We start from the raw sequence: 68294 nt of genomic DNA on the forward strand, positions 1-68294 counted from the left end.
CTACGACAAGGTAAGTGACATTTTATTCAGCCTACCAGGCAAGATGGTAATAAATGAATTAAAGAACCTGGCTGGAAGGTTCAGGACTCTCTACATTAAAACATAGTGGAATATATCTGCTCCTTTTGCCAGATGACAAAAGGAACATTTTATGCAGCGAAGTAGGTAATGAATTGCAAGAGAGGAGAGGAAAAATTTGACTATTGAGCCAAGTCATCTGGATGATTAAACAGTGTTTTGTTTTGGAGTCTACCTATTGTCAAAATCATGAATATGCAAATATGTGTTTTGGTGATCCTCATTGTGCAGGGAAATGATTGGGTGTGCCGCATCTGAACCTTTGTCAACAGCTCAGGGAGGGTTTGCTCCTCCGTCATTTAATAAATAGCCACACTTTATACATTAGCAGTGGCCTGGACCACCTGAGGGAGTCATATGTCGTAGATGCAGAGGGAAAAGTGTAGTGAAAGAAAATAGAGGCAGCTACAAGATGTTTCCAGTTTCTCGTGTTTGCCCTAAATGAACAAATGTATGGTCATGTTTATTCTGATGCTGTGCTAAGTTTGGATTGGAAACATTGTCTTAGTAAGGTCCCCATGCAATCGGTCAATATTTCAATGGAGCGTTAACGGACAAACACTGTTCAACGCGTTGCATCGTCTGTGGCAGCAGCTCAGAAAATGTAATCAATAGAACTTTGGACGAATCTGAAAAAATAGTTGTCAATTTTGGCCTCAAAGTCATAGCTTGACTAATGTTTACAGATGAATGCCCTTCATCATTTATTATTAGTGCGGTAATTTCTCTATTGGCCAAAGAGTTTTGTCCAAGAGTCTTCTTTTTCGCAATAGGGCTCAATTGTCACCAGTGATGCATGGTGCAAAGCCAAGGTCGGCAAGTAAAACAAGCCTTTAAAGAACAAGTGTCTCTCATTTCATACTCACCTCCTAGCATCAAAGTGCTTTATTTGGCTGGTGTTGTTCTGTGGATGCTAAATATGAACGCTTTCAAACTGCCTGAGTGCAACATTACTGTGGCTCCTTTAAAGGACCCAGCTAATCTTGTTTATGGAGCATGAAACAAACAAGAAATATTTATGCAGTACAACAAACCAGAAAGAACAACAGCCAAGGATGAAAAAAACGTTGTCCCTTATCACCTCCATCTATTTCTATAGGAAACAAACTAGCTAGAAAGTGCTCAGGTGACTTTTTCGAGCTTTTGTGGTGGAAATGGTTTCAATCCAAATCTTTTGCTGGATTCATGGATGCAAACACACAGCTAGGAGAATCTTTGGAACGATTGACATTTGTTGTGGAAGAACAAGACTGAATGTTTATCTGGAGGTTAAACTCCTTCAAAGCAATCTGGGGGCTTCAGTACATGCTCATTCTGAAGGTTTGCTCTCTGTTGCAGAGGACTTGGTTGACTGTTCAATAATAGATGAGGCACTGTGGTCCATTCATGTAGACACTCTGCACATAGAGAGCTGCCATTTATGTGTATAATCACTTCATCATTTCGTTTTGAGATCAAAGAGGCAACTTGTGTTACTGGGCTCACACTAAGATCAGCCAACTTCAGAAATCAGAAAAATTGACGAGATGCCAAAATGGCACAACCTTCACAATGTCTTCATGACATCATGTACGGACTACACAAATGTGCACTAATAAAAATACGTAAACATGCATATAGGGAATGTATTGCATACATTCCCTATATGCTCACTTCTTTCCTTTTATTTTCATAAAATGTCTGTATTGTATTGATCTTTCCCATGAAGCTTCGCGTTCAGCTCATTCATGTGCGTTAATACGTCCACAGCAAAAGAAAAATCACAAAGACGATCTTTGTTGCTCAGCTCAGGAAAATCATCAGCTTTCCGGATTGACTCCAAAAATTAGCTAATCTCCCCTTTGAGCTCCCACACTCATAGACTTAACTAAACCAGCGGACATTTGAGTGGTAAAGCAGGTCCTGGTGATCAGCATCAGTTTCCTCAAGGGACTTAATAAACTGATGATGCTAAAGTCCCCTTGCTCGTATGCAGTTGACAAACTTGGATTATGCAATGTAGGAAAATGACATCCAGCTCAAAATTTTCCTCTTTTCACCTTATCCTGGATACGTTTAAGCAGGCCGGTATTTTTTCCTGTTAAATTCGGCGATCCGTCAGATTATTTAAATGTGTTCAAGATTTTTTGTCCCACTTCTCAATAATCCCTGATTAGTAAATGTTATAATTTTAATACACTTGAAGTAACATATTATTGATAGACCCAGTAGTCCTACTGGCAATAGTAGCCGCAGCAGTTGTTGGGGGCTGCGGTGGGAATATGTGCATATAGAACATGCTAAGGAGGAGTGGCAGATACCTGCTGTTGTCCCTGTTATTCCCAACAATCCTGAACTCAGCCATTATTCCCACGATCTAGGATTCAGATTCTATGAAATCATCATGAGACTGAGCTGAGATAAATAATGTTGTAGCAGTTGCCAAGGGATATTTTCCAGCAACTTGGGCATGTTTGTCTGGAACCACACAATACTGTGAGCCACAGCTCATTAGTTACAGAAGTGGTTCCATATTGACATAAAATGTAAACCTATTCATAGAGCTGATAGGAAGTCTTCTTTGAATCATTAAAATTGAATGAACCCTTGGCTGGTGCATTCAGGATGGTTGAGTGATTCATAGAGCAAAACAGCAACACTGTGCCCCAGAATTATTGTAATCAGAATTAATATAAAATAGACTATAGAGAGGACACACGTCTGACAGGTAGTAGAACATCATTGACATCTACTGTATATATTTTTGGAAATTCCAAACTTTGTGTTCATGTGTTCTACGGTTTAATTTTCTATTCAGTGCTTTTTCACCTCAAAATTACATCATGTGATATTTCTGTCACTTCTTTCAGGATGGAAATGGCTACATTGATGAGCAAGAGCTGGAAGCCCTGCTAAAAGACCTCCACCAAACCAACAAGATGGTCAGCTGAGCCAATGTTTTCAGTATATTTTGCACACAATGCATGGTTGTATGGCATGTAATGCCTGCTGCAACATATTCTGTTTTTGAAGTGGGGAATTCTTTTTAATTTGGCTATTACATGCTTTCTCCTCTTATTCAGGATTTCGACCCAAACAACCTAGAAGACTACAGGAAGAGCATAATGGCCCTGTCTGATGCAGGGAAGCTCTACCGTAGCGAGCTGGAAATTGTCTTTTGCAAGGAGCCAGGGGCGTGATTCCTCCTCTCTTGTTGCATTATCATGGTTTTCCTCTGCCCTGCCCTGCTTTACCCAAGACCACACCCACTTGCAGCTGCCTGGCAACAATGACCAGGTGCATGCGCCAGACACGTCCCTCATCCCCCTCCCCAACATGTTCCTGCATAACTCAGAGGGAATGATAAATGCACTGTCAGCACAAAGCAGCTCTTCCTCATCAACCTCTTATTTTGTGCAACCTGTCCTCCTATCCCCCCTTCCTTTCTTCCTCATCATACCAATCCCTGACCTCCATGCTGTGTGTGACCTGCAACTACTGGCCAAAACCCTGAAACCCCATACCCAACCAAAAATGTAACCTAATGATAATCCCTGAACCCTAGCCCCAATCCCTCGCTCCTTAACTCTGCATTAGCTACAATATATAGTGAAACATAACTGCAGCAGCTGTGTTAAATGTAACTTTTATCTGATTCGTAGCGTGTGATGGAACTGATTTTATCTGTGTTTTCCTTGTTTGTTCCATTGATTCTCTTCTGTACTATCACCATGATATAAATTAATTTCCAATGTTGTTTTTTTGGCTGAAAATGTCAATAAAATATCTTAACAACATTTTTTTCTTGACATTGTATGGATATTTTCTTTATTAAATGGTAGTGGTGATTAAAATTACTGTTTCCTGGATAGAAGGTGAAATATATCTCTCTGATGGTCAACAATTTAAAACCATCATAAAGTTAGAAAGTAAAACAGGAATCAGGGGCTGTTGGGTTGTTAAAAGTAGACTTTAGTATTATAATATTTAGTATAATATTAGTATTTCCTAATACTTTCTGTTTATCTTGTACCACATTCAACTACATGCAAGAAATAATTGCAGTTTTATTGTATTCTGACAGCTTCTTTTGCTGCCTAATGTCTCTTTGAAGGTTGCATAATGAAAGTGATTCAAAGAGCAAGTTGAGTGATTGTGCTGATCCTGCACTGCATTGCACAGCTTGTTTTCCCCTCATGGCAATGAGGCAGGAAAATGTCCCTAAACGTTTCTCTCCTCCCTCTGAGCTGCTGATCCCAAATTTGAGTTGCGGCATCTTCAGAAATATGACCCTATATGATTCATTCCAAGTGAACGAGGGAAGAGTCTGCAGCGGTCAACACAGGTTTCTGACAAAACAAAGGCTGACCTAAAAGTTTCCGTCATGAGAGTAAAAAAAAAAGAAGAGGCTTGTGCGTCAAGACTTATTTTGACCTGCTAGACACAGATATGGACATGCATTTAAATGACTGGAATACGGGAATGTATATGGCGCTGTGTTCAAAAAATGGAGAACAGTAAGGAGGATACAAAGAAGATCATGTGACCTCACATTACAGGAATTTAAACATCTCTGAAGCTTTTAATGTAAAAAAAAAAAAAAGAAAGGAAAAAGGAGTTATTTAGTGTAAATATACTCAATTTATAAAAACCAGGAGCATAAAAGTGAAACCTACACTTAACTCGTTTAAATTGACAACCCTATCACGAAAATATTTTATTACAGTTGTAGACGTGATGTCTTTGGTTTGGTTTTGGAGCGTTTTCAGCTCCTGAGCTGCGCTGTGGGACAGGACATGATATTGCCAGTAAAACCTCTGTGATTGAGTTGACATGCTTTTAAAGTCACCTGAATAATACAGCAGCCTGCACACAAGCTGCCATTTGACTGTAGAGTTGGTTTGGTCCAGGGTGCAAAATCACATCAATTAATCAGAGGCATTTAAATCTTTATATGATGTGCAGTTTCCCAAGAAAAAATACGCATTTTCCCTGAAATTGCTATAAGGATTGAACTGATGGGGGTTCTCATGTAATGTTTGATGTACAATAATTGTTACAGTGATAGATTGAAGACATTACCAGGTGTGACAGATTTGCTCTATATTGCTTTTTGATCTTAAAAGACAACAGACCATATACAATACTTACAAAATTAGGTAGATAAAAAAGATTCTCAGATAAATATTCAGTATAAACAGACAGACAGACAGATACACACATGCATACATACATATAGATTTTTTCGAAAACTATTAATATGTTTTTGGTTCATTGGAAGGCCCTTTGGCGATACATGAAAGCTAACAGCAGCACATTTCCTGCTCAAACAGATCTATATGTGCATCACCGCATCTCCTCCCATTTCAATCTACACCAACATTATGAGATCCTTGATTACTGTTTGGTGGTGAAGGATAGAGATGACTCAGCTCTTGTTGACAGACTTTCATACAGGGAGCAGCACATTGAAAAAAAGGCATCCGGGAGTGGGTGCATTGGTGTGGGAACAATTTCTTACAACTCCACATCATCAGAAAAAAAGCTGCTGATAGATTTCAGAATGGAAATATATCCAATTAGATATTTTGCTGAACATGCAGGAGTTAAGAGCCCGAACTACTGTAGCTACGACCCTTGATATCTTTCATCAATAGTCATGGATGACTCATTCAGAAAATAAGCCATTGCCACATGGGTTGTGTACCCTGCATGCAGTGAGCCCAGTAACTAACATTCCTCAGATTAATGCTGCACTCCACGTAGAAATCATTCTCACCTTTACAAAGAATGTCAACCAGAGCTCTGCACGGAACTGCAGAAACGCTCTGACCTAAAGGCAACACAGAAGGCAAGAAGTCCCTGAGCAAAACCTTAATAAACACAACCGTCTGCTGCCATCTGGATAGATAAATAATAAAATAATGGTAGGTTTGGCAACAAGGTTACATACAAGTGAAATGATATTCACAGAACTTGGTGCATCAATGAAACGTGGCCATGAATACATTTAAGTTCAGATCTGAACCCAGGAGCAGAACCATGTGTTTCTCTGGAGTCATGTTGCCACCATGGCAGACAAGGAGATGAAAGATGGTTTATGAAAAGGTGATGTCACTGTGTATGTGCACACCAACAAAGCAGTAAGGGGAATTTCCAGTATTTTTCAAACCCTAGAGATCCCAGTCTTTAACATCAGTGTGGTGATCTTATGTATGCTATTTGTTGCACTAAGGAATACACAGATCTGTGTATCCATAGAGACCACGCACCCCCTACATGGATGCATGATGGCACCGTATATAGGAAAATGACCTTGTCGCAGAAATGCAATATATGCAATAAAACACAACTTTGGATGTAGCAGGTTTAGAGCAGAACTGTTTGCACAAATGCTGTTCGGATTAATCTCACTGTTGTTTAAAACCATGTTTAAATGCTCATAATCTGGCTTAGTTTGCTGTAATTCTTAGCCTTTTGTTTATCCTCATTGGCAAGGATTGGATCATAGAGACATGTCACAGCTTAATACTGTCTATAAAGGTTTTGCTCCTGAAATAACTGGACAGAGAAAGGTTGAGTATCTGCAATTAACAACATTAACATTAAACATTAAATATACAACAGTGCACAGTTTCCTTTATTGATTTTCAAAATGCATTAGGGATGATGAAATTGGCGCGTCTTTGTCCGTGTACTGTTCTGTGAATGAGTATATATATATATATATATATATATATATATATATATATTAATATATATATACTGTTGCCCATAAGGTTGGAACAATTGTTTATTCCAACTTAATGGACGGCCGCGTTTTTGCCACCCATTTTGAGAATTCAACTAGTATAACCCTGATCAATGGACTTCTTTCAAGCAAAGAATTTTTAAGGAAAGGATTTTATAAAGTAATTTGGAGATTTGAATTGTTCATTTGCTCTGCAGGACAAAACAATGATTATCTGTGATAAGAGTAAGAAAGTGAACAAACTAGCCCCTGAATATGTGATGTCACTAGGATATAAATATACCGCTGCTGCATAGATAATAAATGAGGCTGTGGCTACGTTGACCCATAAGACTTCTCTGCACTTCTTGCAAACAAATGGGATTTAAATTGCAGGAAATTGAGTGTTAAAACAAATACAACAGGACCTGACTTTATCAAACCACATTAAGTCCTTCACTTTCACTCTGAAAAAGGAAAAAATACACACTGACTCTGACATCATGGGAAATGGAAATAACCTCTTGAAATAACTGTCATTCCCCTTTATAAGGCAAAGTGTATGCTTGTGTGTGTGATTTCTTTAACCGCTATTGTTCCTTCTTGTTCTGTAAAATAGAATTGCCTTCTGAACGATACATTTTGTTGGATCTTGTATCCTCTTCAGTGAGTAACAAGAACAAAGGCATGTGAATGTAAACAGTCCCAGTCATCCAGGTCCTAGTATTTTGGAAAGTTCATTTTAGGCATCTGGACTTGCAAATTTACTGGTAAATCCAGGTGAATCCAGATTAACTCTCCTTGGTTATTGAAAACAGTTTTTACACGAGTGAGTTCAATACAGTGACAATGAAACAGCTGAGTATACGGAATAACAAACGGTTCTCCTGTCCAAGTAAACAGACTCAATCTAACATGTGTGCCACTATAACATCATTGTGCTAAGGACAAAAGGAAGCCAAGTGTATGTGCAGGAAAGAAAAAGAGAACAGCGGATGAATATTAAAGGGTAACAGCCATGATTTATTCATTGATGAAAGGAACCCTGGTATTTTATTTATGATCTTTTCAAATATAGCTCATCTGAATTGAATACGTGATTGCAAATGGATGTTCTAACCTAGATTCTTATGTATCTCACACATCCCTGTCCAAAATCGTGCGCGCGCGGACACACACACACACACACACAAGAATGTTTTTGTATTTAACGTCAATGCAGTCCTACGCACACAAATCTAAACATCAGAACTCAGAAGAATAATCCATATTTTATTCTATTCACTCCAAATTAACTAATTACCCACAGTGTCCTCTTGCACAGACAACATCCTTGCAACATCAGATGTGCCTCTTTCAGCTCTTTGCTCTCATCAGCACCGAACTCTGCTGAGTGGATGTGACTCGGTCATTCAGCCGCTTCAGGTTGTTTGTGATTGTTTGGGCTCATGTCAAGAACAGAGGGCGCCTCTGCTGAATTTGAATTAAACCTTTAAATTTGATGAGAAAGACATACACCTGCCTAGTAATGACACAAAAGCTGTTGCATAAAGTGACAAAGGTAGGTTTTTTTGCTGACCAAAAAGGAAATCCAAAGCTGTGCAGCACTTGCAGTAAATCATCCCATTTCCTTGCACAGTGATTGTCAGTGACCTCTGTCATCTTTGATCCCTTTATTGGGCTTGTTAGAGAGTCTTAGTGGGCTTCTACTTCATTTCTTCACCCGCTGGAAGCCAAGAAAATATGGGACAGTTCAGGAAGATCATATGAAAGACGATCCTTGAGGGATACAGGGAGAGGAAGAAATAACTATATGATGATCAATACTGTCAAATCAGCCAAATTTTCTGCAGTGGCTCGGGTCTCTGTGTTTATTTAATGGGATACAACATACTGTAAGTCTGTTTTTCCTTGACTTCAACTCATCAGAGAGGAAGAGCATGTATATGAGAAACAGCCACGAGGAAAGTCTGCTCAATTAAATGTGAATTAATTGTAAGATCTTGTTGCTCTGAGGGAGTTTTGTATGCAATTTAATGTTGATGCATAATTAATGTTTCAGAATATTGATTGGCTATTAATCAGAGTAGCATGAAACAGTCAAAGGTCAAGCATCCATCAGACAGCTCAGCTATTCTGGCTGTATAATAGGCTCAGGATCATCTTAGTTTCAAATCTTGCCTTTGCCATAACTCTCACTCTGCTATCTTCCTGATGGACAGATATATTTAATGATATTTAAGATAATGTAAAAATAACATAACAATCCTCACACTTGGTTTAATCCTACTGTAAATATCGTGGGCTGCATGTCTGATTAATGATAACAATGTTCTTGAAAAGTTAAAGGTCACATCAGAGGTGGCAGAAATCAAACTATGATCTTGATATTTATTTAGAAAGATGAAATTAGGAATAATGAAACTGACAACCCAAACCATGATGTAATGGCAGAATAATCTAAAAACAATCACTATTGTGTGCACTTGAGGCAGTTGAGGCTTCAGAAGCACAGCTCTGCAGCACACAGTGTACCCACCCATTATTAGGACTATGTACTCTGTGCCAATGAAATATATCTGTAAACGATGCGCATGTGCCAAATTCCTAATGAAGTGACCTTGAGTAATACAGATGATTAATATTTGCTCATCTCAAGCACCAAAAGCTTTAAGAAGATCTAGACTATGGATCCTGCCAACCATCTGTGCTCTGTGTCTGCAGAAGCTCCATCAGCTGTGCTGCTTATCTACACAGCACTATCTTAGCTGCAGTATTTGAACACTGATTAAATACTCTACTAAACAGTGGATGGCCCTCTCTGGAGTGAGATTGCTGTCTCTCTTTTAAAGCAGCAGAGCAGCAAACAGGCCATGTATCACTGTCCAGCACTGAAACTCATTGTGGTTAGATTGCATCCCTTTGTTGCACTTTCAGATGTTGTAACATGTGGTACTGTAAAGCCATTCTTTATTTGCCTTACTGAGGCTGCTTGTTTGTTTTGTGGAATAACTCAAACTTCATTGCAATACAGTTTAAGTAAATGAAAGTATGGATAATTCACTGACATTCAACAATGAATGTACGCTGTCAAAATTGTACTGTTAGAAATAATGGATTTCCAATTGTAGAGAATAAAGTTTTCACTGTACACTTATTGATGGTTGTGGTACAAAAGCTTATTTGACCTGCACATGCACTGGGCCATGGCACTGCACATTACAGAGCCACTGCTGCACTGTGGTCATATTTGCCTCCTAAGGTGCACATTAGTGTCTGTCAATGAATGCAGTAAACAGAGCCACACATGTGGATCCAATGACGGAAATGTCTGACACAGACTCAGGGGTTAACTTTCTCACAATGTCATCAGGAAAGCTTTCACTCTGACAACCGTAGTGTTTACGCAGTTTACGTGCATTACGCTCATGTCGTCTGCTGGTCCGTCTGTCAATATGAAGGCTCTTAATTAGGGGTGTCAAACTCAGACCCGCGGGCCAAATCTGGTGCGCAGTGTAATTATATTTGGCCAGCGAGATAATATCAAATGTCCATTAGAGCTGGCCCGCCGGTATATAGCGCATGCACCGCTAATACTACACATCCCAGAATGCTCTGCGAGTGCGTTCAGTGTGACATCACGAGCCATCTCGATGTGCTCAACCTGCAGCTTCAGGCGTGGGGCCGTGTCATTACAGGCATGTACACTGCGGTGTGAGCATTTCTAACCCAGTCGTGCCTGTGTGGGAGACTCGGTGCAAGGAAACTTGGGCCATTTCCCGTGCTGCCAAACCATGAAAGAGCAGATCTCTACCTCCGTTTTGCCAAGTTCACAGTTTGCTGAATAACTCTACGTACTCAGCGCCGATTTGTCGACTTTGAAGCCCAGAAATGTAAGTTTGGACTGTTCAGTAATGAGTTTGAAGTTGACGTGGAACGCGCACCAACCAAACTCCAAATGGAGCTGATTGAACTCCAGTGACGCTCAAAGTATGACTCTGTTTCCTCGTTTCATACCCGACACAATTCTCCAACTCCGTCCCCAAGCTGCTCAAATGCTCTCTTTGTCCGGCAGCACATATCTATGTGCATCAGAGTCAATCAGAGTGTAGCAAACTGAGCCTTTCTTTATGCACTCATGTCTTACTACTCCAAGGCATGGACTGTGAACAGTTGCAATGTTGGATTTTCATTGAGGGAAATTATTATTTTATTTTGGTTGCTTTGTTGTTCTGTGCAAAAAAAGGTTCCCTTTGAAAATTACCTTAAATGGTTACAGATTGAAAAAGGCACAAAGGTGTTTTCTTTTATTTATTTAATTAAAAATTATAAAAAAGTAAAATACATTTTTTACAGCAGCAAAGTGGATAGTGCAAAGCAATAAAGGGCATTAAGATAAAATAAGCCTATTTATAATCTTAAACTGTGCTTGTTCCAGAGTTAATGTTTATGCTAAACTTGAGTATGTTTTCATATGAAAAAGTTGATCATTATATATCTGGAGAGAAGGGAAAACATGCACAATTGTAGTCCATTTTTCAAGAAATATGGAGTCTGGCCCGCGACTTAGTCCCAGTTTTTTATTTTGGCCCACTGTGTATTTGAGACACCCCTGCTCTATATGGAGCACGCCTGCCACCAAGTGGAAGAAGTGCAAAATTACGCCGCACGAGGGGCACTGGGACTGCGTGGACCCCGTAGTTTAACAAAGTGGGTGGTAAAAGTGTGTAATAGAAAAACAGCGAACATTACATTTACGGCCATTCAAAAAAACGGTAGGTCTGTGCTGGTAACCGGAGAATACCGGGAGCAAACCGATGGTGCATATTGTGGACAGTGTGGACACATGAAACATTCGCAACGGGTAAGATTATTGCCACGACTAGAAACCTCGATTTTTATCACTATAACTATGCAGAATTCGTACTGTTTATGTTGTTTAGCGGTCTTCAACATTGTTGTCATTATCGGATACCACACGTAATACATTGCTGTAATACTTTACTGTATCATGGTTGGAGTAATGTCACCAGCCCATCGTCAGAGGACGCCTATGAAGGGAGTTTTAAGTAGTGTGATCAGTCAGTCACCAGAGCGACTATGAACGGGGTTTTGAACGACATTCATCGCGGGCTTGAGTAATGTTGCCAGTCCGTCACTAGAGGGCGCCCTTTATGGCGGGTTTGAGTAAACGCAGTCACCAGTGTTGTTTTTTGCACTTGATATAGTCTTGTGAATTAATCGAGGTAAATATGTGCTTTTCACACTATCTTTGTGTAAAAATGGGAAGATGAATAGATCTGTGGTGTGTGAGAAAATAATTTTCAGTGTTTCCCTGTTTTTTTATATATATTTCCTCCTTAATAAATCTACTCTTGTATCATCTCAGAAAACCAGCCAGCCAGAATCAAGAGACAAGGTGGTTGCTAGGAGGCTTTGTATTCTGATTCCCTATTCTGGTGTGAATACTAATTTATCTGGTGTCTGGTGTATCTCGTGTCGTTCTCACAGTGCCTTACAAGTGTTGTTTTAATAACTGCCAAGATATATAAAACTAAAAATTTGTCAGAGATACGCAGAATTTTTATTTTTTCCACTGCACCTATAGCTGTCGTTACTACCAATATAACTGTGAGCACCAAGGCTGCCAGAAAACGCATAACTAAAAAAATACAGTAGTACTGAGGTGATGTGGTCATTTAAAATGATTGATTTACGTTATTCTTTAAATTTGTGTGCCACTGCTGTTCACAACTGTGTTCCCTGACAGTCTGACAGCAAAGCATCTTGTAGCAATGCAAAATATACCGATTTACTACTTTTGTTGGACTTTTGTAGTACTTTTCTGCAGCATTCTTTAGTTTTCCTAGCCCAGGGTTTACTGCATGCTATTGATATAAATAAAATAAAAGTCAGAGTACAGGGTGAGATCCAGAACAGCACTTTGAGCTTTCGAGAATCAGAGATGTGATTATGACCATGTCAGCAGGATAGATGCTTGCTGACACAGACTCTGTAACTACATGGCCGCACAGCCAGCCAATGCTGCTCTGTGAAAAACAAGATCCTCTTATAGGCAGGGGTCATGCTGCTTTGACTTGTGCTGTCCTGAGAAATATGAACAGTACAATGTGTCACTGAATCCCACAGGGCAGAAAACAGCCGTTGCTCAGTGGGTTACGACTTTGAAGCACAAGGTACTTTACTTTAATTCATGTTTGCTCACATTGTTCCCTTGAAAGTGAAAATGCTGGCTAATTGCCTCAGGGAAGAAGTTTGGGGAGTGAAGTAGTGAGTTCAGTTTCCTTTTTTGGGATGCTTGTGTTTTATATGTCCACACCAATTTCTGATCATCAGCTGAACAGTTGCCATGGTAGCATACGGTAATATATAGAACAGTGGTCGCCAACAGGTCAAGTTTAACGTCTAGTCTAGTTTTTGGTGTCGTGTTTATTTTTGTAAAGCCTTGTTTATTTTGAGCAAAGGATATTTTTGTTATTTGAACCCCGTCGTGGAGTTGTGCATTTGAATCCAGTGTTTTTGTGCTGTGGCCTTCTGACACAAATATACTATTTTCACGAGGAATTAAGAAAATTTACGAATGTGAATGACAAGTGTATGCGTGTCTCATTTGCGGTGTGAACGCATCTGTGGAGCGCCACTTCACCAAAGTCCACATACATCTGTCTGAGCAGAATATTTTTTAATGGCCAGAGGAGAGTATAACCTCCCTCTTGTCTGTTATCAGTGGACTGACTGAAAAGCACCATGGGTCATCGCTGCACTATTACAAGAGAGCCATTGCCTTGGTGACTGGAGTTGGTGGAATGGTGTAGGTTTCAAGATGGTGTCTGATAAGGACGCCAGGAAGTGAAGTAAAACATTTTTCTTCCTCATTCTTGTGATGTTGTTGTAGTGATTTTTATCTGCTCTTTCAGCAAAGTGACCAATACAATGTGACCTCATCAGGTAAGACCCTTTCTCTTTTTTGTTTCTTGTGTGACATCTCATCTAGCTGTCTCAAATAAATTGCTTATAACAACAATGAAACACATTTAGAGTATATTCCTATCTTGAGCATTTTTGTGAGTCCTCTGGCTGGTTTAAGTTGTCTTAAACACACATGGTAAATAGTTCAATTAATTGTCAAATAAAGAAAGGATGTATTCTTCTGGAGCTGCAGCAGGGACGTTTCCTGAAGGTATGAAAAGTGTATGATAACACCAGAATATCAGTTAGATTCAAGAATCTCACTAATTGTTTGCTGCTGTGACTTTGCTGTTTCACAATTTACTCTTATTTGATGCACCTTGATTCTGTCTGATTGAGCATTTTTCAGATTCATATTGATTTTTAATTTGGAGTTTTTGACTAAGTGTGGAGGAGAATTCCTAACTTTGACCTGGCCCAGGAGACAGGATCAGGTCATGTTATGCTCTAAAATGTCATTTGAGTCTAATCAAACCAGTTTGCCCACAAAGGTGTGTAAGATGTCAGGTGATGGGTTGTGTGTGTGTGCGTGTGTACGTGCGTGTGTACGTGCGTGTGTATGCGTGTGTGCGCGTGCGTGTGTGCGCGTGTGTGTGTGTGTGTGTGTGTGTGTGTGTGTGTGTGTGTGTGTGTGTGTGTGTGTGTGTGTGTGTGTGTGTGTGTGTGTGTGTGTGTGTGTGTGTGTGTGTGTGTGTGTGTGTGTAGTGAGCAGAGAGAGTGAGTGTACTTACAGAGTGCCAGATACAGGAGAGACAGTTATGTGATAAGGCAGCGGTTTGAATATATCATCCAGCTCTTTGTTGCAGTGACATATTGAGGATCCAAATATGGATTTATAGCCCAGGATGGTGGAGAATTTCCTGCGTTTCTGATTTTTCACAACTTAAGGTAGATATTTGTTTCTGTTTGTTTCTTCGACACATTCATGTGTAGTTATGGTTGAAGTGAAAAGCAGGAACAACAGGCTGTTAGAGGATAGACTTTCAAGAAACTTTCCAAGATTCTGAATGATACATTGATGGATTGGAATTTATGCACAGCTTTAACCAGAACTATAGTGGTTTCATATACACATTTATGAACTATGGCAGTCCTCCCACTCCTGTCTAAAAGATTAGAATATAAGTGATTTAGAAGTATTTCTTCATGCTGAGTCAAATCATCAATACTAAATACACTGTTTTTGCAGCTAGTTTGTAGTATTTTGGTGCTAATCCTTACAGGTGTGTGTACAGTACAAAATTATAGTTGGTGTTTTAGTTTTGCATACTACTTTTGCTTGCAAATGTGTACTTGATTTGTATGAAATGTCAAGATATAAAAGATATTTTTCAGTTTCTGATAAGCATGTCTGTCTGACCAAACCGCACATGTACCAAGTTTATTTACTTCAAAGAAAGATCCAGCTATTGGTTTTGTCTTGAAATCATGGTTTAAATAATTTGCTCTTTGGTAAGCATACAGTCATGTAGACAAATACTATGTGTATATTAACACCGAACAAAAAGTTCGGAAAATTGTGTTTGGTCGATTATTTCTCTGTAACAATGCTTCTTGGCAATACATTTTATACCGTTGGAAAGCCTGTTTAGTTCCCTTTTAAATGGTTCCCCATTTGTAAGGAACATGCATTTGTGGGATGAGCAGCACAGCTGAGTATGTGTGTTGCGCTCATGAAAAATTTGCCAAATCTTCTCTGCCAATGCCAAACAGCTTATTCTGCTGTTGCTATTGACTCTTGTTTGGTGTTGTTTGGTGGATTGGATGATTGAAGTCTACCAGTAACAAGGAAGAAACAAGACATATTAGCAAATTCACAATTTATTTATTTAACAAACAGTCAATAAACCTGAACCCATGAACCTTACCTGCCGTCCAGCTGGTCCCTCTGAGAGCCGAGATAGAGGGAGGGTGGGTCACTGTTCTATGGGTCTTAAAACTTTTAAACCTTTAAACCTTAAAACCTTTTAAACCTTAAAACCTTTTAAACCTTTAAAACCTTAAAACACCAACCTTTTAAAACCAAGACCTGGCTGGTGACCAGCATGAGGAGGAGGTGCCAGGCTGTTGTGGCTGTGTATGGTTCTTCCACACGCTAATGAGGCTCCTGACCGTTTGTTAAGTGAATAAATTGTAAAATTGCCAATATGTCTTGTTTCTACCTTGTTACTGATAGACTTCAATCATCCAATCCACCTAACAACAACACCAAACACGAGTCAATAGCAACAGCAGAATAAGCTGTTTGGCATTGGCAGAGAAGGTTTGGCAAATTTTTCCAAGCGCAACCCACATACTCAGCTGTGCTGCTCATCCCACAAATGCATGTTCCTTACAAATGGAGCACCATTTAAAAGGGAACTAAACAGGCTTTCCAACGGTATAAAATGTATTGCCATGAAGCATTGTTACACACATTGTTAACAGAGAAATAATCGACCAAACACAAATTTGCTCGATGTTTATATATATATATATGGCTTTGTTGTAAGAATATGACACAGAATTATTTTGTATTTTTGTATTTATACATTACCGTAAACAGTTTTATGACATACAGTCAAAGCTGGCATCATTGGGAAAAACTGGTTAATCATATTTGTGAGTAGTAGACAGTGTTTTGATGGTAATTGGAGGTGAAGCGCTGGTTTTACACCAACATAGAGCTGCTACTATTAATAGATGCTTTTTGCTACTGCTGCTATCGGAAGTCAACAAAATATACCCTAATCAAATTCTTAGCTATCGAGTAGATCTCCAATATTAATGCTAAAAATAATTTGTGCTTTGCACCCTGTGTTGCACAGGAATGGAGCACAAATGACAATCAAAGGTCATGGTGATGCTGATGGATTACCCAGCATCTGTTGAGCTTCTGTCTGCTGCTGGACAGATGAATATTTCAGACTCAGCCAAGTTCTCCATTCTGGGCATCTCTGTCTGTCTGCTGTTAGTGGCCCTGGGCATCCTGGCATGGCAGACTTTCAGATGCTGCACACAGTTCAACTACACGCATGTCGTGCAAGACAGGGGTGAGTAGGGGCCAGCAGACAGTACGACAACAATAGTGCACATATCACATATGATGATGTTGGGTGTCTGACTGAGAAAGTATTCTTATCTAAACTTGATCTACCCCAAACTCTAGTGAGGAGTGGCCTGCTCTACTGTGACAGGTTGTTAACACCAAGGAAATGCTCAGGTGCTCCAGATATAAAGGTGAGGAATGATAGATGGATCTTTCCATTCTTCACTAGAACCATGTGACTTTGCTAGAAATATCTGGCCATTAAAGTAAAACAACATACACTCATACTCATACATCACAGAGAGGTGCATTGTAATTTAAAAATGTTAAAAGACCAACTCAATACAAGCCAGAATGGGGCTAAAGAAAAGAAGTAAGAAGAAAATTAAGAACATGGAGAGAAATAACAGACAATTCCAGGAAATAATGGAGAGGTGTAATGAGCTGGCTTGTAATGTTCAAGAGCACAATACGCCCGAGTCGCCAATGTGTTTGCGTTCTGCTCTCCTGTATGTCGACTGTGTTTGACCATGTGTTAATTTTATATGATTTGTAATCTGATTCATGAAGCCGGAACCCTACATGAAACTCAGTAAGATGCTTTGAGACACATTTGCCACACCACAGGAGCAACTGTATCAACAACTGACTATACATACATATAAATACAGCATAGGATTGGGTAATGATCATGTTTAGGAAAGAGATTAAGGGGTCAGATTAAGGCTTTGGTTTGGGTTGCATACAGGCGTGGAAATGTGTTGGTTTCTGTCATATTTACGTGCACGCATACATCATTCATTATATTGTGTTTTTTAGAGGTGTATCTAAAAAAGTGACAACTGAGTATAATTGTAATATACTCATGTTGTTTTGTTGCCAACTCAGTCCAGACAGTTCAGTTTTTACTTTTTATTTGATGTATTATCAGTATTTGACTATCCAAATAGTGTGGTAGAGAACTTGATTGGTATGCTTGTTTAAAGGGAGAGTTCAGACTTGTCACAAGTTAAATAAAGCCATGCTGGAGGCACATTGAGAGCTCAAAACACAAGACACACTGGCAAAGCCTGTGTTTGTTTATGTTTATATGCATGTGTCTGAGTATGTGTGCTCCCCAGACGGCGGATGTTAGGATGGAGGTCCACAAGCTGGGTCGTTGTCTGTCCGCTGATGGCTCCTCCCTCTTCTCAGGGTCCAGGCAGGCAGTTGGGGATCTGGGAGAGCATGCTGATCTTCAGACGGTAATTGGGCATTCACTGGATTCAAATGCACAACTCCATGACGGTGTTCAAATAACAAAAATATCCTTAACTCAAAATAAACAAGGCTTTACAAAAATATACATTACACCAAAAACTAGACTAGACACAATACTTGGATCAAGGGCAGGGAAGATGATCACAGGAGCGGGAAAACACACAAAGGCAGGAAGTTAAGTGACCTGGAACAAGAGGGAAAGTACGTTTTAAAACAAAACAGGAAGTGCAAGACGACACAAGACATGAGTGACGGTAACTTAACATAACGTGAGAGACAAGGACGAGACATTAAACACTGAACATGAACTAGACAATAACATGGCTTGACTATAAGTAAGGACATGACATTACATAATCTAGCGGGACATGACAAAGCAATTAATTCCTCAAGCATTAACAGCTAAATACACCTCCATAAACCAGCACCAGGTCCGTGGATCGCTGCGTTTCTCCATGTACTATGACCAGCTGCAGTCCCGTCTGGTGGTCACCGTATTGCAGGCCACGGGGCTGCCGGAGGGCCGCCATGCCCGCACACTGGTGCCCTTTGTCATGCTGAGACTGATGTGGGCAGGATCAGAGGGGGTGGAAGGTGGAAAAGTATGTATAGATGAGGTAAGGTGTTTTATTTTGAAACTATTGTCACATTTTTGATACTTTTTCACAATTTTATTGGAAGCTGACTCGAGATGAACTGTAATTTTAACCCCTTGAAAACAATTTTGTATGCATGTTGCAATATGCATAAACAAGCCTCTCATTTTCACACTTCTCATTTTCTCATTCAATAATAAATGTGTTGTGGATTATTGCTGTGGTTGTGTAGGATGGAGGGACACCCCAGTATATGTACACGGTGCTGCAGGAGTGGAGGACTCGTGTTGTGAAAGGCAGCAGTAACCCTTTGTTTGGAGACGAGTTCAGCTGCATTCTGCAGGAGAAGGATCTTCGGCACATAACGCTCAGGATGGAGGTCCTGCAATAAATCTCTTACTCACATGATTTGTAAAATCACAGGACTTTATCACTTTTATCAATTATTTTCGTTTTTTACATTTTGGCTATTTTTTTCAAAATCCAGTGAAGAGCCCAAAAAAGACATACAAAACCACAAGGTGATCTGTCAATAGGTGTAATGAATAAAAGGTTTTAGTTGAATAATGTTAATGTTAATGTAATGTAATCACCTTACAGCTCTACCATGCAGGTTAAAAGCTATACTGTATATAAATTGTGTTTGTCAATAAGACAGAAATGTTGAGTATGATAACTGGTTCAAGTGGTTTGCATCATTGAGTGACTTTGTAGAAATGCACGCTCTAATGCGTGCCCCTTTAGTTTTCATGTTTTTATCGTCTGTTTTTATCGTCTGTTATATGTCTGTGTGCATCTCAGGTGAGAGACTTTGATAAGTTCTCCAGACACAAAGCGTTAGGAGAGGTGAGGGTTCCTGTAGTGCGGCTCAAGATCTACCCCGTGGAACTACAGCAGGATTTGCAGATACCCCAGAGGGTAGGACACCGAAGCAGATAGAATAATGCACTTACATTTTTGCTCTTGTTGCCCTTTTCACTTCAATTTTTTTTTCTTACATATCGTTATGACCTGTGTTATGTATAACGCGGTCCAGGTGGGCGGAGTTACATTATATTATGTATTACATTGAACTGTGAACTGATGATCTGTCACTCTTGCACAGGATCTTGTTGGAGTGGTTCTACTGTCACTTAAGTTTCTTCCAACTTCTCAGAGGCTTGAGGTTGGACTACTAAAGGTCAAAATGCTCCCTACTGAGATCAAGTCAGATGCAGGTAAGTAAAACACATAATATACACAAATAAGGTTGCAAGCTGTTATACACGTATTTACAATCCATAATCTGCCCTCTCCACTTTGTTTTACAGCCCTGTATGCAAGGATCAATGTGCAGTGTAACCAGTGCAAGCTACAGCAAAAAGTGCCTTCAGTGAACCGTAGACATGTGACTATCTTCAATCAGGTTCTCATTTTCTCCCTGCCAGAATTTCCTCTTGAGCAGTGTAAAATCTTGGTGTCTTTGTTTGAGACGGAAATTAGTAGAAGATCATCCAAACATCTGATTGGCCAGTTGACTGTGGGGAAGGAGAGGACCATCGAAGACAAGCACTGGAGCCTGATGATGCAATCAGTCCGCCAGCCAATAGCAAAATGGCATGGCCTGTTTATCTGACTGAAATCTAACTACCCACCTGTGCATCCTGGGTGCCCAGAGATGATTGTATTAGATTATTATTATTAGATGAACACTGGTGTAAGGCTACCAAAGGATCTGCACTTTCTCTGTTTTGTTTATCATCTGACCCTTGGCTTCGCCTTCCTCTGGTCACATGAGGTGTGATCCATGGCTCGTATTAGATTATTCCTTGGTCCAAAATATTGCTTGACCTGGAAATCAATCTAGTCTGCTGGAAAAGTTCAGTTGCAAATGGCCCTCTTACGATAGTTTTACTCGTGTGAAATACACTTAGAAATTAAATGTTGATCGACATGTTATGATTCAACAATCAAAGGAACTCTAAGAACTTGAGCTTTCTATGTGTTATTTTGTTTGCTTCTACTTTACGTGATTATATAAATCCAAACTTATTGAAGTTGTTTGGCCACTTTGCACTTACTGTTTGTTAAAATAGATGCAACATAAACAAGTGTTACACATCTCTATGATTTCTTGAAGGTTAGTCATTGAGTGGTGGCATAAAGTTGATTTGTCTTTTGATGGCAATTGTATTTCTTAATGCAGCAATGGAGATGATAAAACGGCATGTATACTATACTATAAAAGTGTCACAACTTTTATCCATTCTATTTCCTTTTATTTTGTCTTGTTTGACATACATTGTCTGGGATCAGTACGGGATAATCATGAATTTATTTATACTGGGATGCAGTGCGAACATTTGTAACTCATTCTCGCACTGTACCAGGCTTCTCTGATACACCTTTATGCAGTTTTAAGAAACCATGTAATTTTGGGCTAAATGGGGCAAATTATTCATCTCTTGATTAATATTATGACAGTCCATTGTTGCCATTTATTTTCTTCACTTTTTGAAAACAGAAAACCTTAGTACATTTGTACTAAAATAAAGCATATTACTTATTCAAAGATGGGAAGCAGTGTATGTATTTTCTGTTTATGAACCACCAGTGTTTTTGTGGTCCATTCTTGTTTGCAGTGTATAATCGAACCTAGCTGCGGGCACATTTTGACTCATTGTTTCAACATTTCTATGTCATCTTAGACGCCATAGCAGAAGAATTACTATCAAAACCGTTTGCTTGATTTTTGTTGTTCAGGGAACACAGTGTAGTTTCTTTAACAGAAGACAAGTTATACATTTTGTCTTGTGTTCCCTTGTCACTACAGCCTTTTAGTACTGGCATGTCACACAAGGAGGCGCTAACGTGGTGTTCCGGGGCACATTTAGTCTCGTTCCTTTCCCCACAAACCGGCCGCTTATTGTTACAATAACTGAATCTAGAGCAGTGAAAGTTAGATTATAAAAGTGAATTGTATTCATGACATATTTCAAATTTTTTGTAACGTGTGGAATCTTTTCTCAAGAATTCGACCTTCATTAGAATAATTTTGGATACATTAAAGAAAACATTAATACCTTAATACTCCCTCTTATTTTTGAGTAGTGAATGTATTATTTCGTATATATTCTATTTCAGGCTCCTGCATTTATTACAATGCAAAACAAAATCCATTCTGTCAATTTTTGGTGAATATCTTTTAAAACAGATTTCTGTTCAGCGCTTCTATAATACATGTATATTACTGATTGTTCATTTTGTAGCAATCCAGCCCGTGTGGAGTTACATGTCAAAGTGCAATATGTTTATTAATATCGCTATTCAGAAAGAGAAAAAATAAGAGAAAAAGTTAAGGCTAATAACATTTATTGTAGCACCATATTGTATGATGAGACGTCACCAAGCTTTACTCAGCTGCCTTCTTTCCCTGTGAAAGAACAAACAAATCAAGGGGATTTAATTGAATTAAAGTGATAATACCTTTCTGACAGAAACATAAGAAAATAACGGATAGCGCTCTTCCTCAGATTATTGAGTCGCTCAGGTTTAGTTACAACTCTGGACTAATGCAAGATGGAAAGCAACGGATTGACATTGACTCTTGATCAAATATTAAATTTAAAATTTCAATTAGCCGGGCATACTGTGCATCATAGATGTACATCTCGCAGTTTAAATTTTTTTTGTTGTATATTATTGACGAAGGCATTTGACATGACAATGTGTATACAGTTGTGGGACACTATTTTATACCAACGAGAAACGGGAAATGGAAGAGAAAAAGCTGCAAGGAAAGAACTATTGATTGGGACCTGGTAGGAGACGATGAAACGGTGACTTGAGTTGATGACTTATACAATTGGGTTGTATAGGTGGTCGATAATAGCATTGTTGGTGATGAATAATTGCGTTTGGTACCAGAGTAATAATAGTGAAGAAATACAATATACACCACATTTATAGATTTACTATGGAAGGCAATGAGAAATTCTTCTATATTTTATCTATTTCTATTCTATATGGGCATGTGGAGGGAACCAATGTTAACCACACCCTTTATAGGTTTTAGGTTACTATTTTGATGCATGAAGTTGTGACAATAGCATATAGGCTTATGTTTATATTGTGTAGACAAAGCTAATTGTTATATTTACTGTTAATATTCACTTATAAGATTCAATGAAAAATATTCTAGTCAATAAATATTGTTTGTTTTTGCCTCTTTCTGTTCTCTCTCTCAGTGGAATGAAAACAATGAAAATAAGGGAAGGTGATTTATACAAACAGATTTTAATTGGAGCATATTTCGCACCATATTATATGATTTGAAACATGTTGGCACCTGTCAGCAGTGGGTTTTACTCAGCTGCCTCCTTTCCCTAGTGAAACACAAACAAAATAATGATGAGTTTTAAGTTAGTTTTAAGAAGTAATATATTTTACAAAAAGCAAATCTTTAAAATTAACAGCAGACATTTACCTTGCCAGAATCACGGCTCTTTGCTCTCAGCTTGTTGACCTGAGACTCTGCAATGTCAGCACGCTCCTCAGCCTCCTCCAGTTCATGCTGGACTTTCCTGCACTTGGACAGGTGGACATTGGCTTGCTCCTCCTGGAATACAATAAAAGATTAAAGCACATGTCTGCTTTGTATCAAATAACTGTAGTGTGTTCTGAAATTTTTATGTTTAACATCAATGTTATGTCCTTACCGCTTCCTCAGACTGCCTCTTGTAGGCCTTCACCTTGAGCTGTAGTTTGTCAACTAGATCCTGAAGCCTGGTAACATTTTTCTTGTCCTCTTCAGTCTATGACAGGATGTAAATTTATAAGATCCAACATTTTTGGTAGTAACTACATTTGTTTATTACTACATGGTGTCAAAGTGACTGTACCTGGTAGGTGAGCTCCTTCACCCTCCTCTCATACTTGCGGACTCCCTTAATAGCATCAGCTCCACGTCTCTGCTCTGCTTCGACTTCAGCCTCCAGCTCCCGCACCTTTAGAAAACAAGTTTACTTTTATTAAGAATCCATTCTATTCAACATATTCAAATTTAAATTGCTTTGGTTCAACTTTTCATATCGTGTTTGTCTTACCCTGGACTCAAGTTTCTGGAGCTGTTTCTTGCCACCCTTCATGGCCAGGTTCTCAGCCTCATCCAGACGGTGCTGCAAGTCCTTAACAGCAACTTCCAGATTCTTCTTCATCCTCTCCAGGTGAGCACTGGTGTCCTGTTCCTTCTTCAACTCCTCGGCCATCATAGCAGCCTATAAAATATGGAATCAAAAGTTTTACAGAAATGCAGAGAAAATCTTTTTATATACTGTTTATATTTCTCAAACATCAACAACAGAACAAATGAAATATGAGCCTACATCAGTGATGGCTTTCTTAGCCTTCTCCTCAGCATTTCTAGCTTCCTGAACAGTGTCATCCACTTCACTCTGGATCTGGACCAGGTCAGTCTCAAGCTTCTTCTTGGTGTTCAGAAGGCTTGTGTTCTAAAAGAAAAACAGGACACTTGATAAATTCACAACATACTGTCCTTAAATTAAAAGTTGTTAAGTGGGTAAATCCTTGTATTTACCCACCTGAGAGTGCAGAAGTCCAACACGCTCACTGGCGTCCACCAGCTCTTGCTCGGCCACTTTGCGGCCTCTCTCTGTCTGCTCCAGAGCAGCCCTAAGCTCCTCAATTTCAGCCACCATCAAACCATTCCTACGCTCCACCAAAGCAGCTTGCTCTTTAATGTCGTCCTGGGCTCTGACAGCATCGTCAAGGTGCAGTTGTGCATCCTAGTGCAAATATATCAAAAGCGAATTAGGGCATTAAGATAATTGAGCTTGTCTTACTACAGTGTGTCTAACTACTCTGTGTGTTACTGTACCTTCAGTTGTGCCTGGACATTTCTCAGCTGCTTCTGGGCCTCAGCAGCCTGGCGATTGGAATGACTGAGCTGGATCTCCATTTCATTCAGGTCTCCCTCCATCTTCTTCTTGATTCTCAGGGCATCATTTCTGCTCCTGACCTCAGCATCCAGAGTGCTCTGCATAGAGTCAATCACTCTCTGGCTGTTCCTCTTGATCTGCTCCATCTCCTCATCCTTTTCAGCCAGCTTCCTGTCCACCTCACCTTTGATCTGGTTGAGCTCCAACTGAACACGGAGGATCTTAGACTCTTCATGTTCCAGGGTTCCCTAATGATATGAAAAATAAAACAACTATCCTTGCAATTTGTTTGAAATATTGTATGTTCTTCTGTCTTTTTTTTTTTTAACACAATTGACTTGCACAACAAAGATTGATCTCTAGAAGTTTACCTCAGCTTCCTCAAGGGCTGTCTGGATCTCAGACTTCTCTGTCTCCACCTGCTTCTTAGACTTCTCAAGCTCATGAATGCTCTTGCCAGTCTCACCCATCTGTTCTGTCAGATCTGAGATCTCCTCTGTGGACAGATTTGCATGTTTGGTGTAAAACCTCAAAATGTGAAACACAAAATGTGAAATATATGTGTTGAATGCAGTCTATCTGTAGATGTTGTTATTGTAACTCACGTTGGAGGTTCTTGTTTTCACGCTTCATGGTCTCCAGCTGATCCAGAGCTTCCTCATAAGAGTTCTTCATCTTGAACAGCTCAGTGCCAAGAGAACGAGCCTCCTTCTGAGCTCCTTCAAGCTCTGCCTGACCCTCCTCAAACTTCTGTTTCCCCTCTGCCAAAACCTGAGTTACAAACAGTTTATGCAGTTGGCCTACTAAATAGTTAAATTATTGAAAACAGCTGATAATATTCACCCTGGTTAGTAAGGCATTGCCACACAAAGCAGAAGTTGCTACCTTATCAAAGTTCCTCTGTTTCTTGTCCAGGTTGGCAGCCAATCCATTAGCCCTCTCCACATCAATCATCAGGTCCTCCACCTCACTCTGGAGTCTCTGCTTTGTTTTCTCCAGAGAGGCACATTTGGAATTCACAGCCTCAATCTGCTCCTCAGCCTCCTGAAGACGCTGGGCCAGCTTTTTCCTGTTGACAAATTTGTTTTTTTTCTTCACTAGACTCATGACATCACAAATAACTTAATATTAATATCCTTGTATTTCAGAATGTATACAATACAGATCACTTGGTCACGTTTTGCAAAGCAAGTTCATGTTACATCTGTAGGAGCCACTTTTTTATGATATGGATTTTACTCACTTGGCCTCCTCAAGCTCCTCAGTGCGCTGGATAGCATCAGTTTCATACTTAGATCTCCACTGAGCCACCTCGCTATTGGCCTTGGACATTCCACGCTGCAGCTCAGCCTTGGCTTCCTGCTCTTCCTCAAACTGCTCCCTCAGAAGATCACAGTCATGGCGGGCAGACTGCACTGCATGTGCAAGTGCGTTCTTGGCCTGTTAAAAGATATATTATTGAATGCAAATTGCAAATGCAAATTAATAATTGAAACTCTGGAAATTATTTGTAGACATTCAAAGTTTTCTTACCTTAACCTCCTCCTCAATCTGCCTCTTCAGTTCCTCAATCTGCTGAGTGAAGGCCTGTTTGCCTCTTGTCAGCTGGGACACAAGTGCTTCTTTCTCTTCAATCTGACGACCAAACTCACCTTGTGTGACAATTTTGCATAACATGTTAAATTCAGTCTCTCAATTACACAGTAACAGCACACTGTATTTGGATCCTGTCTTAAGCATACCATTTTCTGTCAGGAGACGTGCTTTCTGTGCTCCCACGTCATTTAGCTGACGAATGTTTTCATCATTCTTGCTCTTCAGTTCACTCAGTTGGTCTTCAAGAGTACGGGACAACTTCTCCAGATTTCCCTAAAGGTGATATGTTTTTGTCAGCTTCAGAGATTAGATTTTATTTCTTTATTGTTACTACTTGATTAACAAATATTGATATTCTGGATATATTTGCTGACCTTTGCTTTAGCTACAGCCTCCATGTTGCTGGCGAGGTCGTCAATCTCCATCTTGTATTCACTCTTTTCCTTCTCAAGCTTTTGCTTGACACGCTGAAGGTTGTCGATCTGTTCTCCCAGTTCAGCAACGCTGTCAGCCTGCTTCTTGCGCAGAGCAGCAGCAGTGGCCTCATGCTGTAGAGTGGCCTCCTCCAGGTCACGACGGAGCTTCTGGAACTCAGCCTCACGCTTCTTGTTCATCTCAATCTGAGCAGCTGTAGCACCACCGGCCTCCTCCAGCCTCTCACTGATTTCTTCAAGTTCCCTGGAGAGGTCAGCTCTCTGCTTCTCAACCTTGGCGCGAGCAGCACGCTCAGCCTCAATCTCTTCCTCCAGTTCCTCAATACGAGCCTGTTGAATATAATGTGGCTCTCTTTCAATAAACTGCCCCTTTTTGAAAACATACCATTGTAAATGTTTACACCAAATGCATGATGGATGGTATTTCTCTTGTGGGTCACCTGAAGCTCCTTGATCTTCTTCTGGAGCTGAGCACCCATAGACTGCTCATCCTCAATCTTGCTCAGGAGCTGCGCAGTTTCAAAGTCCTTCCTGTAAGATGCAAAGAAGTACACCTTGGTAACAATGTTCCAATAAAGTTAATCATATCTTCAAAAGTCAATGTTTTTGTAATATATGGATGAGAAATAAAGTTTGTTACTTCTTAATTTTCTCGTCAGACTGCTGCTTGTCATTCTCCAGGTCCATGATAGATTCCTGGGCCAGTTTCAGGTCACCTTCAAGCTTCCTCTTGGCTCTCTCAAGGTCCATACGCAGCTTCTTCTCTTGCTCCAGAGAACCCTCAAGCTGTAGGAGAATACTCATTGTTATTATCAGGTCAAACAGGAAGTGTGTTAACAAAATTGACCAAATTTGTAAACTCACATCATCCACTTGCTGCTCAAGTTTGGTCTTGGCCTTGGTCAGAGTGTTGACTTTGTCTTCTTCAGCCTGCAGGTCATCAAGAGTCTGCTGATGTGCCTCTTGGAGGGCTTTCTTCTCCTTGGTCAGCTTGGCAAGGCTCTCATCCTGAGAGGCCATCTCCTCAGTCAGGTTCTTCACCTGGGTGTGGAAGAAAAAAGGTTACTTTTGAATTGATATGGGTTTTTTTTGCAATACATGAGATGCTTGTGAATATTTATGAACCTTGTTCTCAGTGGCATGTTTCTCCTTTTCCACTTTGGCCAAGGTAAGCTCCAGGTCATCAATGTCTTTCTTGAGCTCAGAGCATTCATCCTCCAGTTTTCTCTTCTTGGCAGTAAGCTCAGCATTCATTTCCTCTTCATCCTCCATCCTCTCAGTTGTCTCTTTGAGTTTGGCCTCAAGCTGAATCTTACTCTTGATCAGTCCCTCACACCTCTCCTCAGCATCTGACAGATTCTCTGATTCCTAGTTCACATTAAAAAAAAAGAATGCCATGTCTACAAATTATGAGAATAGGCAAATAGATCTATGTGTATTTCAGTTTATTTCTACTTACTGATGCCACTTGCAACTGCAGGTCGTTCTTCTCTTGCAGAAGAGACACCATTTTCTCCTCCAGTTCCTTCTTCTTGGCCAGGGCAGTAGCCAGGTCTGTTGTCATCTTCTCATAATTCTCCTTCATCTCGGCCAGCTCCTTCTCAGTTTCAGCAGTCTTTAGCAGAGGCTTGATCTTGTAGTACACCTTCATCCATGGCCAGTGTTTTACATTCATGAATGAGCGGACGTTGTACTGGATGGTAAAGACGGCTTCCCTGTGGACAAGACAGAGTTGCTGTTATGGACAAAGTAACATTAGATTTTTAGTTTTGGACATAAGTGTCAAGAATTATTTTAAACATGCCTTCTCGCTGTCATCTTCACAAACTCCTTCCTCATGAGGTAAGCACGGCAGAGAGCCTGAGTCATTGTGACCAGAGAAGCCAGTTTTTCATCACGCATCTCCTCAAGGGTACCAAGCAGACCGGCCTTGAAGAATACCTGAACAAAAACAATATTATAATACAACATACATTTTATTGCAATCCTTGTATAGAAGTTTACTTTACAGATTTAAATAAGATAAGTATGGTTTTCTACCTTTGTGGTTCCAAATCTGTACTGGTCATGATCAACATCAATAGACCCAAGCAGCTTTTCAGCAGCTTTCTTGTTGTCAATGAACTGGCCCTCAGGGATGACGCTGGCATTCAGTACCTTGTACCTTTTGTGAGACAGGCAATGGTTGAATTGAGGATATCTTTGGATTGCCTCCCTCAAAACTTAAAACCTTAAACTTAAAACTTAAACTAAAATATAAATTTGTACCTCTGCTTGAAGTCACTATATTGGATTCTGCTTGGGAAGCCCTTCCTGCAGATTCTGATGCCCTCTAGCACACCATTACACCTGAGCTGGTGGATGACCAGGAAGTTCTCCATCAGACCTGTAGAGAGAATATTGCTTGAATATTTTGTGAATACACAATTATTCACTATCTTGATCTGCCTGAATACATTTTACCATCCTAGTAAACTGAACCACACCATGAAACACAATGAATATCCTGTTATTTATGACAATACCTGGAGTCTTGGACTCATTAGGAATCAGGCAACGCACAAAGTGGGGATGAGTGCTCCTCAAGTTTGTCATCAGCTTGCCCAAGTTCTCCTGTAGGTAGAAAATGGAGATTTTATAAAAGGTAAGAACACTGAATTTAGTTCTCAATCAGGGCTGTTTTTCTTAAACCTTACCCTAAATTGTGAAGACACGGTCTGCATAGAACCTCCCTTCTTCTTGCCTCCCTTCTTTCCAGCTTCTGTTTTTTAGAAGATGTTATAAATTGAAATTCTTAGATTAATTCAACCCAACATATACATGAAGATAATGCACAACAGAAAAGTATGCATATATGCATAACTTTTAAAAGCATGTATCACTGGAGGATATCACACCTTCAGGGGGAGCAGCAGGATACAGAAGAGATAGCAGTTTCACTGGGGACTTCTGGTACAGCCCCAAAACGGACTCATTCAGAGGATCCTTGTTCTTGTCCAGCCAGCCAGAAATGTTGTAGTCCACAGTGCCAGCATAGTGCACCAGGGAGAAGTGGGCCTCAGCCTTACCCTTGGCAGGCTTTGGCTTCTCAAATGCTTTGTTTTTGCCAAGATGCTGGTCGTACAGCTTGTTCTTAAAGGATGTGTCTGTGGCCTTGGGGAACATGCACTCCTCTTCCAGGATGGAGAAGATGCCCATAGGCTTGATAAAAGAGCAAAGAGTTGTGTCAATGATAATCTTCTTGCATTATGACACATGGAGTATACAGAGACTCACAAAACTATTATTTACCCTTTCAATCAGCTCAATGCAGGCAGCCAAGTCCATACCGAAGTCAATGAACTCCCAGATAATACCCTCTTTCTTGTATTCCTCTTGCTCCAGGACAAACATGTGGTGGTTGAAGAACTGTTGCAGCTTCTCATTGGTGAAGTTGATGCACAGCTGCTCCAATGTGTTGAACTGTGAATGGAGAGATAATTTGCAGAGTCATCCTCATGGAATGAAAGTGAAATGAAAGTCTTGTGAAAGTTAGTAACTTCTTCTTGTAAGTTGTTGATATTATGATTGAAGCTCACATCAAAGATCTCAAAGCCAGCAATATCCAAGACACCGATGAAGTACTGTCTTGGCTGTTTTGTGTCCAACATCTGGTTGATACGGATGACCATCCACAAGAACATCCTCTCATAGATAGACTTGGCCAAGGCAGGCACTGAGTTCAGCACCTGCAATAAAATTGTAAAAAGGTTTTCCACCATTTCTAAAATGATACACAAAAATACAGATAAAAAAACAACTTGACTTCATTTTACATATTTGCATGTTGTGTTTACCAAATACATTGGCAGTGCTCATTTAAAGAATTTGATTTATATGGACATGTAAATTAGGAAGAGACTGGTGCATTTTCTCACCTGGGGGACAGTCTGTCCCTTGGTGACAAACTCATTTCCAACCTTTACTCTGGGGTAGCACAGGGCCTTCAGCATGTCAGCTGAGTTCAGACCCAGCAAGTAAGCAACCTTGTCGGCTTCTGAAAAAAGATTCCATCAAATGAAGTATTTTAACAACAACTGCTGATTATCATACTGTAGACAACAGAAAATTGTGACTCGAAGACTTACCCTCTGTGCCATCAGGCTCTGCCTGCTCCTCACGCTGCTTCTGCTTGAACTTCATGTTACCATGGTGGATGACAGCACCAGTCATCTTGTAGATGCTCATCTTCTCCTCAGATGTGAAGCCCAGGATATCAATAGCATTCTGTATTCAAAATGGGTTAAATAGTAGTACATTTGAACGACCAGTTGGGAATATTTGTTTGATGTAAAAAAAAAAACCCAATGAGATGGATTACATCAGTGGCTTCCAGCTCCACTTTGTCATCGATACTGGCCACTGTGATCTGACCCATGCTGATCATTGGGAAGTCATAGGGATTGGTTGTGATCAGGGAACATTCTGGGGAAAGACAATGTCAAATCCATTCATAATTTTGGTTTACGTGAGCAACATAAATAAGCATTATGAAAAGATAAACATTGATGGTCTTACCAATCAGTCCGGGTATGTGGTTGGTCATCATCTGGTAGAAGATGTGGTAGCCTCTCTCATCAGGAAGCTGGAATGTCACTCTAGACTTCTCCAGCAGATCTATAAGCATTGTTTAATGTCAAAATATTGGCCACTCTTACATATATCAGGCTTTTGTAATCATTGTAATTATTCGTCACTTACATGTTTCAATATCAGCACTAGACAGTTTGCCAGATGTGCCAAAGTGGATTCTGATGAATTTACCCTGTTTGGTAAAGCAGAATTCTTGATTTCCATCTACACAATACAATACTTCCTGATGGGTTCGAATCTCTCTTTACTTACGAAACGAGATGAGTTGTCATTTCTCACAGTCTTGGCATTACCGTAGGCCTCCAGCAGGGGATTGGCAGCAATAATCTGGTCCTCCAGTGACCCCTGTAATTCCAAATTAGGATAATTGGGGTTTGTTTCTCCTGGAAATATATTCCATACTTAAATCCAGTTAAAATCACATACCTGAAACTTTGCGCTTTCTTTCTTCTTGTCTCCACCCACTGAGATTGTTGCAAAGTATTGGATGACACGTTTGGTGTTCACTGTCTTTCCAGCACCAGATTCTCCACTGTTTGTTGACATGATGGTATTAGAACAAAGTCTGGATCAATTATGTTTATATTAAATAACCTCAACAGATGTGATACTTACGTGATCAAGACAGACTGGTTCTCCCTATCTGTTAAATGAAATGCACAGGTATTACTTATCCGACCAATAGAAGCCCTGTATATTGACAAAGCTGACATTGCTATGTTCAGGACATACCGGTAAGCATGTACTGATAGGCATTGTCAGAGACAGAGAAGATGTGGGGTGGAGCCTCCATACGCTTCTTGCCTCTGTAGGCATTTACAACTTCAGCATCGTACACTGGGAGCCACTTGTAGGGGTTCACAGTGGCACAGAAGAGCCCAGAGTAGGTCTGACAGTGATCAGAGAAATACATGCAATTAGCATTGTGTTACTTTTGTACTTGAGAAATGTTTGCACATGAGGCATATTATCTTACATAGATCATCCATGCAGCATAACGCTCTTTGAGGTTATACAACACAGAGGCTTCATTGAGATGGGTCATCATGGCCATATCCTCAATTTTGTCAAACTTGGGAGGGTTCATTGGGGTAACATCATCCTCCTTGACTGTCCTCTCCTGAAAGGACATCAATCACATTTGTCAGAATGCAAATGAATCAGATAGATTTAATTCTCAGTTCAGTCAAAGTTTAAGATACCAACCTCCTCTGCACCAAGAACTTTGACAGTGACTTTGCCACCATCTTTCTTGATGATTGTTCCCTTCAGGTACAGCTCTTTCACATCAGCCACATAGCAAGCACTCTTGGCATCAAATGGTCTGTTTTGAGCCTCAATTCTCTCCTTCTCTGGTTTACGGAGGTAAATGGAAGCTTTGCCATACATGGCCATCTCCGCGTCCGTACTCATGGTGGCGGCGGCTTACTTCTATATGGTAATTTCACATGAAAAGTAATGTTAGAATGATGTGAAGAAAAATCTCACAACACCGTATGCATGCATCTTCACAACGGTCTGTATGACTGTTTTTCAGAGCAGCTTGAAGTACTTCATACCTACCCTGTTACTTTCAGAAGATGAATTCCCAAAATCCTGTTGAAAGAATATTTCTTTTGGTATCAATAATTAATAAATATGGCACATGGCAATATAAAATAAAAATATCAACGTAGGCTGTATGAGAATTAAATATTCCTGCATAACATCCACAATCAAACAGAAAACAAGGCAGATGCAGATCATAAAGTTATTTAAACCAGACAAATAGTGGCAGCTAAGGCTAATGTCTCGCTGCGGAAGGTTGCAGCAAAGCTAATGAGTCCTTTCTGCCAAAGCTCCATCAAGTTCAAATTCAAAAATTAGAAACTGATCGACTTAAGAGGTCAATTAGGACAATACAGATGTCATATTTAGGGAATAACCACCAGTACCAAAGTACATAGTTTAGGAATTAGAAGAAGGCTGTATGAGAATTAAATATTCCTGCATAATATCCAAAATCAAACAGAAAACAAGGCAGATGCAGATCATAAAGTTATTTAAACCAGACATAAAGCAGTGGTAGCTAATGCTAATGTCTCGCTGCGGAAGGTTGCAGCAAAGCTAATGAGTCCTTTCTGCCAAAGCTCCATCAAGTTCAAATTCAAAAATAAGGAACTGATCGATTTAAGAGGTCAATAAGGACAATACAGATGTCATATTTAGGGAAGAACCACCAGTACCAAAGCACATAGTTTAGGAATTAGAAGAAGTCATGTCAAATCCTTTTAGTGGTAATAAAAGAAAAGAAAACATTCAGATTTGTGAGACATTTAGAAATGTATATATCGTCTATACTGTATATTTAGAAAATGACTAAACCCAATAAAATATCTAACCCCATAGCGTAATAGGAAATAATCTCACCACAAGCCGTAACTTCACAGGTCTTCTACCACACACTCTCAAGATCCTTTTGGAGGGCTTTTATTGAATCCATTTTGCTTGCAAAGCAAAAGTTAAAAGTGGGACACATGCCAAATGTGGTGAGGCCACCATCATTTGGAAACATGTGTTGCAAGTACATAAATCTGTTGTTTCATGTTTCGTTCAGTGAAGGCTGTTCTTGATATTTTTAGCTTTACTCAGAATAGGTTTTTATGAGACTGTCAAAGTAAATACTTGATGAAAAGCAATATGCCATAAATTAAACAGTATAAACCATTTCATAAGAGCTATATTGAAAATCAGCATTTTTAGTGTATTAAATAAAAGACTGTGATACTACTGTGATTTTTACACTATTTTGATGTCATAAACAACTTAAACTCTTGATAGGCTGCAGTCGCAAATCCATCCCTAGCTGTAGACTGAATCGTTAAGTGAGATGGCAGCAGGATATTTTTACCCAATTTGACCCAATTAATAATTGGCCTTGAGAGACAGGGTAGGATAGGTTGAAAGACAACATGTTTGCAGGGAAATTATTGCAATAATATGGGGCAATATTTACATGGCAAAGTTACATTGTAGAATATTTTGAAGATGTTTTCATCTGAATTTAGTTCTATGTAGTTAATCAGTGGTAATATCTCTGAACACACTTTGATACACCCATTGAAAATGCCATTTTTATTGATCTCCCCACTGAAGCATTATATTTATGACCTTGCTTTTAATAGTCTGTAAAAGCCCAGAGACAATTAATGAAGCAAAATTTGAAATGTATCTGAAAATAAATGTGCTTCCATGAATCTCTTTACAGTATTAAGTGCCCTGCAAGTTTTATTTTAGAGACATAACTTCAGAAATAAAGAAATTGTAAGCGCTTTTTGCTGCCAATGTTTTGGCAATGTTCTGTCATAAACAGTTAACATTGCTGGTTTAAAATATAAAGGCTATCCAATTAGACAGAGATATGCTATTCTATGTACAAAAAGATTTTTTTTTTGTTACTGATACTGATTGGTGTGAAAGGAAAACAGGTTAGGCATTTGAGACAAACAGTTAAGATGATGGGAATCCTTTTAAACCGAAGTCAGAAATTATGAATGAGATTATGGTTACCTACAGTGTGGCACAACACAATAAACCACACACCATTGCAGAAGAACTATTACTTCTTGCAATTTTTGTGCTGTCAATGTGTGCAACTTAAAGTCTTATTAAAGATTATGTTGAAATTGTCACAGCCCAGCTCAAGGTAAGAACAAACAGAAGAAGGCCACACATGACTTTTTAAACTAAATATTTATTTACACAATAAAAATTAAGTATCAATGAAATACAGTATATCTATAAGTCAGAAACATCAGTAGTGTGTGCTGTGTCTGGATGTGTTATGTGAAAGGTGCAATTCTACAAGGAAAACTAACCAAAGCTTCAACAAACCAAACACAAAGGAGAGAGAGAGAGACTTGCAGATTCCAGCAGCATGTGTAGCAGGGGCCAATCAGCCAATTCACATGTAGATCATTCCACTGACGACTTCCTGGCATTTTTTTCAAATGAGGAAACATCCTCAGGAAGCCTCACAGGGCTGTCACACACCCCTCCACAACAATGGGGTTAAACATGAAATCTCGATTTTTTTCCCCGCTGTCAGTCACCATAGCCATGCCTACCAACCTCTCTCCACATTTAGTCCTCCTGGTGCTCCCAAAACTCAGCAATGTCTGCAACTTCACCTTAACAATTGAAGAATAATAGAACACAGGATAGAAAAACATATTTGCCAAGGGTAGTTGGCAAATGTGAGGGAGGTTTAACTTGGGCAGATGCGCATGAGATAGGACGTCAGCACCTACACAAAGATATATAATATTGTATTTTTTCCACTTGCAGTTCCTATTGCACACCTGGCCATTCCGGGAGAGGGAATCCCTCTTTATAATGCCTTTCTATTGAAAAGGTTTCTGCCTTTTCCTTATACATTGAGTTTTTTTTTCTTGTCTTCTTAGAGAGCTGTGGGCTAAGACTAACTGTGTGCTGTCCTGTAAAGCCCTTTGAGACATTGTATGTGATTTTTACAAATTAATTACATTTGATTTGATTTGATAAACTGTTGCTGCTTGACCTCTGTGGGACAGGAAACTGCACCCATTTTTTTTTTTTTAGCTCTTGGGAGATGCTGGTGTAAAATTTGTGGTGCTTATTGAAGACACATTGAAGTCATGCCGAGATAGAAAGAACATCCAATAAGACTAGCCTTTCACCACAGATGACAGTGGCAGTGTATTATTCAGTATAACCCATTGTGATATCAAACTAAATGCTTATAAACAGGAAGTGCAAAGTTCACACAAGGTCTTATGGATGTCCTCATGTGTGAGGTCTGCATATGCTGCAAAACCTCAGCTACTATCGGAGCTGTAATATCTGATATTTCTGATATGTGTCGAGAAACAGTTTTTATTGCCTGAAATCCTTGTCCACAAGACAACTTGTGCACGAAAACACTTTCGCCGGTGCGGTGCTGTCATGTTCGGTCACGTGACACCATAACATTTGGCTAGCAAGCCGGCTTTGACGATGACCGCCCCAAAAATAGCCCCGGTATGAGGCATGAGGAATTAAAAAATGTTACGAATGTGAATGACCAGTGTGTGCGTGTCTCATTTGCGGTGCGAACGCGTCTGTGGGGCGCCACTTCACCAAAGTCCACAGCAACTTTTCACGGGACTTACCGGTTGCTAGTAGGGTGTGATGTGTCGTTGGCGAATGAGGCGGCTCAAAAACAGGCTCTTTTTACTTTTTCTGCTACTCAATACAAGACAGAAAGATAGGATGGTCTTCTCCATGCCATGGACACGGGGAAGACTGAACGTTTGAACTGATGTGCCGTTCGACCGACTCACGTGAAAACAGACAAGGATCATAACATGAAGCAGGGAGGGGCGGAGTGTGCTGAGTTGACGGTCTACTACAGGTACAGAGCAGGACAGAGGGAAGCAGAGAGAGAGAGAGAAGTGCGTTGACTGCAGTGAGCGAAAAGACAGGTGACAGCTGGAAAAAGCAGCATTTGGATGCATTTTTAACAATTTTGACAACATAAAGGCAGAATGCAGAATTAAGCCGCCACGTCGAGCAGGGTCCACAAAAAACCTTCACAGACATGAGAACTGTGCATCCTACAGTTCAGTTGGAAGAAAAAAGAAGCTCCACCCAGGCTCTCAAACCAGTGTATGTTCTTCCAAACAGGAAAACACATTCCAAAACTGTACGACAGAGAACGTGCTTCACTGCAAGAACATTCTAAAACTATTTTTAATTAGAAAATAGTACCACACTCTCATCAGAACAGACTGAATGCATGTGAAGTATGATGATATGGGAGCTACAGGGAATTCCCTGAACTACAGGGAATGTGAAGGGAAATTGTGACAGTGATATGTGGACAGACATTTGAACTATGATAGGTAAAGTATTGGTAAAATAGTAGAATAAGTAACTAATAATATATATATGAAAAAAACATTGTCTTGTTTTCTAAAGAGTTAAATATGATGTGAATTCATTGGTGAGCGTGACACGCTCAAAATGTATACAGAAAAAAACAAGCTTATGTTGCTTTATCAAGTGACATCGTGCTGTCAGATGTACGTATTCTTTGACCCTTTCGCAAGCTACTCAGAAACGGGGCGAGCGACCTGTTGGAGACCACTGGTATATGGGGTGATAGCGCTGTTCCTCAGATTATCGAGTCGCTCAGGTTTAGTTACAACTCTGGACTAATGCAAGATGGAAAGCAACGGATTGACATTGACTCTTGATCAAATATTGAATTTAAAATTTCGATTAGCTGGGCATACTGTGCATCATAGATGTACATCTCGCAGTTTAAATGTTTTTCGTTGTATATTATTATTGACGAAAGCATTTGACATGACAATGTGTATACAGTTGTGGGACACTTTTTTATACCAAAGAGAAACGGGAAAAGGAAGGGAAAAAGCTGCAAGGAAAGAACTATTGATTGGGACCTGGTAGGAGACAAAGAAACGATGACTTGAGTTGATGACTTATACAATTGGGTTGTATGGGTGGTCGATAATAGCATTGTTGGTGATGAATAATTGTGTTTGGTACCAGAGTAATAATAGTGAAGAAATACAATACAAACCACATTTATAGATTTACTATGGAAGGCAATGAAAATTCTTCTATATTTTATCTATTTCTATTCTATATGGGCATGTGGAGGGAACCAATGTTAACCACAGACCTGTATAGGTTTTATGTTACTATTTTGATGCATGAAGTTGTGACAATAGCATATAGGCTTATGTTTATATTGTGTAGACAAAGCTAATTGTTATATTTACTGTTAATATTCACTTATAAGATTCAATGAAAAATATTCTAGTCAATAAATATTGTTTGTTTTTGCCTCTTTCTGTTCTCTCTCTCAGTGGAATGAAAACAATGAAAATAAGGGAAGGTGATTTATACAAACAGATTTTAATTGGAGCATATTTCGCACCATATTATATGATTTGAAACATGTTGGCACCTGTCAGCAGTGGGTTTTACTCAGCTGCCTCCTTTCCCTAGTGAAACACAAACAAAATAATGATGAGTTTTAAGTTAGTTTTAAGAAGTAATATATTTTACAAAAAGCAAATCTTTAAAATTAACAGCAGACATTTACCTTGCCAGAATCACGGCTCTTTGCTCTCAGCTTGTTGACCTGAGACTCTGCAATGTCAGCACGCTCCTCAGCCTCCTCCAGTTCATGCTGGACTTTCCTGCACTTGGACAGGTGGACATTGGCTTGCTCCTCCTGGAATACAATAAAAGATTAAATGGCATATACGCACATGTCTGCTTTGTATCAAACAACTGTAGTGTGTTCTGACATTTTTATGTTTAACATCAATGTTATGTCCTTACCGCTTCCTCAGACTGCCTCTTGTAGGCCTTCACCTTGAGCTGTAGTTTGTCAACTAGATCCTGAAGCCTGGTAACATTTTTCTTGTCCTCTTCAGTCTATGACAGGATGTAAATTTGTAAGATCCAACATTTTTGGTAGTAACTACATTTGTTTATTACTACATGGTGTCAAAGTGACTGTACCTGGTAGGTGAGCTCCTTCACCCTCCTCTCATACTTGCGGACTCCCTTAATAGCATCAGCTCCACGTCTCTGCTCTGCTTCGACTTCAGCCTCCAGCTCACGCACCTTTAGAAAACAAGTTTACTTTTATTAAGAATCCATTCTATTCAACATAGTCAAATTTAAATAGCTTTGGTTCAACTTTTTATATCGTGTTTGTCTTACCCTGGACTCAAGTTTCTGGAGCTGTTTCTTGCCACCCTTCATGGCCAGGTTCTCAGCCTCATCCAGACGGTGCTGCAAGTCCTTAACAGCAACTTCCAGATTCTTCTTCATCCTCTCCAGGTGAGCACTGGTGTCCTGTTCCTTCTTCAACTCCTCGGCCATCATAGCAGCCTATAAAATATGGAATCAAAAGTTTTACAGAAATGCAGATCACCTTTAAATGATGTACCTGATGTATGAAATATGAGCCTACATCAGTGATGGCTTTCTTAGCCTTCTCCTCAGCATTTCTAGCTTCCTGAACAGTGTCATCCACTTCACTCTGGATCTGGACCAGGTCAGTCTCAAGCTTCTTCTTGGTGTTCAGAAGGCTTGTGTTCTAAAAGAAGAACAGGGCACTTAATTAACTCAGAACATAGTGTACTTAAATTAAAAGTTGTTTGGTAAATCCTTGTATTTACCCACCTGAGAGTGCAGAAGTCCAACACGCTCACTGGCGTCCACCAGCTCCTGCTCAGCCACTTTGCGGCCTCTCTCTGTCTGCTCCAGAGCAGCCCTAAGCTCCTCAATTTCAGCCACCATCAAACCATTCCTACGCTCCACCATAGCAGCTTGCTCTTTAACATCATCCTGGGCTCTGACAGCATCGTCAAGGTGCAGTTGTGCATCCTAGTGCAAATATATCAAGAGGGAATTAGGGCATTGTGATAATTGAGCTTGTCTTACTACAGTGTGTCCAACTACTCTGTGTGTTACTGTACCTTCAGTTGTGCCTGGACATTCCTCAGCTGCTTCTGGGCCTCAGCAGCCTGGCGATTGGCATGACTGAGCTGGATCTCCATTTCATTCAGGTCTCCCTCCATCTTCTTCTTGATTCTCAGGGCATCATTTCTGCTTCTGACCTCAGCATCCAGAGTGCTCTGCATAGAGTCAATCACTCTCTGGCTGTTCCTCTTGATCTGCTCCATCTCCTCATCCTTTTCAGCCAGCTTCCTGTCCACCTCACTTTTGATCTGGTTGAGCTCCAACTGAACGCGGAGGATCTTAGACTCTTCATGTTCCAGGGTTCCCTAATGATATGAAAAATAAAACAACTATCCTTGCAATTTGTTTGAAATATTGTATGTGTCTTTTTTGACATAATTGATCTCTAGAAGAAGTTTACCTCAGCTTCCTCAAGGGCTGTCTGGATCTCAGACTTCTCTGTCTCCACCTGCTTCTTGGACTTCTCAAGCTCATGAATGCTCTTGCCAGTCTCACCCATCTGTTCTGTCAGATCTGAGATCTCCTCTGTGGACAGATTTGCGTGTTTGGTGTAAAACCTCAAAATGTAAAACACAAAATGTGAAATATATGTGTTGAATGCAGTCTATCTGTAGATGTTGTTATTGTAACTCACGTTGGAGGTTCTTGTTTTCACGCTTCATGGTCTCCAGCTGATCCAGAGCTTCCTCATAAGAGTTCTTCATCTTGAACAGCTCAGTGCCAAGAGAACGAGCCTCCTTCTGAGCTCCTTCAAGCTCTGCCTGACCCTCCTCAAACTTCTGTTTCCACTCTGCCAAAACCTGAGTTACAAACAATTTATGCAGTTGGCCTACTAAATAGTTAAATAATTGAAAACAGCTGATTATATTCAACCTGGTTAGTAAGGCATTGCCACACAAAGCAGAAGTTGCTACCTTATCAAAGTTCCTCTGTTTCTTGTCCAGGTTGGCAGCCAATCCATTAGCCCTCTCCACATCAATCATCAGGTCCTCCACCTCACTCTGGAGTCTCTGCTTTGTTTTCTCCAGAGAGGCACATTTGGAATTCACAGCCTCAATCTGCTCCTCAGCCTCCTGAAGACGCTGGGCCAGCTTTTTCCTGTTGACAAATTTGGTTTTTTTCTTCACTAGACTCATGACATCACAAATAACTTAATATTAATATCCTCGTATTTCAGAATGTATACAATACAGATCACTTGGTCACGTTTTGCAAAGCAAGTGCATGTTACATCTGTAGGAGCCACTTTTTTATGATATGGATTTTACTCACTTGGCCTCCTCAAGCTCCTCAGTGCGCTGGATAGCATCAGTTTCATACTTAGATCTCCACTGAGCCACCTCGCTATTAGCCTTGGACATTCCACGCTGCAGCTCAGCCTTGGCTTCCTGCTCTTCCTCAAACTGCTCCCTCAGAAGATCACAGTCATGGCGGGCAGACTGCACCGCATGTGCAAGTGCGTTCTTGGCCTGTTAAAAGATATATTATTGAATGCAAATTGCAAATGCAAATTAATAATTGAAACTCTGGAAATTATTTGTAGACATTCAAAGTTTTCTTACCTTAACCTCCTCCTCAATCTGCCTCTTCAGTTCCTCAATCTGCTGAGTGAAGGCCTGTTTGCCTCTTGTCAGCTGGGACACAAGTGCTTCTTTCTCTTCAATCTGACGACCAAACTCACCTGTGACAATTGGCACAACATGTTAAATTCGGTCTCTCAATAACACAGTAACAGCACACTGTATTTGGATCCTGTCTTAAGCATACCATTTTCTGTCAGGAGACGTGCTTTCTGTGCTCCCACGTCATTTAGCTGACGAATGTTTTCATCATTCTTGCTCTTCAGTTCACTCAGTTGGTCTTCAAGAGTACGGGACAACTTCTCCAGATTTCCCTAAAGGTGATACGTTTTTGTCAGCTTCAGAGATTAGATTTGACTTCTTTATTGTTTTCACTTGATTAACGAATATTGATATTCTGGATATATTTGCTGACCTTTGCTTTAGCCACAGCCTCCATGTTGCTGGCGAGGTCGTCAATCTCCATCTTGTATTCACTCTTTTCCTTCTCAAGCTTTTGCTTGACACGCTGAAGGTTGTCGATCTGTTCTCCCAGTTCAGCAACGCTGTCAGCCTGCTTCTTGCGCAGAGCAGCAGCAGTGGCCTCATGCTGTAGAGTGGCCTCCTCCAGGTCACGACGGAGCTTCTGGAACTCAGCCTCACGCTTCTTGTTCATCTCAATCTGAGCAGCTGTAGCACCACCGGCCTCCTCCAGCCTCTCACTGATTTCTTCAAGTTCCCTGGAGAGGTCAGCTCTCTGCTTCTCAACCTTGGCGCGAGCAGCACGCTCAGCCTCAATCTCTTCCTCCAGTTCCTCAATACGAGCCTGTTGAATAATATGTGGCTCTCTTTCAATAAACTGCCCCTTTTTGAAAACATACCATTGTAAATGTTTACACCAAATGCATGATGGATGGTATTTCTCTTGTGGGTCACCTGAAGCTCCTTGATCTTCTTCTGGAGCTGAGCACCCATAGACTGCTCATCCTCAATCTTGCTCAGGAGCTGCGCAGTTTCAAAGTCCTTCCTGTGTGAAGTACAGATCAAGTACACCTTGGTAACAATGTTCCAATAAAGTTAATCATATCTTCAAAAGTCAATGTTTTTGTAATATATGGATGAGAAATAAAGTTTGTTACTTCTTAATTTTCTCGTCAGACTGCTGCTTGTCATTCTCCAGGTCCATGATAGATTCCTGGGCCAGTTTCAGGTCACCCTCAAGCTTCCTCTTGGCTCTCTCAAGGTCCATACGCAGCTTCTTCTCTTGCTCCAGAGAACCCTCAAGCTGTAGGAGAACACTCATGTTATTATCAGGTCAAACAGGAAGTGTGTTGACAAAATTGACCAAATTTGTAAACTCACATCATCCACTTGCTGCTCAAGTTTGGTCTTGGCCTTGGTCAGAGTGTTGACTTTGTCTTCTTCAGCCTGCAGGTCATCAAGAGTCTGCTGATGTGCCTCTTGGAGGGCTTTCTTCTCCTTGGTCAGCTTGGCAAGGCTCTCATCCTGAGAGGCCATCTCCTCAGTCAGGTTCTTCACCTGGGTGTGGAAGAAAAAAGGTTACTTTTGAATTGATATGTTTTTTTTTGCAATACATGAGATGCTTGTGAATATTTATGAACCTTGTTCTCAGTGGCATGTTTCTCCTTTTCCACTTTGGCCAAGGTAAGCTCCAGGTCATCAATGTCTTTCTTGAGCTCAGAGCATTCATCCTCCAGTTTTCTCTTCTTGGCAGTAAGCTCAGCATTCATTTCCTCTTCATCCTCCATCCTCTCAGTTGTCTCTTTGAGTTTGGCCTCAAGCTGAATCTTACTCTTGATCAGTCCCTCACACCTCTCCTCAGCATCTGAGAGATTCTCTGATTCCTAGTTCACATTGAAAAAATAGAATGCCATGTCTACAAATTATGGACTAAATAGGAAAATAGATCTCTGTGTATTGTTTGGCCTGTTTATTTGTACTTACTGATGCCACTTGCAACTGCAGATCATTCTTTTCTTGTAGAAGAGACACCATCTTCTCCTCCAGCTCCTTTTTCTTGGCCAGGGCAGTAGCCAGGTCTGTTGTCATTTTGTCATAATTCTCTTTCATCTGGGCCAGCTCCTTCTCAGTTTCAGCAGTCTTAAGCAAAGGCTTGATCTTGTAGTACACCTTCATCCATGGCCAGTGTTTTACATTCATGAATGAGCGGACATTGTACTGGATGGTAAAGATGGCGTCTCTGTGGACAAGACAGAGTTGCAGTTATGGACAGTTCATTTTACATTTTTAATAGTGTACATAAGTGTCAAGAAATGTTTTCAACATGCCTTCTCTCTGTCATCTGCACAAACTCCTTCCTCATGAGGTAAGCACGGCAGAGAGCCTGAGTCATTGTGACCAGAGAAGCCAGTTTTTCATCACGCATCTCCTCAAGGGTACCGAGCAAACCGGCCTTGAAGAATACCTGAACAAAAATAATAATGCAGTCACAAAAAGCATTTCATGGCAAATCTTATAAAGAAATATCCTTTTTAAAGTTGAATAAGATAAGTATAGTTTTCTACCTTGGTGGTTCCAAATCTGTACTGGTCATGATCAACATCAATAGACCCAAGCAGCTTCTCAGCAGCTTTCTTGTTGTCAATGAACTGGCCCTCAGGGATGACGCTGGCATTCAGTACCTTGTACCTTTTGTGAGACAGGTAATGGTTGAATTGAGGATATCTTTGGATTGCCTCCCTCAAAACTTAACCTAAAATATAAATTTGTACCTCTGCTTGAAGTCACTGTATTGGATTCTGCTTGGGAAGCCCTTTCTGCAGATTCTGATGCCCTCCAGCACACCATTACACCTGAGCTGGTGGATGACCAAGAAGTTCTCCATCAGACCTGTAGAGAGAATTTTTCTTGAATATTTTGAATACTTAATTATTCACTATCTTGATATCTGCCAAAATACATTTTACCATCCTAGTATACTGAACCACACCATGAACACAATGAATATCCTGTTATTTATGACAGTACCTGGAGTCTTGGACTCATTAGGAATCAGGCAACGCACAAAGTGGGGATGAGTGCTCCTCAAGTTTGTCATCAGCTTGCCCAAGTTCTCCTGAAGGTAGAAAATGGAGATTTTATAAAAGGTAAGAACACTGAATTTAGTTCTCAATCAGGGCTGTTTTTCTTAAACCTTACCCTAAATTGTGAAGACACGGTCTGCATAGAACCTCCCTTCTTCTTGCCTCCCTTCTTTCCAGCTTCTGTATTTTAGAAGATGTTATAAATTGAAATTCTTAGATTAATTCAACCCAACATATACATAAAGCTATATAAAGCACAACAGAAAAGTATGCATATATGCATAACTTTTAAAAGCATGTATCACTGGAGGATATCACACCTTCAGGGGGAGCAGCAGGATACAGAAGAGATAGCAGTTTCACTGGGGACTTCTGGTACAGCCCCAAAACAGACTCATTCAGAGGATCCTTGTTCTTGTCCAGCCAGCCAGAAATGTTGTAGTCCACAGTGCCAGCATAGTGCACCAGGGAGAAGTGGGCCTCAGCCTTACCCTTGGCAGGCTTTGGCTTCTCAAATGCTTTGTTTTTGCCAAGATGCTGGTCGTACAGCTTGTTCTTAAAGGATGTGTCTGTGGCCTTGGGGAACATGCACTCCTCTTCCAGGATGGAGAAGATGCCCATAGGCTTGATAAAAGAGCAAAGAGTTGTGTCAATGATAATCTTCTTGCATATGACACATGGAGTATACAGAGACTCACAAAACTATTGTTTACCTTTTCAATCAGCTCAATGCAGGCAGCCAAGTCCATACCAAAGTCAATGAACTCCCAGATAATACCCTCTTTCTTGTATTCCTCTTGCTCCAGGACAAACATGTGGTGGTTGAAGAACTGTTGCAGCTTCTCATTGGTGAAGTTGATGCACAGCTGCTCCAATGTGTTGAACTGTGAATGGAGAGATAATTTGCAGAGTCATCCTCATGGAATGAGAGTGAAATGAAAGTCTTGTGAAAGTTAGTAACTTCTTCTTGTAAGTTGTTGATATTATGATTGAAGCTCACATCAAAGATCTCAAAGCCAGCAATATCCAAGACACCGATGAAGTACTGTCTTGGCTGTTTTGTGTCCAACATCTGGTTGATACGGATGACCATCCACAAGAACATCCTCTCATAGATAGACTTGGCCAAGGCAGGCACTGAGTTCAGCACCTGCAATAAAATTGAAAAAAGGTTTTCCACCATTTCTAAAATGATACACAAAAATACAGATAAAAAAACAACTTGATTTCATTTTACATATTTGCATGTTGTGTTTACCAAATACATTGGCAGTGCTCATTTAAAGAATTTGATTTATATGGACATGTAAATTAGGAAGAGACTGGTGCATTTTCTCACCTGGGGGACAGTCTGTCCCTTGGTGACAAACTCATTTCCAACCTTTACTCTGGGGTAGCACAGGGCCTTCAGCATGTCAGCTGAGTTCAGACCCAGCAAGTAAGCAACCTTGTCGGCTTCTGAAAAAAGATTCCATCAAATTAAGTATTATAATAACAACCGCTGATTATCATACTGTAGACAACAGAAAATTAGGACTCGAAGACTTACCCTCTGTGCCATCAGGCTCTGCCTGCTCCTCACGCTGCTTCTGCTTGAACTTCATGTTACCATGGTGGATGACAGCACCAGTCATCTTGTAGATGCTCATCTTCTCCTCAGAAGTGAAGCCCAGGATGTCAATAGCGTTCTGTATTCAAAATGGGTTAAAAAGTAGTACATTTGAACGACCAGTTGGGAATATTTGTTTGATGTATAAAAAAAACCAATGAGATGGATTACATCAGTGGCTTCCAGCTCCACTTTGTCATCAATACTGGCCACGGTGATCTGACCCATGCTGGTCATTGGGAAGTCATAGGGATTGGTTGTGATCAGGGAACATTCTGGGGAAAGACAATGTCAAATCCATTCATAGTTTTGGTTTACGTGAGCAACATAAATAAGCATTATGAAAAGATAAACATTAATGGTCTTACCAATGATTCCGGGTATGTGGTTGGTCATCATCTGGTAGAAGATGTGGTAGCCTCTCTCATCAGGAAGCTGGAATGTCACTCTAGACTTCTCCAGCAGATCTATAAGCATTGTTTAATGTCAAAATATTGGCCACTCTTACATATATCAGGCCTTTGGAATCATTGTAATTATTCGTCACTTACATGTTTCAATATCAGCACTAGACAGTTTGCCAGTTGTGCCGAAGTGGATTCTGATGAATTTACCCTGTTTGGTAAAGCAGAATTCTTGATTTCCATCTACACAATACAATATTTCCTGATGGGTTCCAATCTCTCTATACTTACAAAACGAGATGAGTTGTCATTTCTCACAGTCTTGGCATTACCATAGGCCTCCAGCAGGGGATTGGCAGCAATAATCTGGTCCTCCAGTGACCCCTGTATTCCCAAATTAGGATAATGTCAGAAAATTGTTTCTTCTGGAAACATGTTCTATACTTTAATCCAGTTAAAATCACATACCTGATACTTTGCGGTATCTTTCTTCTTGTCTCCACCCACTGAGATTGTTGCAAAGTATTGGATGACACGTTTGGTGTTCACTGTCTTTCCAGCTCCAGATTCTCCACTGTTTGTTGACATGATGGTATTAGAACAAAGTCTGGATCAATTATGTTTATATTAAATAACCTCAACAGATGTGATACTTACGTGATCAAGACAGACTGGTTCTCCCTATCTGTTAAATGAAAAGCACAGGTATTACTTATCCGACCAATAGAAGCCCTGTATATTGACAAAGCTGACATTGCTATGTTCAGGACATACCGGTAAGCATGTACTGATAGGCATTGTCAGAGACAGAGAAGATGTGGGGTGGAGCCTCCATACGCTTCTTGCCTCTGTAGGCATTTACAACTTCAGCATCGTACACTGGGAGCCACTTGTAGGGGTTCACAGTGGCACAGAAGAGCCCAGAGTAGGTCTGACAGTGATCAGAGAAATACATGCAATTAGCATTGTGTTACTTTTGTACTTAAGAAATGTTTGCACATGAGGCATATTATCTTACATAGATCATCCATGCAGCATAACGCTCTTTGAGGTTATACAACACAGAGGCTTCATTGAGATGGGTCATCATGGCCATATCCTCAATTTTGTCAAACTTGGGAGGGTTCATTGGGGTAACATCATCCTCCTTGACTGTCCTCTCCTGAAAGGACATCAATCACATTTGTCAGAATGCAAATGAATCAGATAGATTTAATTCTCAGTTCAGTCATAGTTTAAGATACTAACCTCCTCTGCACCAAGAACTTTGACAGTGACTTTGCCACCATCTTTCTTGATGATTGTTCCCTTCAGGTACAGCTCTTTCGCATCAGCCACATAGCAAGCACTCTTGGCATCAAATGGTCTGTTTTGAGCCTCAATTCTCTCCTTCTCTGGTTTACGGAGGTAAATGGAAGCTTTGCCATACATGGCCATCTCCGCGTCCGTACTCATGGTGGCGGCTTACTTCTGTGTGGTAATTTGTAAATATGATTACTTACTGTATTATCTGAAATAGCTAACACATCATCTTAATCATTGGTCTCAAATAAATATTTCAATGTAATTTTCACCCTACACATTGTTGTTGTTTGTTTTTTTTTTTACAACAAACTAGTTTCAATATCCATAGGATTCATTGAATGATGAATAAATATTTCATCACATTGCATTTACTATATTCTGTATTTCACAGATTTAGAAATTGAAAATGTCCATACCTGATCCTTTTATGCTGGCAAATTGGCTGGCTTTATTCCACAATCCTGTCGAAAATATTTTTTAATCAGTGTAAGTATAAAAGCACATTCTTTTTAAAACGAAAAGCAATTCACTTAAGAAACTTTTCTTTATTTGGTGTATGGTTTTTAAAAAATTCCAGCGTAATAATAAATAATCTCACCACAAGCAGGAACTTCACAGGTCTTCTACCACACTCGCAAGCTGTCCTCGGGCTCCTTATATTGAATCTGATGTGCTTACAAGGCAGTAGTTAAAAATGGGACACATGCCAAATGTGGTAAGAATGGCATGGACCATATTGCACTTGAAACATGTGTCGCACATGCTTTGATCGTATGTGTTGGCTTTCAGTCTGTATAGCCAGTTTCTGATTCCTTTCCTATATCGTATTTGAGTATTGAAAGAAAAAATATTTCTAAAATAGATTAATAATGAAGTACTTTTTGGACAGTTTTGTAAAAAGATAGGGGTTTTCTGTTTTATTTAATCTTTTAGTGACAACCAAAAAACAAATGAAAACAATGTTAATGCATATCAGAAAAAAATAAATATGCACTAGTGTTGTTTAAGCAAAATAGATTTTGCTGTCATATTGACACTTGTGTTAAGCTGTAAACACCATAACTAACATGCAGCTGAAAATTATTTCTGGCTTCATACAATTACTGACTTTGGCATGTTTTTTATGTCAAGCCCCAGGCGGATATTTTTTATACATTTTAATTTCACATGTCACGGAAAAATGTTAATCCTCTGAGTGAGAGTTCAATAGTTTAAATGATTATAAAAATAATAATAATGATGATAACATGTTTTATGTTTTATGTAATTTTAAAGCTTTAATGTTATCCAAATCTTCTTATTAAATGTCTTAGACAGTCTAGGCAGAAGGACATTAATCATTATGTTAATGTGAGCTACACCTATACATGATGTGCCGTTATTGTATCAAGAATATTTTCTATAGGCTCAAAGCACAAGCTCAGAAATTCTTGGGTCTGCTACCACATATTGTCACTCTTATTTTGGAATCTTTACTGTCTTGAATGTGACTGGCTTGCAAAAGTTAAAAATGGGACACATGCCAAGTTTGGTAAAACAGCTGCCCTTCCATCAGTTAAACATTTGTTGCGCCTTCTACACCCATCTTATGTTACATGATTCAATCAGCAAAGGCATCTCCTGGATTTGTGATAATCCTTTAAGTTAAAATAAGCAACTTTTATTATTTATTACAAGAGTACCAAAGTACGCTGATTAAAATCAGATAAATATTCACATCATTCTTATTTAGTGATTTGAGTAAGATATACACCTATAAAAGCCTGAATATTGAAAGGTAATCTAATGTAAGTAGTATGCTTGAATTAAAAACATTTTGATGTAAAAGTTTCACAACTAATTAAATAAAATGTATAATACCATTGCTTGTTCTTGAGTGTAAATGACATGTCTGTGGTATTCACACTCATATGTCAAGCCACTAACACCTCAACAGACTTTATAGACCTACTGTAACTTCCAATCCATTTTTGGTACATGCATGTGGCCTCATTCCTGTTGTTGAGCAATATATTGGAATCAGTTTTTTAAATTCTGTCTAGTTAAGATGTACTGTATCCTTGTTTTAACAATATTTATTTATTTTAACCTTCACTTAATATTTGAAGGTTCAAAACACGATGACGGATAGTTTGCAGTGGAGACAAATCATTTTTTATGTTACCAACTGTGGAATGTACATTGGGGCCAATCAAAGGCAATGTCAGTGAAGGACATCGGACTTCAGAAGTGAGACAAAATGGAAACTGACTTGGGAAAAAAGGAGTCTTTAAACTGCAGATTTGTATGGTTACTCTCAATTTCTATTTGACATGCCAAGTCAGATTCCTTCTCATCTTTGACAACTTTGGGCATTAGATTTTTTAAATGAATCCTTATCAAGGGGAAATTTACTTTCCACATTTTTGATTTATTCATTCATTCTCCCTAGATGCTTAACCTTACAGGGTCTTGGGGTGCTGGTTCCGATCCCAGCAGGCATTGGGCGAAAGGAAGGGTATTATAATTACAACAAACTATATAATTATAATTCAATATTCAATATGATGTAACAATTTATGTTGATTGAGTATATAATGTGTGTCTAAAAGGCCAGAGTTTATTGCGCTGGCTGACCAAAGGGCCCAAAAGAGAGATTCTGAGTTAGAGGAAACTTTGTCCTGAGCGCAGTAGACATGTCATTAATATATCATATATCATGAAAGAAATATCAAACAGAGAGGGAGATTGGATTAACAGCTTTTTTATTGGTGTGGCTTTTTTAACGTCATATTATATGAATCAAAACAGCAATCAGCAAGGGCACTTTACTCAGCTGCCTCTTTTCCCTGTTAAAAAAAAGACAGACTTTGAGTTACGTTTCAACAAGTTTTGGCTGATCATTTTCCTATCAGCCACAGTAGGTTTAAATTGATGAATGAATAAGTATAATATAGAAATAATGCTAAGTACTATATATTCAGTAGTATCTTACTCTGCAGTATTGACTGGCATATAGAGTATGCAGAATATCAATTTTTTTTAAATGAATGGTTGATATTTACCTTGCCAGTGTCACGGCTCTTTGCTCTCAGCTTGTTGACCTGAGACTCTGCAATGTCAGCGCGCTCCTCAGCCTCCTCCAGCTCATGCTGGACCTTCCTGCACTTGGACAGGTGGACATTGGCTTGCTCCTCCTGGATTACAATAGAAGTTTAAATGCCATGTACAGTACGTGTCTGTTTTGTATCGAATAACTGTAGCCTGGTCTGACATTAAGTTGTATTAAACATCAATGTTATGTCCTTACCGCTTCCTCAGACTGCCTCTTGTAGGCCTTCACCTTGAGCTGCAGTTTGTCTACCAGATCCTGAAGCCTGGTAACATTTTTCTTGTCCTCTTCAGTCTATGACAGGGAGTCAATTTGTATGATCGCACATTTTCAGCAGTAACTACATTTGTTTATTACTACATGGTGTCAAAGTGACTGTACCTGGTAGGTGAGCTCCTTCACCCTCCTCTCATACTTGCGGACTCCCTTAATAGCATCAGCTCCACGTCTCTGCTCTGCCTCGACTTCAGCCTCCAGCTCACGCACCTTTAGAAAACAAGATTTCATTTTATTAAGAATCCCTATTCAACATATTCAAATTAAAATAGCTTTGGTTCAACTTTTCATATCGTGTTTGTCTTACCCTGGACTCAAGTTTCTGGAGCTGTTTCTTGCCACCCTTCATGGCCAGGTTCTCAGCCTCATCCAGACGGTGCTGCAAGTCCTTAACAGCAACTTCCAGATTCTTCTTCATCCTCTCCAGGTGAGCACTGGTGTCCTGTTCCTTCTTCAACTCCTCGGCCATCATAGCAGCCTATAAAATATGGAATCAAAAGTTTTACAGAAATGCAGATAACCTTTAAATGATGTACCTGATGTATGAAATATGAGCCTACATCAGTGATGGCTTTCTTAGCCTTCTCCTCAGCATTTCTAGCTTCTTGAACAGTGTCATCCACTTCACTCTGGATCTGGACCAGGTCAGTCTCAAGCTTCTTCTTGGTGTTCAGAAGGCTTGTGTTCTAAAAGAAGAACAGGGCACTTGATTAACTAAGTCACAACGTATTTAATTTAAAGTTGTTAGGTAAATCCTTGTATTTACCCACCTGAGAGTGCAGAAGTCCAACACGCTCACTGGCGTCCACCAGCTCTTGCTCGGCCACTTTGCGGCCTCTCTCTGTCTGCTCCAGAGCAGCCCTTAGCTCCTCAATTTCAGCCACCATCAAACCATTCCTACGCTCCACCATAGCAGCTTGCTCTTTAACATCATCCTGGGCTCTGACAGCATCGTCAAGGTGCAGTTGTGCATCCTAGTGCAAATATATCAAGAGGGAATAGGACATTACCATAATTGAGCTTGTCTTACTACAGTGTGTCTAACTACTCTGTGTGTTACTGTACCTTCAGCTGTGTCTGGACATTCCTCAGCTGCTTCTGGGCCTCAGCAGCCTGGCGATTGGCATGACTGAGCTGGATCTCCATTTCATTCAGGTCTCCCTCCATCTTCTTCTTGATTCTCAGGGCATCATTTCTGCTCCTGACCTCAGCATCCAGAGTGCTCTGCATAGAGTCAATCACTCTCTGGCTGTTCCTCTTGATCTGCTCCATCTCCTCATCCTTTTCAGCCAGCTTCCTGTCCACCTCACCTTTGATCTGGTTGAGCTCCAACTGAACACGGAGGATCTTAGACTCTTCATGTTCCAGGGTTCCCTAATGATAAGAAAAATGAAATAACTATCCTTGCAATTTGTTTGAAATATTATATGTGTCTTTTTTAACATAATTGACTTGCCCAACAAAAGATTGATCTCTAGAAGAAGTTTACCTCAGCTTCCTCAAGGGCTGTCTGGATCTCAGACTTCTCTGTCTCCACCTGCTTCTTGGACTTCTCAAGCTCATGAATGCTCTTGCCAGTCTCACCCATCTGTTCTGTCAGATCTGAGATCTCCTCTGTGGACAGATGTGCGTGTTTGTTATAAAACCTCAAAATGCAAAATACAAAATGTGAAGTGTATTTGTTGAATGCAGTCTATCTGTAGATGTTGCTATTGTAACTCACGTTGGAGGTTCTTGTTTTCACGCTTCATGGTCTCCAGCTGATCCAGAGCTTCCTCATAAGAGTTCTTCATCTTGAACAGCTCAGTGCCAAGAGAACGAGCCTCCTTCTGAGCTCCTTCAAGCTCTGCCTGACCCTCCTCAAACTTCTGTTTCCACTCTGCCAAAACCTGAGTTACAAACAATTAATGCAGTTGACTTACCAAATAGTTAAATAAATGAAAACAGCTGATTATATTCAACCTGGTTAGTAAGGCATTGCCACACAAAGCAGAAGTTGCTACCTTATCAAAGTTTCTCTGTTTCTTGTCCAGGTTGGCAGCCAATCCATTAGCCCTCTCAACATCAATCATCAGGTCCTCCACCTCACTCTGGAGTCTCTGCTTGGTTTTCTCCAGAGAGGCACATTTGGAATTCACAGCCTCAATCTGCTCCTCAGCCTCCTGAAGACGCTGGGCCAGCTTTTTCCTGTTGACAAATTTGGTTTATTTCTTTACTAGACTCATGACATCACAAATAACTTTATATTAATATCCTCGTATTTCAGAATGTATACAATACAGATCACTTGGTCACGTTTTGCAAAGCAAGTGCATGTTACATCTGTAGCAGCCACTTTTTTATGATATGGATTTTACTCACTTGGCCTCCTCAAGCTCCTCAGTGCGCTGGATAGCATCAGTTTCATACTTAGATCTCCACTGAGCCACCTCGCTATTAGCCTTGGACATTCCACGCTGCAGCTCAGCCTTGGCTTCCTGCTCTTCCTCAAACTGCTCCCTCAGAAGATCACAGTCATGGCGGGCAGACTGCACTGCATGTGCAAGTGCGTTCTTGGCCTGTTAAAAGATATATTATTGAATGCAAATTGCAAATGCAAATTAATAATTTTAACTCTGGAAATTATTTGTAGACATTCAAAGTTTTCTTACCTTAACCTCCTCCTCAATCTGCCTCTTCAGTTCCTCAATCTGCTGGGTGAAGGCCTGTTTGCCTCTGGTCAACTGAGACACAAGTGCTTCTTTCTCTTCAATCTGACGACCAAACTCACCTTGTGTGACAATTGGCATGACATGTTAAATTCAGTCTCTCAATTACACAGTAACAGCACACTGTATTTGGATCCTGTCTTAAGCATACCATTTTCTGTCAGGAGGCGTGCTTTCTGTGCTCCCACGTCATTTAGCTGACGAATGTTTTCATCATACTTGGTCTTCAGTTCACTCAGTTGGTCTTCAAGAGAACGGGACAACTTCTCCAGATTTCCCTAAAGGTGATGTGTTTTGTCAGCCTCAGAGATTAGATTTCACTTCTTGATTGTTACTACTTGATAAACACATATTGATATTTTAAAACAGCACTGGATATATTTGCTGACCTTTGCTTTAGCCACAGCCTCCATGTTGCTGGCGAGGTCGTCAATCTCCATCTTGTATTCACTCTTTTCCTTCTCAAGCTTTTGCTTGACACGCTGAAGGTTGTCGATCTGTTCTCCCAGTTCAGCAACGCTGTCAGCCTGCTTCTTGCGCAGAGCAGCAGCAGTGGCCTCATGCTGTAGAGTGGCCTCCTCCAGGTCACGACGGAGCTTCTGGAACTCAGCCTCACGCTTCTTGTTCATCTCAATCTGAGCAGCTGTAGCACCACCGGCCTCCTCCAGCCTCTCACTGATTTCTTCAAGTTCCCTGGAGAGGTCAGCTCTCTGCTTCTCAACCTTGGCGCGAGCAGCACGCTCAGCCTCAATCTCTTCCTCCAGTTCCTCAATACGAGCCTGTTGAATATAATGAGGCTCTCTTTCAATAAACTTCCCCTTTTTGAAAACATTCCATTGTAAATGTTTACACCAAATGCATGATGGATGGTATTTCTCTTGTGGGTCACCTGAAGCTCCTTGATCTTCTTCTGGAGCTGAGCACCCATAGACTGCTCATCCTCAATCTTGCTCAGGAGCTGCGCAGTTTCAAAGTCCTTCCTGCAAGATGCAAAGAAGTACACCTTGGTAACAATGTTCCAATAAAGTTGATCATATCTTCAAAAGTCAATGTTTTTGTAATATATGGATGAGAAATAAAGTTTGTTACTTCTTAATTTTCTCGTCAGACTGCTGCTTGTCATTCTCCAGGTCCATGATAGATTCCTGGGCCAGTTTCAGGTCACCCTCAAGCTTCCTCTTGGCTCTCTCAAGGTCCATACGCAGCTTCTTCTCTTGCTCCAGAGAACCCTCAAGCTGTAGGAGAATACTCATTGTTATTATCAGGTCAAACAGGAAGTGTGTTGACAAAATTGACCAAATTTGTAAACTCACATCATCCACTTGCTGCTCAAGTTTGGTCTTGGCCTTGGTCAGAGTGTTGACTTTGTCTTCTTCAGCCTGCAGGTCATCAAGAGTCTGCTGATGTGCCTCTTGGAGGGCTTTCTTCTCCTTGGTCAACTTGGCAATGCTCTCATCCTGAGAGGCCATCTCCTCAGTCAGGTTCTTCACCTGGGTGTGGAAGAAAAAAGGTTACTTTTGAATTGATATGGTTTTTTAGCAATACTTGAGATGCTAGTAAATATTTATGAACCTTGTTCTCAGTGGCATGTTTCTCCTTTTCCACTTTGGCCAAGGTAAGCTCCAGGTCATCAATGTCTTTCTTGAGCTCAGAGCATTCATCCTCCAGTTTTCTCTTCTTGGCAGTAAGCTCAGCATTCATTTCCTCTTCATCCTCCATCCTCTCAGTTGTCTCTTTGAGTTTGGCCTCAAGCTGAATCTTACTCTTGATCAGTCCCTCACACCTCTCCTCAGCATCTGACAGATTCTCTGATTCCTAGTTCACATAGGAAAAATAGAACGCCATGTCAAAAGATTATGGACAAAGAAGCAAAAAGAGATTCATGTTTATTTCAGTTAATTTCTACTTACTGATGCCACTTGCAACTGCAGATCATTCTTTTCTTGTAGAAGAGCGACCATTTTCTCCTCCAGTTCTTTCTTCTTGGCCAGGGCAGCAGCCAGGTCTGTTGTCATCTTCTCATAATTCTCCTTCATCTCAGCCAGCTCCTTCTCAGTTTCAGCACTCTTTAGCAGAGGCTTGATCTTGTAGTACACCTTCATCCATGGCCAGTGTTTTACATTCATGAATGAGCGGACGTTGTACTGGATGGTAAAGACGGCTTCCCTGTGGACAAGACAGAGTTGCTGTTATGGACAAAGTAACATTAGATTTTTAGTTTTGGACATTATTGTCAAGAATTATTTTAAACATGCCTTCTCGCTGTCATCTTCACAAACTCCTTCCTCATGAGGTAAGCACGGCAGAGAGCCTGAGTCATTGTAACCAGAGAAGCCAGTTTTTCATCACGCATCTCCTCAAGGGTACCAAGCAGACCGGCCTTGAAGAATACCTGAACAAAAACAATATTATAATACAACATACATTTTATTGCAATCCTTGTATAGAGGTTTACTTTAAAGATTTAAATAAGATAAGTATGGTTTTCTACCTTGGTGGTTCCAAATCTGTACTGGTCATGATCAACATCAATAGACCCAAGCAGCTTTTCAGCAGCTTTCTTGTTGTCAATGAACTGGCCCTCAGGGATGACGCTGGCATTCAGTACCTTGTACCTTTTGTGAGACAGGTAATGGTTGAATTGAGGATATCTTTGGATTGCCGCCCTCAAAACTTAAAATCTTAAACTTAAAACTTAACCTAAAATATAAATTTGTACCTCTGCTTGAAGTCACTGTATTGGATTCTGCTTGGGAAGCCCTTCCTGCAGATTCTGATGCCCTCCAGCACACCATTACACCTGAGCTGGTGGATGACCAGGAAGTTCTCCATCAGACCTGTAGAGAGAATATTGCTTGAATATTTTGTGAATACTTAATTATTCACTATCTTGACCTGCCTGAATACATTTTACCATCCTAGTAAACTGAACCACACCATGAAACACAATGAATATCCTGTTATTTATGACAGTACCTGGAGTCTTGGACTCATTAGGAATCAGGCAACGCACAAAGTGGGGATGAGTGCTCCTCAAGTTTGTCATCAGCTTGCCCAAGTTCTCCTGTAGGTACATGGAAACATGGAGTTTTAATAAAAAGTAAAAAACACTTATAATTCTCAATCAAGGCTTGATGTGTTTCTTAAACCTTACCCTAAATTGTGAAGACACGGTCTGCATAGAGCCTCCCTTCTTCTTGCCTCCCTTCTTTCCAGTATCTGTTTTTAAGAAGATGTTATAAATTGAAATGTTAGATTGATTCAACCCCATAAATACATGAAGATATATGCATAACTTTTGAAAGCATTTATCACTGGAGAATATCACACCTTCAGGGGGAGCAGCAGGATACAGAAGAGATAGAAGTTTCACTGAGGACTTCTGGTACAGCCCCAAAACAGACTCATTCAGAGGATCCTTGTTCTTGTCCAGCCAGCCAGAAATGTTGTAGTCCACAGTGCCAGCATAGTGCACCAGGGAGAAGTGGCCCTCAACCTTACCCTTGGCAGGCTTTGGCTTCTCAAATGCTTTGTTTTTGCCAAGATGCTGGTCGTACAGCTTGTTCTTAAAGGATGTGTCTGTGGCCTTGGGGAACATGCACTCCTCTTCCAGGATGGAGAAGATGCCCATAGGCTTGATAAAAGAGCAAAGAGTTGTGTCAATGATAATCTTCTTGCATTATGACACATGGAGTATACAGAGACTCACAAAACTATTGTTTACCTTTTCAATCAGCTCAATGCAGGCAGCCAAGTCCATACCGAAGTCAATGAACTCCCAGATAATACCCTCTTTCTTGTATTCCTCTTGCTCCAGGACAAACATGTGGTGGTTGAAGAACTGTTGCAGCTTCTCATTGGTGAAGTTGATGCACAGCTGCTCCAACGTGTTGAACTGTGAATGGAGAGATAATTTGCAGAGTCATCCTCATGGAATGAAAGAGAAATGAAAGTCTTGTGAAAGTTAGTAACTTCTTCTTGTAAGTTGTTGATATTATGATTGAAGCTCACATCAAAGATCTCAAAGCCAGCAATATCCAAGACACCGATGAAGTACTGTCTTGGCTGTTTTGTGTCCAACATCTGGTTGATACGGACGACCATCCACAAGAACATCCTCTCATAGATAGACTTAGCCAAGGCAGGCACTGAGTTCAGCACCTGCAATAAAATTGAAAAAAGGTTTTCCACCATTTCTAAAATGATACACAAAAATACAGATACAAAAACATCTTGATTTCATTTTACATATTTGCATGTTGTGTTTACCAAATACATTGGCAGTGCTCATTTAAAGAATTTGATCTATATGGACATGTAAATTAGGAAGAGACTGGTGCATTTTCTCACCTGGGGGACAGTCTGTCCCTTGGTGACAAACTCATTTCCAACCTTTACTCTGGGGTAGCACAGGGCCTTCAGCATGTCAGCTGAGTTCAGACCCAGCAAGTAAGCAACCTTGTCGGCTTCTGAAAAAAGATTCCATCAAATTAAGTATTATAATAACAACCGCTGATTATCATACTGTAGACAACAGAAAATTAGGACTCGAAGACTTACCCTCTGTGCCATCAGGCTCTGCCTGCTCCTCACGCTGCTTCTGCTTGAACTTCATGTTACCATGGTGGATGACAGCACCAGTCATCTTGTAGATGCTCATCTTCTCCTCAGAAGTGAAGCCCAGGATGTCAATAGCGTTCTGTATTCAAAATGGGTTAAAAAGTAGTACATTTGAACGACCAGTTGGGAATATTTGTTTGATGTATAAAAAAAACCAATGAGATGGATTACATCAGTGGCTTCCAGCTCCACTTTGTCATCAATACTGGCCACGGTGATCTGACCCATGCTGGTCATTGGGAAGTCATAGGGATTGGTTGTGATCAGGGAACATTCTGGGGAAAGACAATGTCAAATCCATTCATAGTTTTGGTTTACGTGAGCAACATAAATAAGCATTATGAAAAGATAAACATTAATGGTCTTACCAATGATTCCGGGTATGTGGTTGGTCATCATCTGGTAGAAGATGTGGTAGCCTCTCTCATCAGGAAGCTGGAATGTCACTCTAGACTTCTCCAGCAGATCTATAAGCATTGTTTAATGTCAAAAATATTGACCACTCTTACATATATCAGGCATTTGTAATCAATGTAATTATTCGTCACTTACATGTTTCAATATCAGCACTAGACAGTTTGCCAGTTGTGCCGAAGTGGATTCTGATGAATTTACCCTGTTTGGTAAAGCAGAATTCTTGATTTCCATCTACACAATACAATACTTCCTGATGGGTTCCAATCTCTCTATACTTACAAAACGAGATGAGTTGTCATTTCTCACAGTCTTGGCATTACCATAGGCCTCCAGCAGGGGATTGGCAGCAATAATCTGGTCCTCCAGTGACCCCTGTATTCCCAAATTAGGATAATGTCATAAAATTGTTTCTTCTGGAAACATGTTCTATACTTTAATCCAGTTAAAATCACAAACCTGATACTTTGCGGTATCTTTCTTCTTGTCTCCACCCACTGAGATTGTTGCAAAGTATTGGATGACACGTTTGGTGTTCACTGTCTTTCCAGCACCAGATTCTCCACTGTTTGTTGACATGATGGTATTAGAACAAAGTCTGGATCAATTATGTTTATATTAAATAACCTCAACAGATGTGATACTTACGTGATCAAGACAGACTGGTTCTCCCTATCTGTTAAATGAAAAGCACAGGTATTACTTATCCGACCAATAGAAGCCCTGTATATTGACAAAGCTGACATTGCTATGTTCAGGACATACCGGTAAGCATGTACTGATAGGCATTGTCAGAGACAGAGAAGATGTGGGGTGGAGCCTCCATACGCTTCTTGCCTCTGTAGGCATTTACAACTTCAGCATCGTACACTGGGAGCCACTTGTAGGGGTTCACAGTGGCACAGAAGAGCCCAGAGTAGGTCTGACAGTGATCAGAGAAATACATGCAATTAGCATTGTGTTACTTTTGTACTTAAGAAATGTTTGCACATGAGGCATATTATCTTACATAGATCATCCATGCAGCATAACGCTCTTTGAGGTTATACAACACAGAGGCTTCATTGAGATGGGTCATCATGGCCATATCCTCAATTTTGTCAAACTTGGGAGGGTTCATTGGGGTAACATCATCCTCCTTGACTGTCCTCTCCTGAAAGGACATCAATCACATTTGTCAGAATGCAAATGAATCAGATAGATTTAATTCTCAGTTCAGTCAAAGTTTAAGATACTAACCTCCTCTGCACCAAGAACTTTGACAGTGACTTTGCCACCATCTTTCTTGATGATTGTTCCCTTCAGGTACAGCTCTTTCGCATCAGCCACATAGCAAGCAGTCTTGGCATCAAATGGTCTGTTTTGAGCCTCAATTCTCTCCTTCTCTGGTTTACGGAGGTAAATGGAGGCTTTGCCATACATGGCCATCTCTGCGTCCGTACTCATGGTGGCAGCTTACTTCTGTGTGGTAAATTCACATGAAACGTCATGTTTGACAGGTGTGCTCACTTCATGTTTTTACAACAGCAGCAAATTACCCTGGTCCTTGCATCATCATAGGTTAAAAAAACTCTTTCAAAGTCCTCCCTATATTGAGTTTGTGTTACAATAAACACATAGCCTCGAGCTGAGGTCTTTCCAGTTTGCCTTTTTGCCTTCATGAGAGCATCTGCTATGTAGAAGGCACAGAGGTTCCTTGGTGTTCATTTTCTGCCATACACTTAAGTTTTGTTAAGTTGAGCACACTGTATTTAGTTTAGAGCAGGAAAGCTACACAATAGACAGATTTTTTTGAGAAAGATTTAAGTTTTAAGTTGTCCATACCTGACCGTTTGTTCCTGTCAAAACTGTGTTATGGTCGATGATCCTGTAAAAAACATTGTTGTTAGTGCAGCAAAATCATACATACACAATTCTAGTTTCACCTAAACATGCCATGATGTAATCTTATAATAAAAATGCAATATCAGTGTCATAAAGACAATTGTGTCTAACTATCATATGGTTATTTCTGCTATCAGGATAACCTCAATATTGTATAGCAATAACAGTAGATAAGCTCACCACAAGTTAGAACTTCCCAGGTCATCCACCACACACTCTGAGGCTCTTGTGGGTGCCTTATATTCAATCAGGCTTGCTTACAAAGCTGAAGTCAAATGAGGGTAACAGGCCAAATAAGGTCTGGTGACAGCTGAGTCATACAGTAGCTGAAATGTGTTGCATGCACATTTTTGTCACAAGTTTTGTATTTCAGTCAGTCAAGCCAGCTTGTGAATTTATGTTAGTCCCATTTTACAATGAACAAATCTTGTGCTTTTGGTACAGAAAATGAAATCATCCAAATTATTATTTTTTAAATCTAATCTATAAAATGTATGAACTCAATATGTTTTTTTAATCGACAACAACAAAGCAGAATTGGTGTCTTTTTTCAAAAAGAAATGTATTAAATGTTTAAATGGACTACATTAGCAAATGATAAAAACAAAACAAAAAACATTGATATATACAGGTCTTAACACTCAAATGTCACACTCAAATCTATATTTAGTGAGTTTTTTGGTTGATATACATTTGATTAAAGAAACTTACATTTACAGCCGTTATTGTACGAGGTTTACAACTGGCACTTCAGTTTACATACTTACTGTAATATAGAAACGTATAAGAAAAGTATAAATACAGTGAAATTTTGTAGATAGATAGGTATTTTGACCTTGTATGGCACCTATGTGGATGGGAGTCAATGGACATTTTTGCTTTAATTGGTTGTGGCGCAAAGATAAACAACATATGTATTATGAAAATCTTATCATTTATGTTTCATGTATGAGTTTTGCCTTTCATTCAAATGCATATCAAGACACAGTATAATTCTTTTTGCCTCCATTTTTTTCATTTTAATTTCCACAAAGTAATAATCAAGTAAGTAATTTCATTCCAAGACAGAATTTTCTCTGCATAAAAAACATATTGTATAAATGTGTGAGCATTTCGATATACACTGAAAGTTCTGAATACAGCCATTTTACTCACGTTAGTAAATGAAAATGTTGGCAACAGACATTAAGAATGGAGATTTTGTTGTAGTAATTAATGTTTATGTAAAGTTAATATAGTTGTATTCTTATTGCATAGTTATAATTGTTCTGATGTCATAAGATTAATTTGCAAATAGGAGAATCCTCCTGGGAGAATACATTTCTCAATTAAAAGAAATGTGTTGTATTTTACTCTGTAAATCTTCATTCCTGAATAAGAGTCTTGCCCTCGGAGGGGATGACCTGGACTTATTTCCTACCCCATAAAGCTGTCTGCAGCTTTTAAAACATGTGAAGAGCCAGTGTGGCTGAAACACTATTGAAACCTGCCAAAAGTCTCACTGTTGGTGAGTAAACTTGCAAAGGCACTGTGATCTGGATCACTATTGCATTGTGTATAATAATAAAAAATAAAATTAAATTTGTTTGTCTTCATTTCTCATTGCCAACTCATGCTTCATAACTGTGTAAGGAGAATGACTGCGCTCTAGTTTGATACAGCAGGGACAATGGGCCAGTTGTCAGCTAACTTTGCATGTCTATGCTTGGTGAGACTAAAACCTGTCTCAGGATTCTACTGCATCAGGTCATTTTTAGAAGATCTAAAAGCTGGTTGATCAAATGAAAAATAACAAGTATCTTCGTAAAACTCTAACTCCTAACTCTAATCGAATACTAAACTTTTTTTTTTTAATGGTACACAACCTTTTCCTCTAGCTATATTGTTTATATAGAGTCATTCAAATAAACTCTCAAAAGCAACAACCCCAACTGTGGTTTTCTTGTTGCATACAAATAACCAGGGCACATAGCAAGGTCAGAAATGGAGGAAGGCACACCCATAAATGGACTGGAACTTGCAAGTGAGTATAGACAGACAGACTGGAGTTGTGCTGCTTATCAAGTGACACTATTATACTAGTGAAAGGCATTACACTTTGGGCTGAGCACATTGTATCATCACTGATTCCTCACTCAAATTCATGTTCAGGCGAGCTTTCACCTGAATCCACAGGTATTAGTTGGGGAGAAAACAGGGAACAGAAATATTCAACAACATCGCCCCTTGACCCCCTCGTAAAAGCAGGAGTGCGCAGCATGAAATGACCTAATCATAGCCTAGATACCAAACATAATTGTGCATTCTCTGTTTTCACATCGCAATAAATCACTTCAATGTGAGTTGGGCAGCTGAATGATGTTAAAACCTGCCACAACTCCTTTAATAACAAGATGTTTTCTAAATCAATCTTACTATTCCACTTGCATTTGGGAGTTAACTAATAACCATTATTTACTTTGTATTTGGATAGAAATATAACTACCGGGGAGTTGATAGTTAATAGAAACTGGAGCTAACTTCTAATTTTATTCGTTTGGTCTTGTCAGGTTGTTTGCCCGACATGACTAGTTGTGAAAGATTGTTTGCGTCATATGAAAAACTGAGTTTTGCCCAGTAATTGCACATACTCCTCAGACATGTTACTACTTGAAGGACTGAGGTAAATCCCCACAGACATAACATAGTTAAGTTTTATGAGATTTTTTTGTGACCTTTGTCCTCTTCTCATAAAAACATTAACTGCTGTGTGTCTGTCACTGTTAATGTTTTTCATGAGAATTTTCCTGAATTGAATAATTTTAGAGGACATATGTAAAAACACATCAGGATTTTTGTTTGGAGAAAAGTTTAAAGAATATAGGATCAATGAAACACTAAACGCAGCCGCCGTGGACACACAGCTGACTAATGGCTTACGTTGAAGCCCCCCTGCTCTAGAGTTTGCCTCACTTTGTGTCATATAAAATTAATGTGCATGAAATATGGGTATTAACTTGGGGTGAATTGAAATAAAATGTTCCCTTTTAGTAGCTGTATCTGTTGGAGCAAATCAATTAGAATGATTTATGCTTTATGATTTAAGACTCGTGGACAAGTACTATTTAAATGAAATGACCAAACGTTCAATGACGTTTATTAAAATGTCAACAGCGAATTGTTGTAAGAAACATATCTTGAAGGTCTTTCTCATGTTTCCATGTAATGTCACCCAGCATTTGGTGTACCGCACTTATCTAATTACGCCTGTTGGACGTAATCAGATATGTGTCAAAGCACTAAGAATGAGGGGAGAAGCTAAGAAGTCAGAGGTCGGGGGCTGGGGTGGGGGTTGGGTGGGAGATTCTGGATCAGTGGCGTAACACAGTTGTTGGAGAATCTGTAAAAAGCCACTGAAGAAGCTGGCTTATTTTACCAGAGTCAGGAGTCTATAAATGGCACTCTTTGTTTGGAACCACTCACGTTTCTTTAATAAAAACAATGCAAAATGGTGTAAAACTGCAACTGCAAGATACAACTTTTGACCGGCCAGGTCCAGACATTATTTGATATCCATAACTTTTCGGGATATCCGGCTAACATAAACACATAGACATAGACATAGCCGTGGACCTAATCGGGATGTTTCTCTCGTCTTTTGGCAAATGCACAATCCTCTGTGCTGTATTCCAGTGGAGAAAGTAATTTCCATTTGGTTGGTGCTGCTATGTCCTTTCTTGGGACTGCTGCCTGTGGTCTTTTTCAGCACAGGGTGATTGCAGGATCAAGGAAATCAAGAAAGTAAAATTATTGTATGGAGTTTGGTCACAGCTGCAATACTGACACTTTGCTCATGTCTGTGTCAAATGTACGGGAAAGCAAGAACTCATACACAACACACGCACATTTTATTTAATAAGAAAAGCAGATTATATCCTTTTAGTAAAGGCATACATACACCCACACGACACTCAAGCGTATAATTTCAGAATAAAGGTCTCCTTGGATCATTTCATTACAGTGTACAATCTCCCAGATCTGCTCCACGAGGATCATTTGTCTGGTCGGTGCTATGTCATCATAATGTCATTGCACTGTTCTGTCTATCTATCTTTGTCAGTCAGACCATGACACATGCTAACGCAGTTGTCCAAATACAGTGTTTTCTGGCTACATACACTTTTTGGCATACGTATCCGATACCCACAGACACTCTTTATTGAAGAGAAGGCTCCGAAACGAAACCAAAAGCATTTAGCGTTTCTTTACTTTCGTTTTCTATAAATTCAGGCTGCACGGTTGCCGAGATAATGCCGACTGCATCAACACTAATCGGTGAGTCCTTAATTCATCTCTTAATATCATCTAATCAGAAACTAACTAGCAGTAAGTTATAAATGAAGTCATTCGTGCAGTCCCGTTTACTGTGAGTGTGTGTGTGTTCGTGAGCAGCTTTTCAGGCTCCGCTGTAGCGTGACGCTCGTTACCTCAGATGACCTTTAGTGCGCCCATCGTTGATGCCAAATGGCCGTCAAACGTTTCTAACGTCAAACGTTTCTAACAAAAGCGAGTGGAAACGAATGGCAAGTTAATATTTTGATTTCGAGATCTCGTGAGGGAGTTAAAACAAACAAAAAACTCTTTCGAAATGGTCTGTGTGTCTGTGGGCGTGTCAGATGTAACGACGCCGCTAGTCGTTGCCCTATGTCCACTTGATAAACTCTACTCTACTATGTTGTTGTTATTGTTGTTGGTGTCCTTTATTTGTTGTTGTTGTGCAGGTATACTCTATCATTTACAACCTGGATATATTGCTATAACCATTAGGTATAGGCTGTATGAATTCATTAGTAAGTATTTTGGATTGAGTATTGAATTAAGAATCAGAATTCAGTTCCTCTGGGTGGTATTACTGCTGTCACTATTTGTCCTTAGTAATCCAAGATGTATTGGAGTCTATTTTTATGTAAATGCCTGTGTGTAATCATGCCTGTATTGTATAGGCATATTTATATCCCAGTTGATGGAGACTGATCATGGAAGAGGAGGTTGACCCTGAGGAGGAAAATGTGTGCTCGGTCTTGGATCAGGAATCCACTGAACTTTTCCATATCCTAAGACTTCAGTCACCTTCTGTCATCATGGAGCTGCTCCGCATGATGCCCCGTGATACACAGAAGTACACTGATGAAGCGATCCTCATGAGTTTGCCGTCAGCAGTGACAGAATGCATCTTAAACATGTTGCAGTACTTCAAGACAGCAAATGCTACAGTTTGTTGTAGCTTCGTGCAGAGTGTGTGTATGTTATGTGAGAACATCCCAATGCATCTGGAGTCCAGGCTTATGTCAGCGGCCGGAAACCCAACCAGTGAGTATAAAATGTAGTCATAAATGGGTGCTGACATATGTGTCTGACAGTGAAACACAACATAAACATCCATCCCAAGAAGTAATTAAAGTTAGGGTTGACTTTACTATATGTGTCTTCTACTAAAATAGATTTTTTTTGTACAGAATGCCCTCATTGCTGTGTGTTAAGGTCAAGTTAAACATAGAGAGGAATGCAACGAAATAAGATTTTATTTTTATTTCTGTGTTACTGAATTGTTCAGAATGCAAAACACTTCTCTCTAATGCAAAAAGCTTTAACCCGCCATTTCACAGCTGATGTAAAGTACCCTCTGTTTCAACAGTGGTAGGGGTGTGGCTTCAAATATGACATGCAAATAGAGAGCAGCAGTAGTTACTTGCTACCTTCCTGCCTTGAGTTGATCCTTTTTAAGACATTTAACAGGGAAAACAAACACTAAGTGATTTAAGTGAAGTGATTCTTGCCTATTTGTGTTGTGTCAGTCTTGCTAACACTCTGTCTGTTTTGCAGCATATGGTACCATATCTCCACGTACAGAACCATTGTCTCCTGAAAACACAGGTAATGGACATTTTACGACTGTCAGTGTTCGTGACAGAGTTAGAGTGTAGGTGTATGTTGGTGGTTTGCATAAATGCAACCAATATACACTATATGATGTGTTTATAATTGGCTTTCATGCTTTATTTGTATGTAAGAATGTTTTCAGAAGCATCTTGCTCTGCATCCAGTGATTTGAATGATCAACCTGATCTTGTGTTCTTTGAGCTTGGAGCTTAGATATCTCAGTGCCACTCACTTTATTTATAGTAATTTCGGATGACATGCAGCTTCTGTTGGTGAATTTGCATTGCTTGTTCACCCAGTGCAAATTGAGGCTCAGACATTGCTGGAAATAATCTATAACTATATATGTATATATTAGATTAGATTAAATTAGATTCAACTTTATTGTCAGTGAGCAAGTACAGGTACAAGCCAATGAAATGCAGTAGCATCCAACCAGAAAGTGCAAAAGTGTACTATTATATATACAGAATACAGAATATATACAGAATATATACAGAATAAACTATATACATTATATATACTATATATACTAACTATAAATATAAATTAATAGATATGTAAATAAATAGTGCAAGGAGTCTTAGTGCAAAACGGAAGTGAAATGGAAATTATCAGTGCAAACAGAAAGTTGTGCAAATTGCAGTGGAGTGCAAGATGATGCTAGAGGGAGGATGGAGTTGAGTGGGGGAATGGTGTAGAGTTCAGCAGGGTCACCGCCTCGTAGAAGAAACTCTTCCTGAGCCTGCTGGTGCGAGAGCGGAGGCTTCTGTAACGCCTGCCGGATGGGAGGAGGGTGAAAACCTACAGTTGACCTATATCAATATTATATTACTATTAAGGACTTTATCTAGCACTCTGTCGAAGATATATAAGCTGCAATTTTAACGTATGATTTAAACCTTGTCTTATCCGTATACGTTTCTATAATGACAATGTAGCCTTTATAATTTGTAAATAAGTTAAAAGTGAAAGTGAAAGATGGACTTCTTACCACAATGATCAACGTCTATTTATTACACTTTTTTTTAAATTCGGGGTTCCCCTGCATTTGATGATGACATTGCTAATGTGGGCCAAAGACGAGTCATTTTTCCAGCTACAACATTTAAAGACACTTTTGTTTGATTGCAATCATACAAAATCCAGTTTTCACTGTGTGTGTTTTCTTTGTACTTAAGATGGACGTGAAATTTCGGAACCCAGTGAAATGGATGAGAAGCCCTCATCACTGCCTTCAGAGGAGCAAATCAGCAAACGGCCACGGATTGGTACAGCATATGCATAACATAACACATTAACAGTGGCCACGTTCACGTGTACAACTGTGCCCGCAAGCTCGACATTCTTGGCATAAATTATTACTTTGATTAATCTGTTCAAACTGACACAGAATAAGCAGCTTCATAATGTCCTACCTGCAAGTCTTTGGCAGAGCAATAGTAGGCCGTAAGGAAGGAATGCAATGAATGCAATGAAATAAGATTTTATTTTTATTTCTGTGTTACTGAATTGTTCAGAATGCAAAACACTTCTCTCTAATGCAAAAAGCTTTAACCCGCCATTTCACAGCTGATGTAAAGTACCCTCTGTTTCAACAGTGGTAGGGGTGTGGCTTCAAATATGACATGTAAATAGAGAGCAGCAGTAGTTAC

The 68294-nt window shown here is 39.9% G+C and overlaps 6 protein-coding genes across 9 annotated transcripts in view; 3 read left to right on the forward strand and 3 right to left on the reverse strand.

Moving 5' to 3' along the window:
• The window catches only part of calb2a (calbindin 2a), an 11315-nt gene extending 7559 nt beyond the window's left edge, over nt 1-3756 (forward strand). Inside the window, exons 9-11 of the mRNA XM_076142404.1 lie at nt 1-10; nt 2928-2999; nt 3141-3756. The exon at nt 1-10 is cut by the window's left edge and continues 44 nt beyond it. Of these exons, the coding sequence (XP_075998519.1) occupies nt 1-10; nt 2928-2999; nt 3141-3257 (199 nt within the window). The 3' untranslated portion in view covers nt 3258-3756. The remainder of the gene's footprint in view (nt 11-2927; nt 3000-3140) is intronic.
• Nucleotides 3757-13664: 9908 nt separating this feature from the next.
• Nucleotides 13665-21791, forward strand: syt19 (synaptotagmin XIX). 3 transcript variants are annotated; one of them, XM_076142608.1, is made up of 9 exons: nt 13665-13756; nt 16585-16809; nt 16926-16996; nt 17927-18049; nt 18491-18682; nt 18894-19040; nt 19463-19579; nt 19767-19878; nt 19972-21790. In XM_076142608.1, exons 2-9 carry the CDS (start codon nt 16614-16616, stop codon nt 20274-20276), a joined length of 1263 nt encoding a protein of 420 aa, XP_075998723.1. In that variant the 5' UTR covers nt 13665-13756; nt 16585-16613; the 3' UTR covers nt 20277-21790. The 3 variants fall into 3 exon arrangements, with proteins under 3 accessions (XP_075998723.1, XP_075998724.1, XP_075998722.1); XM_076142609.1 differs by lacking the exon at nt 13665-13756 and adding an exon at nt 14339-14665 and having other exon boundaries at nt 18491-18667; nt 19972-21791; XM_076142607.1 differs by lacking the exon at nt 13665-13756 and adding an exon at nt 14339-14665 and having other exon boundaries at nt 19972-21783.
• Nucleotides 21792-23004: 1213 nt separating this feature from the next.
• Nucleotides 23005-32672, reverse strand: LOC142992143 (myosin heavy chain, fast skeletal muscle-like). The gene is made up of 39 exons (XM_076142460.1): nt 32466-32672; nt 32236-32379; nt 31992-32148; nt 31875-31902; nt 31686-31791; nt 31512-31604; nt 31368-31431; nt 31185-31283; nt 30988-31091; nt 30755-30893; nt 30545-30663; nt 30206-30355; nt 29919-30089; nt 29525-29828; nt 29324-29388; nt 29153-29240; nt 28896-29013; nt 28668-28791; nt 28432-28568; nt 28087-28342; nt 27753-27995; nt 27492-27668; nt 27268-27413; nt 27068-27158; nt 26568-26957; nt 26340-26466; nt 26131-26249; nt 25841-26037; nt 25483-25666; nt 25203-25368; nt 24969-25093; nt 24537-24845; nt 24241-24444; nt 24025-24150; nt 23746-23916; nt 23542-23646; nt 23359-23454; nt 23127-23258; nt 23005-23025 (listed from the first exon to the last, which is right to left on the reverse strand). Exons 1-39 carry the CDS (start codon nt 32670-32672, stop codon nt 23005-23007), a joined length of 5802 nt encoding a protein of 1933 aa, XP_075998575.1.
• Nucleotides 32673-38269: 5597 nt separating this feature from the next.
• On the reverse strand, nt 38270-47877 carry LOC142991899 (myosin heavy chain, fast skeletal muscle-like). Its single transcript, XM_076142068.1, has 39 exons — nt 47671-47877; nt 47441-47584; nt 47197-47353; nt 47080-47107; nt 46891-46996; nt 46714-46806; nt 46570-46633; nt 46387-46485; nt 46190-46293; nt 45959-46097; nt 45749-45867; nt 45410-45559; nt 45123-45293; nt 44730-45033; nt 44525-44589; nt 44354-44441; nt 44098-44215; nt 43891-44014; nt 43654-43790; nt 43310-43565; nt 42967-43209; nt 42707-42883; nt 42484-42629; nt 42281-42371; nt 41781-42170; nt 41553-41679; nt 41348-41466; nt 41058-41254; nt 40700-40883; nt 40420-40585; nt 40186-40310; nt 39782-40090; nt 39486-39689; nt 39274-39399; nt 39021-39191; nt 38817-38921; nt 38634-38729; nt 38392-38523; nt 38270-38290 (listed from the first exon to the last, which is right to left on the reverse strand). The coding sequence occupies exons 1-39, from the start codon at nt 47875-47877 to the stop codon at nt 38270-38272; spliced, it is 5802 nt and encodes a 1933-aa protein (XP_075998183.1).
• Nucleotides 47878-50534: 2657 nt separating this feature from the next.
• Nucleotides 50535-60282, reverse strand: LOC142991900 (myosin heavy chain, fast skeletal muscle-like). Its single transcript, XM_076142069.1, has 39 exons — nt 60076-60282; nt 59846-59989; nt 59602-59758; nt 59485-59512; nt 59296-59401; nt 59119-59211; nt 58975-59038; nt 58791-58889; nt 58594-58697; nt 58363-58501; nt 58153-58271; nt 57814-57963; nt 57527-57697; nt 57133-57436; nt 56957-57021; nt 56779-56866; nt 56522-56639; nt 56294-56417; nt 56058-56194; nt 55713-55968; nt 55375-55617; nt 55116-55292; nt 54892-55037; nt 54692-54782; nt 54192-54581; nt 53954-54080; nt 53746-53864; nt 53456-53652; nt 53098-53281; nt 52818-52983; nt 52584-52708; nt 52160-52468; nt 51865-52068; nt 51655-51780; nt 51402-51572; nt 51200-51304; nt 51017-51112; nt 50772-50903; nt 50535-50555 (listed from the first exon to the last, which is right to left on the reverse strand). The coding sequence occupies exons 1-39, from the start codon at nt 60280-60282 to the stop codon at nt 50535-50537; spliced, it is 5802 nt and encodes a 1933-aa protein (XP_075998184.1).
• Nucleotides 60283-64865: 4583 nt separating this feature from the next.
• Nucleotides 64866-68294, forward strand: part of nlrc5 (NLR family, CARD domain containing 5) — a 22843-nt gene continuing 19414 nt past the window's right edge. The window contains exons 1-4 of one of the 2 annotated variants that reach the window (XM_076142075.1): nt 64866-65034; nt 65703-66069; nt 66583-66633; nt 67821-67910. In XM_076142075.1, the coding sequence (XP_075998190.1) occupies nt 65736-66069; nt 66583-66633; nt 67821-67910 (475 nt within the window). In that variant the 5' untranslated portion in view covers nt 64866-65034; nt 65703-65735. The remainder of the gene's footprint in view (nt 65035-65702; nt 66070-66582; nt 66634-67820; nt 67911-68294) is intronic. The other variant, XM_076142076.1, reaches the window with a different exon arrangement.

Source organism: Genypterus blacodes, unplaced genomic scaffold (assembly GCF_046128005.1).
Source record: "Genypterus blacodes isolate CSIRO-AG114 ecotype Tasmania unplaced genomic scaffold, CSIRO-AGI_Gbla_v1 ptg000021l_1, whole genome shotgun sequence".
Classification (NCBI taxonomy): domain Eukaryota; kingdom Metazoa; phylum Chordata; class Actinopteri; order Ophidiiformes; family Ophidiidae; genus Genypterus; species Genypterus blacodes.

Bases quoted from the DNA above. Each gene is read 5' to 3' on its own strand.
- syt19 (XM_076142608.1), top strand. From the start codon at position 16,614: ATGGTGATGCTGATGGATTACCCAGCATCTGTTGAGCTTCTGTCTGCT. The intron at 16,997-17,926 runs GTGAGGAATGAT...TGTGCTCCCCAG, and splicing joins CAGGTGCTCCAGATATAAAG to ACGGCGGATGTTAGGATGGA. The intron at 18,050-18,490 runs GTAATTGGGCAT...TCCATAAACCAG, and splicing joins AGCATGCTGATCTTCAGACG to CACCAGGTCCGTGGATCGCT.
- LOC142992143 (XM_076142460.1), bottom strand. From the start codon at position 32,672: ATGAGTACGGACGCGGAGATGGCCATGTATGGCAAAGCTTCCATTTAC. The intron at 31,903-31,991 runs GTATGTCCTGAA...TTCATTTAACAG, and splicing joins CTATCAGTACATGCTTACCG to ATAGGGAGAACCAGTCTGTC. The intron at 30,894-30,987 runs GTAATCCATCTC...TTTTGAATACAG, and splicing joins TGGAGCTGGAAGCCACTGAT to AATGCTATTGATATCCTGGG.
- LOC142991899 (XM_076142068.1), bottom strand. From the start codon at position 47,877: ATGAGTACGGACGCGGAGATGGCCATGTATGGCAAAGCTTCCATTTAC. The intron at 45,868-45,958 runs GTAAGTCTTCGA...ATCTTTTTTCAG, and splicing joins AGAGCCTGATGGCACAGAGG to AAGCCGACAAGGTTGCTTAC. The intron at 45,034-45,122 runs GTAAACAATAGT...TCTTTTATCAAG, and splicing joins GCATTGAGCTGATTGAAAAG to CCTATGGGCATCTTCTCCAT.
- LOC142991900 (XM_076142069.1), bottom strand. From the start codon at position 60,282: ATGAGTACGGACGCAGAGATGGCCATGTATGGCAAAGCCTCCATTTAC. The intron at 56,867-56,956 runs GTAAGGTTTAAG...ATGTACCTACAG, and splicing joins CCGTGTCTTCACAATTTAGG to GAGAACTTGGGCAAGCTGAT. The intron at 56,640-56,778 runs GTACTGTCATAA...TTCTCTCTACAG, and splicing joins TAATGAGTCCAAGACTCCAG to GTCTGATGGAGAACTTCCTG.